General features: G+C 36.6%; 1 protein-coding gene across 1 annotated transcript; it reads left to right on the top strand.

Moving 5' to 3' along the window:
• Positions 1-49,653: 49,653 nt before the first annotated feature.
• Positions 49,654-50,061, top strand: LOC149246534 (uncharacterized). The gene has a single exon (XM_089441786.1). The coding sequence runs from the start codon at positions 49,654-49,656 to the stop codon at positions 50,059-50,061; it is 408 nt and encodes a 135-aa protein (XP_089297912.1).
• The last annotated feature ends 22,028 nt before the right edge of the window (positions 50,062-72,089 follow it).

Here is a 72,089-nt window from a genome sequence, read left to right as displayed (position 1 = left end):
CCTGAAGGCTTAGATGCTCTCAAAAAGGATAAAACAGTGGAAGAAGCCTTCAAAAAATTAAGTTGCTGGAGGTTCTATGAGAAACTACAAGGAGGACATACCCAAGTGACCAAGGAATTTGCTCTAAATTTCACAGGTTTACATACAAAGATTGGAGTGTTAGAATTGCAAATTTCTCCTCAAGTTATATCTTTAGTCACAGAAATTCCTAGAGGTCAAGAAAAATGGTTTAAGAATTTCATGTTTGAAATGGCACCCTTGAAGATATTCTTGAAACCAATGTTTGTAGACGCCAGATTTAACGAAAGCACTGCCAAGGGGTTATATCAAAGATTCATATGCCAACCTACTCTCATGCATACAAAGGTACTACACCTGTGAAGGAAGATACCACAAGGTGTATTATTACCATTTCAAACTCCTATTGCATTTCACTGGGATAATATCTCTAGATCTACCTTTCTTTTTGTTTCGGAGTTTAGGTAAGATTTCAGATAAAATACAGTTGAAAAAAGAGGCATGTGAAACATTATTGTTCCATAATGTCTTATTTAAATTGATTGTCTTGCATGAACTTCAGAAGGTAGATAGATAATGGTATTCATTTCTCTTTATGTCTGGTTTTAGAGCTGAAACAGGACTTAGCCCTAGGGCTAAGGAAATATCGTCACCAGTGACAAGTCACCATGTAGAAACAAGGTCAAGCAGATTTGTTAAACTGAAGGCTAGAAAGCAAGTTAAGGAGCCAAGGACTAGAACACCATTGGTTGTTGAAGATACTCCTCAACATTCATAGAAAAAAGAAAGTACAAATTAAGGAAGCAACACAAGAGTAGCCCATTGGTGAAACAGTCTAGAGAAGGGTAACTAGAAGTCAAGTAGCCAAAGAAAACGGTAAAACAATGGTCGCTGATGAAAGCTCAGTCTCAAAGGGAAATTTGAATGAACTTCTTCAGGCTATTGACAATGAAAAGTCCCCTCTGGTCCAAGCAAACTTCATTGAATTAGGTGAGGGAGAGTAAAAAAAGATGAAATCCTCTAAAAAGCTACAATTTGATGATCAGGTTTCAGAATTTTTTTTGAAGCCCAGAAGGCCTGTGACTAGGTAGTCCAAAAGGTTGTAGAAGGTAGAGCCAGAAGTAAGTGAGACAGGGGAGATATCAGGATTCCGTGAAGAGCTCATAGTTCCAGTTGTGCAACCAACACTCATGCATGAAGATGACAGAAATAGAGCAGCCAGTACTCAAGAAGAAGAAAATAACTATGAGCAAGTCAAGAAGATATTGAAGCTTGCCAATCTTGAGATTGTGAAAATTAAGAAAAGGGAAAGGAAACATGCAATTGAAAAATCCAATTTCAACAGAATGAAGGCTCTATGGGAAGATGAAAGAGTTTCAAAACTTGAAGCAGTTAGCAGAAAGGCCCATTACTTCACCTGGACTGTCCCTGCAATCAAGGAAGAAAGGTATGTTAGATGGATCAATGGCAGACTTAGAACTAATATCAGAAGGATGAAAAGACAAATTGAGGACCTGGAAATTCAGCTGAGCAAATCTGGAGGTCAGCCTCAACACAAATGAAGAAGACAGTAAGTGATGAAACCCTAATACAATTTTGGTTGAAACAAAAACAATACTTTTTGAAGTTTTTTCATGGATGGGTGATCTCAAGTATATGTGGCATATTTACATAATGAAACAGTTGTGAAGAATCCTTAGAAGGAAATTTTTTGGAAAAAAATTGTGTAAATTGATTCACACAGCAGTTTTGTAGCCCGCAACAAACTGTTGTAGGTGCAGTTTTGTTTCTTTTATCAATCTTCAAAGGAAAGAAGGGATTATTTATGGATAAGGATGCTTCTAGAAAATGTGAGGAGGTCATTTGAGAAGGTTTAAAGCCCAAGTAAAGGAAAAACTCAAAGAATGAAAATATATGCAAGAACAATGTTTTGCGCTACAAAAACAACAGTTTATTTTGCAGCACATCCAGATTGACTTTCTTCATGCAACTTCAAGGAGTTCAATTTTTGCACAAGTGTAAAAGTAGGGTTCTATGGATAATTCAACATATGTTATATGATTAAAGAGGATAGTTTGGCCAACAGGAGATTCGAGGAACACCATTGAAGACCAAAGGCTACACTGCAGGGGACATTTTCCTAGTTTTGAGGATAGATAAAGGAGAACTTATTGAAGGCCATTAGGAGTGTTATGGACATCACCAAGGTCAAAGTTAAGGTGGATCAGCTGTCAAGTATAAAATTTAATTCATAGTTTAGGTTGTTACTATAATAATAAGGAGTTGTAATCCTAATTTTATTAGGACTCTAAGACTGTTAGTTAACTGCCACTTGCAATTAAAAGTTTGTTTTACGTATGAATAGGTGTGAAGATAGGAAATTCGAATTCCCCTTAGGTTGGATCAGGGAATCCAAGATTGTAATGATAACAATATAAAGGAAAAGAGGTGGAATCCCTCATGGATGGCAAATTTTCAAAAGAAGTAAGAATAGTGTTATTGTAAGAGACTGTGTGTTTTATGTTAATACAAAGATTTTGGCTTCACTACTCAGGATTCAGAGGGAGTTTTAATGTTTTATTTTCTTATGGCTTTCTTCATCAACTTCCTTGCAGTGGTATCAACACATGTTACTTAGAATTCATTGATAATGCTCTAACTTTATTCATGTGTTTATAAACTGTGTTCCTTGAATTATGTCTCTATTTCGTTGATATATTAAGACTCTTTATGCCCTGACTTCCATGTTAAGCTGATATTTTTGTTGTACTGAAACATGCTTAGACTCCATAGCCCAATACATGTTTGCAAGAGACATTTTCCTAGTTTTCAGGACAGATAAAGGAGAAATTATTGAAGGCCAGTAGGGGGGTTATGGATATCACCAAGGTCGAAGTTAAGGAGGATCAACTGTCAACTATCAAATTTAATTCGTAGTTTAGGTTGTTACTATCATAATAAGGAGTTGTAATCCTAATTGTATTAGGACTCTAAGACTGTTAATTAACTGCCACTTGTAATTAAAATTTTGTTTTACATATGAATAGGTGTGAAGCTAGGAAATTCAAATTCCCCTTAAGTTGGATCAGGGAATCCAAGATTGTAATGATAACTCTATAAAGTACAAGAGGTGGAATGCCTCAGGGTTGGAAAATTTTCAAAAGAAGCAAGCATACTGTGTTATTGTAACAGACTATGTGTTTTATGATAATACAGAGATTTTGGCTTCACTACACAGGATTCAAAGAGAGTTTTAATGTTTGATTTTCTTATGGCTTTCTTCATCAACTTACTTGAAGTGGTATGAACACATGTTACTTAGAATTCATTGATAATGCTCTAACTTTATTCATGTGTTTATAAACTGTGTTCCTTGAATTATGTCTCTATTTTGCTAATATATTAAGACTCTTTATGCCCTGACTTCCATGTTAAGCTGATATTGTTGTTGTACTGAAACATGCTTAGACTCCATAGCCCAATAAATGTTTGTTTATTGGCATTTCAACCATTTATATATTTTCATTTTATTTTTCCATAAAGTTAGCCATCTAATCCTTAAATTGAAATCTTTAGCCTAGTGATAGAGCCCTCTCAGGTTGAGGAGGCTAAGACTCAACCAAAAGTTTGGTTTGAAATAGTTACTCAAAGTCTTCCTGATTAGCAGCCTATCAAGGTTTGATTTTGTGATAAAAGATTCCTAAAAAAAAATAAGTTTCTCACCTAGAGGGTCTTCTAATTCCCGTGTAGTCATAGAGGAAAGTTGAAATTCACCAAACAAGAGTGAAGGTTGACTATTTGAGGGTGTGGAGAATTTTGGTAAGTATTTTCCTTGATTATGCCTAATCCTACAAGGCATGATTTGTTTTTATGTTACTTTTTAAAAATTTGTATGAAAAGCAAAAAACAATGGTTAAGAAGAAACAACATCTACTCAGACAACTCCTCGACAACAACACCAAAAAGTGGCCAGCCCTAGTATTGCACCAATAATGTTGCAACTCCCAAGGGATCCTCAACTAAAATTATTAATTGGGGGTTGTACAAATTTTGAGGTGACATTATTATATGCATAGCCGATAGGATTCTCCTAAGGCCACCCTAAGTTATGACATTAGATCAAGAAGCACTCAAAGACTTTCCCTTCTACTAAATTAGAATGAAAGCTTAATGAAAGGACAAATTGGAAATTTGTTCTAGTTATGAAACTAGAAATTCCATTGACTCAACTTCAAAAAACCTAAATAGTCAATTCATGAGAAGACAAAAGCTAACCTACTTGCAGAAATGAAACTATGTTATCTTGTAGAATTCATAAAATTACCTCATCTACTTGTAGAAAATAAACTAATTTATCTTGCATAATTCATCAAACTACCAACTAGAATTGTAGGTAACATCCACATAGTTCATACTTGCTCATAGATCAATAACATACTTATGTGATAAAGAAACTAACTCTACTATGCCTTTGCAATGAAGAAAAGAAAGGTTTCGAGTGGCCAAGGAGCTTTCCCTTATCATATTCTCATAGTTGGGGGTCATTACTAAGTCAAAGTTACAGTGTGGGACAAAAAGGATGAAGAAAAAGGATGCTATAGGTTTCTTGCAGGAAATTTATATATGAGGCATGTAATGCTACATGATGGAATCCAAGTAATTTTTGAGGGTGAAATTTTGGCTTGAGGGTATGGAGAGGGTGATAGTAGTTGAAGGAAATTAAAATAGGTTGTTTTGAGGATCTGGTAAAGCTCAGGACCTCTCGAAGGTATGCCTTGCACTGGGATGAGTGCTCTGGGTGACCTTGATAGAATATCTTATAAGAAAATGTTTTTGAGATATAATTTGGAGGTGGAAGGAGAATGTGAAAGATCTTAGGATGGAAGTGGTGAAGGTGCCCTTCCCTACTGATCAATCGACCCTGCAATAAATCACATACATGCATCAATTTATCATTTAAAAAATGAAATAAATTATGATAGAAAAGCTGAGTTGAATTTAAATGACATATAATTCATGAAAAACACTAATATAATCACTGAACTAACTTCTAAACTACAAAAATAAAATGTAAAATAGGACAACCAACACTAATCTGTTTCAAGGAAATCATAAACACAATATTTTTGGGCTCTCGTTGTGATACCTTCGACTCATTCTCCAATGAGAGAGGTGATGTTGCAACCACAAGATTTTATAGGTTAACTTATACTAAAATGAAAGAAAAGATGAACTTCTTGGAATCAAGAAGAAACATAAGTACAAGAAGAGGGACAGAAGACTCTAGGTTGGGCCCAAACCCTACAGTCTTAGCCCTCTGAAACTAACTCAGATGCAGCTCAAAATACCACTTCTCATTATCAAAAGGTGTAGGTGTAATACATCACATAAATTTTGAGAATAACAATGTCAATGCTTTGAGATCAATAGCTACATCTAATTGAAAAAAAGAACTTTGAGTCATAATGATCTCTTCGTCTAATTTAGTTATACAAAAGGGTAGTTGAAGTAGTTTCCTTCAAAGTAGGAATGGTTCTATCCTCGATCTTGAAAATGGTGGATCTTGTGCTTCTTGATCTTCTATTGGACTAGGAGTCACTCGGTTTCCAATGAAATCAAACTAGTGAGAGAGGATATGGTGATCCCATACCGAGTTTAGGTAGTTAAGGAGGTGGACAAACACCCTAGATTCTCTCCTAGTTTTCTCCACTCAGCCTCTGCATAGTAAGAGTCTAAAAAATGCTTCACTTTCCTACAATTAAACCACATTAGGCCACATACTATGAAAAACACCTTTTACTCCCGTTAATAAGAATACTATAATGAAAAATGCGAATTAATGCAAGAGAGGGATAGTTTTCAGGCTGGAGGATGGCATATTAATATTTAAAATGTACCTATTGATATGACTCATCAAATAACACTATTGATGTTTAAAAATAAGATTAATAAATTTATCATGTAGTTAAACATATTAATAGAGTATAAATACTATCAATAATATTAATGTAATAACAAGGAATACATACTTTACCTATGCTCCTCTTTATTTGAATGTGTGATCTCTTGAAACTAAACATGTCTCGTGAAGGTATGCTCTTAAGTCTTTTGTTAGCTTAGAGTAAAGATTTTATTGCGAGTATTATATTTTTAAATGTTTATTTATTAATTTCGAAAAGTTGTGAAATATCATAGTTGTAAATATAAATCATCAATATATATATATATATATATATATATATATATATATATATATATATATATATATATATATATATATATATATATATATATATATATATATATATATATATATATATATATATATATATATATATATATATATATATATATATATATATATATATATATATATATATATATATATATATATATATTAATGTTTCTGATTATATGTTTATTAGTTAAATTAAAAAATAAGATTTTGAAAACATATCAATTGCTTCAATGTGAGCTTTGCTAGGCTTTCACCACACCATCCTTGAAAATTTCTAAAATCTTTTGAAAATCTCAGACACATTTGACCTACTTGATCTGTGATATTTCTCCAATCAGTGGGTACTGGTAGATGGATGAGTAGGCTAGCTTGAGTGGGGGAAGACCCCCTCATACAGTAAAGTAGTGGGAGGAGAAACTGGCACAAAGGGAAGATCATGTGCACATAAAAATAAGAAGGCAAAAGAAATGGAAACCTGTGGTGGGGGCACAATTGCAGGCACATATTAGGGGCCAATTCCTACCAAGAGCAACCAAGACACTGATATTTGTGATTCGAAACAACAAATTGGAAGAATATCCCAAATAAATGAAAGATCACACATTAATTTGCACGTTTATAGGGAATTGGCCATTAAAGAAGGATATTATTGAATGGATTCAATTAAAATGAAAATTGAAAGGTCACATAGATCTAAATCTTGGAGCCAAAGTATTTTTTATTACGATCCTCACCAGCCTTAAGGATAAGGAGTGAGTTTTTGAAAATGGGCCATATTTCTTCTATAATATAGGCTTATTCATGTGATTCTGAGATGAGTTCTACAACCCAAATTAGGTAATTTTATGGAAACACCAGTATGGGTCTGGTTGTTCACCCTTCATAGCGATTTTTGCGATTCGGAGATCCTTGATGGAATCAAAAGCTCCATACAACAATTTTTCAAAGTGGTTGACTCTATGAGAAGGGTGCGCTATACCTTGTATGCAAGGATATGCATCTATATAAATATCACTAAGACACTACATGAGATTATTGATTAGAAAAATATGATGAAGTCTCGAAGCGACTTGTGGATTATGAGCATATACCTTTATAATGTCAAAAATTCCATGAATATGGAAATTTTTTCTGAGAATTCCCTCAAAATTAAACGGGCATAATAACACATGAAGGCCATAAGTAAAACACTAAAACTCAGGATGCGAACAAGGGTTTCCTAGTTGTTAGAACTTAAAACAAGATCAAAAAAGAGGAGGATACCACTACCGAAAAAATGCAAAAGAAAAATTAGGGTAGAAATAATAGGTAAAAGGTGTTGGGAGAGGTAAACGAATAGTTGAGGAATCAATCCAATTGGTATGGAATGAAGGGGAGAGGGATATTATGAAATGAAACAATAAACTAAAGAAAAATCTTTGTAAAAGCCAACAGATTGAGCAAAAGTTGAAAGGGAAAAAAATCAAGAGACCTTGGAAATCAATGGGGCTAGATATGATCTCAACATCGATGAATTAGTTCTCAAACGACTCTTAAACGAATGAAAAAATATGGATGAAATTTTGATACCAAAGGACCCAAAGAGAGTGTATCGAGACACATTTTAGAAGTATCAAGCTATGGAAATCCAAGAAACTATGGATAAACAAGGAAGTATGGGTTCCCGGGCTCCAACGGGCCCTGATGAGAACACACATGGTAAAGGGGGCAAGAAGGGAGGAAGAAATAATTTGTGGGAATCAATTAAAATGGTGGGAGATTTATTAGTGAAATTAGGAAGGGTCGTACCTCTTTCAGGAGTCTTCCACCAAATTAATAATTCTTCCCAATGATAATCATTTCCTAGAAGGTGAGAGGCCTTAATAGCCAAGGAAAGCAAAGGTGTCACAAGGAAATGGTCAGACAAGAAAGGTCGAACATCATGATACTTCAAGAAACTAAGGTCGAAAAATATGGGTTGAAAGACATTTTCAAAGGTCTCGAGCCCCATTATGAGGACATGGCATTGGATGCTCATGGAAGTGAAGGAGGGTTGGCAATTCTCTGTAACCAAATGGAGATAAGATTTGATGATTGGATAAGTACCCTATAATTATCTCAAGGATATTTTGACATATCGGAACCTAACGCTCGCCCATCATATTGATTATTTATGGTCCCCACATTTCAGAAGAAACATTTTCTTTCCTCTAAAATACAAGAAATTTGGGAAGGATGTATTCAGAGGAGCTACGGATTTTAGGATCTATGGATTCTAGGTGGAATTTGTATATTGTACCCAGATATGGAAACATTTAGACACATGATCCCCGACCTAAACCTAGAGGATATCCCAATAATTAATGGAATCTACACTTGAAACAAATACTAGGGAGGATTCCATCAGGTGGCTTCTCACCTAGATAGTTTTCTTGTATCAGATGAATTGATAAGAAAATATATTTTCATTGAGGTCTGCATCCTTCCATGCTTAGGCTCTGATCATTGGTCGATAATATTAGAAATATATCTCAAGATAGCCCCTTGAAGCCGACCATTTAGATTTGAAACATTCTTGCTTAGGGACCAAGCATTCATGGGAAAAATGAAAGCCTACTGGAAGGCTAGTACAATCCAAGGTAGAAATTACATGCATAGTTTTCAACCAAAACTACAATGTCTGAAACAACAAATCAAACTATGGAATAAATCTAAGTTTGGGAATATACTAGCTGAGAAAGATGAGTGGAAAGATAAAATGAAAGGAATACTGCAAAGGATGCTCCCGGAAGGCCGCTCAGAGATTCTAGCAATTGAATATGGGTGGGTCCTCAACCAAATATAGGGAAAAGGAAACAAGAAGAAATACCATGGAAGCATAAATCGAGAGTAAAATGGCTTTGAAAAGGCGAGAAGAATACCAATTATTTTCATAAGTCTATGATTCAACATCGATAGTAGAAGAAGGCTTTTTTCCTTAAAGGATAACATAGGGAACTCCCTTACTTAGCATGAGGGAATGGAGGATATTTTTGTAGATCATCCCAAAACCCTTACGTGATCTAGTTCCAGACATATTGGGATCCATCCATCGAATAAATAAGCACATATCACAATTAGTCAATTGAGATGAGAACCTCGCCCTAATGAGGGTATTCACCATCGAGGAGGTTGAATATGTAGTTAAAGGAACGACCAAACATAAATCACTCGCACGAGATGGATTCACTGTCAAATTATTGCAAGCTACTTGTCACTTCATTGGACGAAATATTTTAAGCGTGGTTGAAGAATATAGGCAGTCCCAAAAGGTAAAGCATAAAATAAACTCTCCTTTCATTTCTTTAATTCCAAAAGTTTCTCATTGAGAGGATCGCTCTAGGTTTAGGCATGTTTCTCTATGTAATTTTATATACAAAATCATATGCACTATCATGGTCAAAAGGCTTAAACCCCTCTTTCCCAAGCTCATCTCTCTGAAAACTAATTTTGTAGAAGGTCGCCAAACCCTCAACAAAATTATTACCTCTTAGGAATTAGTCCACTCTCTAAAACAAATCAAATCTCCTAAAATGATGGTCAAACTTGACCCCATTAAGGTATATGTCCAGTTTAGTTAACCTTACCGTTTGAGTATCCTTAGGGCCTATGGTTTTGACTTGAGATGGGTTCAATGTGTTTCTTCCCTTATTTCTACTCTTATCTTCTCAATTCGGATCAATGGAACCCCTTTGAGATCATTCAATCCCTTAATAGGTTTATGCAAAGGTGATCGCATGTCACCCTTATTATTTATCTTGGTGGCCAAAGGATTAGGAATATACACTTGATGGGCCACCCAAGCTTCTCAAATCAGAGGTCTTCGTCTCTCAGGTAACGATATGTCGATGACTCATCAGCATTTCATGGATGGCATAATAATTTTCTACAGAATATCCTTGAGAGAATTCATAAAGTTAAATAAAATTTTATCTGAGTTTATGTAGGCTTCTAGAACTTTGATAAACAATGACAAATCCAAAATATTTTTCTTCAATATCCTAAAGGCCATCTACGCTTTTGTAGCCAGAACACTGGGCTTTGGAGTTAGACTACTACATATCAAATACCATGGCATCCCTTTGGTTTTCAATTCCCTAAGAATGGTCTACTTTAAGAAGCTTCTTAAAAAGCTTCAAACTAAGCTTAATGGTTGTGTGTTTAGATCCTTGAAACTTGCAGGTAGAGTATTCCTTTTGAAATTCATTTTATAATCAATATTGATCTATCAACTTTTGGGTTTATATGCTATTAAGATTTCTGGTATGTCTATGACAGAGATATTTATAAAAATTATTTGTAGAGGACCCCAAAAAGCTAAAAAATGGGCCCTAGTATCTTGGAATAATGTTATTAAAGCCAAACTAGCAGGGGGTCTTGGCCTGAGTGACCCGAAGATTTTAAACAAAGTGCTTGAGGAAAATTTGTTGTGGAAATACGTAAATGCACATCATGATATCTAGAAGAATATATGGAAAATAAACTATAGTATGATTGGTAGGTCTCGCCCCAAGAGGCCCAAATTATCAATCAATGAATTGATCTCCCTGAAGGATTTCTCCTTTTTCATGGAAGCTCATGGTATCTCTGAGTTCATATTCATCCCATTACTCAACCCCTCCAGAGGGTTTTGTGAAACTCAACTCGACGAATTCTCCAAATGAAATCCTGGGGGCATCGAGTGTGGAAGCATCTTTTTGAGATTATTAGAACAATATCAAGATCTTCAATGCTAGAGATTGTGGGCATGCGAGAAACAATGAATTAAAATTCACCACTATCATGAAAGGCTTAATCATTGTTGAAAGAGAAGGATACATTAAATTGATGATAGAAGGGGATTCCCTCCTTCTGATTGAGGCCCTTAAGAAACTCAATCAAGGTTATAGCACTGAAAATATCAGTCACAGTTCGAGAACTAGTTGATTGATCTAGAATATCGACAACCTCATCACTGGGTTTGATTACATAATTTTGTCCCATGTTAGATGAGAAGTTAACACAACAATGATTTTATGGAAAATTGGGGATGCCAAAATGTTTGAAGGATGTTGGACTTGTAGGTTTTAACCTTATACAGGAGCTACCTACAAACAAATTCTTAAAAAAATAAAATTTACAATGGCTAGAAACAAAAAACAAATACACAAAGATTTTCCCCTAGATTGAAAAATCCAGACTTTGAGATTTATTCTTCATTATATTCCTCTGAATGTTACAATACATATATATACATGAAACAACATCCATAAACCGGAATACATTGACCATGGATTAGAAAATAACCATAGTTCCCTTGAACAAATCTAAAAAATACCGTGGGTGGAAAGCCATCATGCCCAAAACTATGTGTAAAACCCATGCAAAAAACCATAGATATGTCTGCCCACCTAATATAGGGTACAAAAAAAATTTCCCTGGGGTGCTTCACAAGACCTCTTAGAGGGGGTATATCATCCCCCTTTCATCCCACGTTGTGCCTAGTGCAATGAAAGGGGGGCTTTCCACCCCCCCTCTAGCCCCTCAACTTCATGCTTAGGTCTATTCGTGGAAAGAATATAACACACACCCAACATTATCCTAATTTTTGTTTTCATTCGATAGGGGGCCACAATAGATCTTTGTCATTAGTACAACCCTAGAATTCCCATTGTTTCTCTACACCAAGAGAACTTCTCATTTCTCAAAGAATTTGTCAACGCATCTTCAGTATTATTCAAAGTGTCTAACTTTACGAGGAACATCTTTTTATCCTCAACCATATCCCTTACAAAGTGATATTGAGCATCAATGTTTTTGTCTTTGAATGATAACAAAGGTTCTTTACTCAGAAAATTGCACATTGGTTGTCACAATCTATCCTCATAGCTCATTGTACTAACCCGATAATTGAAGACAATCTTTGCAACCAAACAACTTCCTTGCCTATATGAGTGGCTTCCATGTAGTCTTCCTATATAGTCAAAAGTGCCACTACAGACTGTCTCTTACTCATCCAAATTACTACACCTCCAAATAGGTTAAACACATACCCACTTATAGACCTTCTCTGATCTAGATCTCCAATCGAGTCTACATCAACAAAGCCACATATGTCCCAAACTCTATCCAATCCTAGTATTCCTTCGTTGCAAAGACCATAATCACTAGTCCCACACAAATAACTGAAAATTCGCTTCACTATTGTCCAATGCTCCTTCCCTAGTCTTCACACAAACCTTCTTAATATTCCCACTGCATGTGCAATGTTTGGTCTACTACATATCATTGCGTATATCAGGCTACCGAATGCACTTGCATATGGAACACGAGACATGTCCTCTTCCTCTTATTATGTCTTAGGACACTGTTCAGCAAATAAATTTACACCTACAGGAATAGGTTCTTTCACTACTTTACTATCATGCATATTAAACCTCTCCAGAATTGTCTTCAAATACTTCCTCTGGTTTAACTACAGCTTCATCTTTGCCCAATCTCATTTAATTTCCATGACCAAAATATAGTTTGTAGCAACAAGATCTTTCATCTTGAATTTGGAGGACAATTAGGTCTTCAAATTATGGATAATTTATTTATTATTTCCAACAAAGAACATATCATCCACATATAAGACCAAATAAATAACACAGTCACCAATTAATTTAAAATACACACAATGATTTTCCTTGCTTCTATTTGTTTTGGAGAATTTAGTATTTACGAATAAATACTAATTCCCTAGATAAGTAGTTGTATCTAGAACAACAATTTAAAGTGTTTTAGACTTTTACTATAAGCAATAGATAAGATGAGAAGATAGAAGGCATACCTGTAGTTTTGCTTTCCTCTCAACTCCCTTGTATCGATTCCATCGCTCCTTCCTGTACTTAATCTGCTTGAGAAGTACCCTATAAACAAAACAGAAGACAAAAACAGATCAAGGCATACGATCAATTGAATATAAGTGAAAGGAATCAGATACAATTCACACACATAAGAATTATAAAACAATAAAAACATATGGGAAAAAGGTTCAAACACTTTATTAGAGAGAAAAAGGAATTACAACCATTGGTGTCTCATTCAAAGCCATTCCTCTAGCTTGGATCCCATCCACATCACATCAAAAGCATGACAAACTTGTAGCATCACAATACTTTCTTCAAAGCCAAATCTAAAAGCAGAATTATCTCCTTAGAATTCAACATAATTCAGCCCCTGATCACTTAGATGAGTGGTCAATTTATAGGAAGATGAAGGATGTTTTGTCATTAATGGTGGCATTGGATGTCCTTCAATTCTCATAATTAGTTCTATGGAGGAAGGGATGAGAGGATAGGATGCACCTTAACTCATTCCTCATCCATTTTCGAGCTCATAGGAGTTGACAAGTGAGGGAAGCTTCTAGATGACTCCAAAAGATAAGAATATTTCCCAAACCCTATGTGAATTCCGCTCATCCTCGCCGAGCATAGGTGAAAGGAAGCATAAGTGCTCTACAGAGCACCCTCGCAATGGACTTAATTTCTCTACAACGCACCTTCATAAGGGCTTACATGCACTGGTCCCTCTAGAGGCTATTTTTGGATGTCTTCAAGTCATGAAACTCTCTCGGAAGGAGGCATTCAAAGGGGTGACTTGTTTAGGGCATGAAGCAACTGAAATTATGGTTTGATGAGCCCTAAAACACTAATGTAGATGTTGGGATTTGATGTGCCCAAATGGATCTGTAACAGATGCCCACTAAAGCATGAAGTCAGAAAAATGCCAAATGTCAAATGAAATGCTTTACAATGTGATGAAGAGATATCAAAGTGGAAGGTGACCTACATCAATTACAATATATATATCATGATATTTGATTTTTCATGAATTATTGAGGGAAGGAATACCCATGCTTAGCTTATAAACTTTCATTTCATGTACATAAATAGTCATCTACAGATATAGACCCATGATCAGAATGACCATCAATGTAAAGCCATTGTACATATGATTTCGTACTCTTGAAATCGCAGCCCAGATGGATGAAACTAGATCTCGGGTCTTCAATCATGTTCATCCGTTCACCCAAGTATGAGTCTATCAATGTGAATATGTGACCTCAAGTCAAACATGGGAAGACACCATCTGATTACTAGCTAATGATGTAAGATATTAATAGATGTGAAAGAAATCACTGATAATGATAATGATCCTCAAGGTACTACAGTACATTCTGCATGGTGTGAATGGATGATTTTTTTTCGAACACCATATAAATTCATTTGGTCGAAGGCCATTGATTTATGCCAATTGCCAAAAGCGAGAAACCTATTGTTCATGTAGGCAAGCCTCGAGGTATTGAATGGGTGTTTATAATTCAAATTTTTGGATAATGTGCTCATGTCAAAAAGAAGCAATTTGTCGTAGGAGGGCCTTGATGTATCTGACATCAATGACATGAAACAAGTGTAGTGATTTTAGAGATGTAATTTGACTGACGACACAAGGTTCAAGAATGGAAGTCACAAAATGAAGGTTTATGTTATTGCAAAAGATGAATTTTGACTGAATGAACTCTCTTGAACATGTTAGCGACACTAAAGTGAATTGGTAGCATTGACCCAAAAAAAAATGATGGATGGTATGATAAAACAATGTTATAATAACCATCAACCTAACAACCGAACCCAAACAGTCACATTGATGGCGTGAAAGTGTCATGTTCAAGAGTGACCTCCTACCATAAAGTGGTTTTCCACTTTTCCCTTTTTCCCCAGTCATTGGTGACCAGTACCTCTTTATTTTTATGAAGCTTGAGGAGGATAACATATGTGTGTTGAATAATTTCACCCTTCGGGTGAATCCATCGCTATTTGATGTGTTAATGAGTCTAGCGAAGACGAAACTCGGTCTTGTCTAGATGGACAAGTTTGTCGCTATTTGATGTTTTTAACGAGTTTAATGAAAAAAATAACTCGGTCCTTTTCTTGTTTAGAGATTTTGAAAAGGGACCAAAATAAAACTCCACAAGTTATTTTTCATAAATTAATCTCTCAAGCCTGAAAAAACAATAAAATGATAGAAGAGAGATATCATTTCCAATTCGTTAATGAGTTGGAAAGGACAAGCGCTTGAAAATATTTTCATATTTGGAGAGTTTGAAAAGAGCTTAAAGAGTACTCCACTTTGAGAAACGAGTGGTGTCTAGGGTAGCAACTAGTTCCAGTGATGTGGAAACTTCTCAAAACATGTTGATTTATGTGAAGAGGCTCACTAATAAGACCACTCATTGCAATTGTTCCTCTAGAAAGGGTAAAACAACCAAGTGAAAGCGTATGATCAACCAAATGGATGGTGGTGATAGGATGAAAACAACCAAGGTTCATCTGACAAAAGAGGCTAATAGAATGGAAATCACGAGGGTTAAAAATGGGAAAGGGTTCATTTTTACACAAGCTTGAACCATAGGGAACTATGCTTGGGTTCAATTTCATGTTTACACAAGCTTGAAATGAAAAACTATGCTTGGATTCAATTTCATTTTTACACAAGCTTAACATGAAGAACTATGATTGAATTTAGTTTCATTTTTACACAAGCTTGAAATGAAGAACTATGCTTGAGATTTGTTTACATGCCCCCAGCATGATGAAAGGGAGAGTCTCCTGTAACCAGATGGAAGTCACTGCAGTGAATCAGGATGGTTATCGAACACCTTTTTGGCTTCATCCAGATAGGGACAACGGTGAATAGCATGATTCCCTTCACATAACCTATGAGGAAAATTACCTTTACCATTAGGTGCATCATCCCCAAGCTTCATTACATTCACCTAAGTAGACTACTCGTGGCTATGAGGTGGATGGAATGAAGGTTCATATACGAGATCAAGTGAAAGACTCGACTGGGATCTTAGGAGATCTAATCAAAGACTCGACTTAGAACTTGGGACCTTGTTTCATTTTTTAATGAGCTAGACACAAGACAAGGAACTCTGCTCAGATTCCTTGTTTCATTATTTAAATAGGTTGACACAAGACTAGGAACTATCCTCAAGGGAGCTATTTCATTTTTTAATGAGGTTGACACATTAAAAGAACCATCCTCATATTCCTTGTTTCATTTTTTAACGAGGTCGACATAAGACAAGGAACTATCTTTGGGAGTTGTTTCATTTTTAATGAGGTTGACACAGTAAAGGAACTATCCTCATATTACTTGTTTCATTTTTTAATGAGGTTGACACAAGACAAGGAACTATCCTCATAGACCTATTTCATTTTTTAAAGAGGTTGACATAGTAAAATAACTATCCTCATGAACTTTTGATCACAACTTGTAAGTGGTCATGAAGGAGAGATCTGGTTCCAATGCACCCAATACATGATGTACAACATCACTGAATTAATCGTTAGTTGATGTAGGTATGGAACGAGTTGTCAAATAATTAACCCTTGGTAGGGACGATACCATTGGTACAAAAGGACCATTTAGGAAAGATGGTTGACTGGGAGCCATATTTGGATTAGGAAATGAAAGCTAGTCAAAGGTGACAATTTTGGCTTCATGCGAGAAACACATCACTCTAAAGAGTGTTGAAACAATAGCTCCCATGTCATAAACATAGTTGCGCCCTAGAAGTAAATTGTAATCTAAAGGGCTTGGGACTACTATCACATTTAGATAAACAATTTTTCCTCCCAAAGTAATAGGTAACTAAGGGAGGATCCGTAATGGTTGATTGGTTCCTTTGTTAAAAGCCAACAGATTCTGGGTAACATATACAAGTGGCAGTGAACCGAGTGCTTACCAAGCAGTTGAGGAAAGGATACTCACTAATGCACCTTCATCTATAATAGTTCCAGATACAATCATATTAAAAACTTGTACTATGATATGGAAACGCACATAAGAAGGAAGATGAAATCCTACTAGTTGATTCCAATCAAAGGAAGTGACTAGACTACTTGGAGGGGGTACCGTAGAAACAAGAAAATTAACCCCTTGAGTTACGAGAGCGGGAGGATTTTCCTCATGTCCTGATGGAGTAGGAGGATTGCCCCCAAGCTCATTATAATTGGAAGAAACAAAAAGAAATTAACTGGTATCATATTCACTCTCTTCAAGAAAGGTACGATTAGCTGAAGGTGAAATCAAGTCAAATGTTACCTCGACCTGTTGATTTGGGTCGGGTATAGACTCATAAGATTCACTTTTAGGGAGAGTGTGTTTAACTGATGGTTGAATTGAATTAGTCAATTCATCAACTAGTGAAGGATTAAGGGAGAGTCTCCTATAGCTAGATGGAAATCGTTGCGGTGAAGCAGGATGGTTATCCAACATTTTTTTGGCTTCATCCAGATACAAGAAAAGGTGAATGGGGTGATTCCTTTCACATAACCTACATGGAAACTTAACTTTACCCTTCTTTCCATGAACTTTACTACCACTGGTTGATGTTGTGTCACCAACATGATCTCGAGAAGTTGATGACACAGGATGATGTGAACAAGAAGACCATTCTTTTACGATCTGAGGAAAATCAGGACAATTTTTAAGAAGATGGTCTCCTGCACAAAGTTTGCATGGATATCAAACTTTTTGATGCTTGATGGATGGTTTCTCATCAGATGTTTCATTCAAAGCAATAGTTGCTTGGTTTCCCATTTTCTGAATTTGCTTCTTCTTCTTCTTCTTCCCTTTCTTCTTCTTCTTAGCCACCTGGTTACTAGTACCAATACTTTCATGGGGCGAAGAGGAAGAAGGGGAGGAAGAAACAACCGAGGATGAAGGCAAAGGGTCAACTTTAGGATCAACTGGATGTTGATTTTGTCGAGTTGGAGGTGTACTCTGTTTCGGGGAAATCACGACATTTTGAACTAAGGAGGTTGAAAACAACCATACTAGCAAGCCAATGGTAAATCTCGGAAGGGGCAATGTAGCCATATATGGAACACCGATATTTCCAAAAGGAGGAAAAGGACTAGGATTGCCATCAAAAGGAATTCCTTGATCAGTGGACTCTGGATTTGTCGCCATATGTTTTAACCTAAGATCAACTAAGGATTGAGCATGGAGGATGTTATCCACAATCAACTAATTTTATTTTAATCAAATTAATATAACAAAACAAAGAGGGATAATATAGGCAAAGGGTTTACCAAGAAACTACGAATTGTAGAATACCTCCTGGCGAACTGAGAAGTACGAAGAGGCAATCTCCCCAAATGATGTGTTCGGTGTATCACAGTGTACAAGGTGGCCAACTCGTTATCTAAGGATGGATAGCAACCTAGTGTTTTCCTCCCATATATCCCATATATACCCTAAAGTATGTGGAGGCCCAATCTGTATAAGCAATGTCTAATGCAAAACCACACAGTGAGATCATTCCCATATACTTTACATATTGAAACACCACCCTATATACCCGAAGGTACGTGGATGAGCTATGATATACTCATGTACATGGAATGAGGTATCACACTCAGGATGTATTGCAGACAATTTAGTGACAACTGCTTTGTTTTACGATGCTGGAGCACGTCTCTAGCCTAGACCTCTAAATGTTTTTCGTTAAGTGACAATGCTCCATTAGGTAAATTCAGATAAATTTTAAGTCGATCTTCTTTAGAATTTTCCTTTCAAGGTTCACCACTTGATGTATGTTTTCAATTCCTAACATGTAAGTAATATGATAAGAATTATTTTCATTCAATTAAACAATGAAAACTTTAGCTAGTAAGGATAGAGGAATTATATCTTTGACAAAGAGCAAAGAGCACAATCTAAATGCAATTTCCCTACACTATTCCTTTCAAGCATTCACAAACTACAATATGAATGATGACAGTTTTTATTTTCGATTTCCTTAATGTGAATATATGCACAAGGAAATATGCACATAAAATCAATCAATCTTTCATAAGAACAAAGAATTTTACGACAGTTCTAATTCTAAGGAAGAGAAGACTTTATAACACTTTCCTTCGAACGAAGATTAATCAACTATATTCTAACTTTGACTATAGACTGATAATGACAAAGAAAAAAATTAAAGAAACATTAATTAATAAAATCAAAGTAGAGCTGGCAAGGAGATAAATACTTGTTCTCTCAGACATGACATTCATTGATCAATCAGCAAGCAAACAAGGAGAGAAAAGTTGGCAAAAACACATTCCAAAGGTGAAATTTTTCCCTAAGGTCGATCAACACAGGTCAAAGAGGGCTAACTACACTACAAAGCATTGCCTCTCACTCAAGGGTGCTCTGCAGAGCATTGTCTCTCGCTCAAGGGTGCTCTGTAGAGCACTGTCTCGTGACCAAGCCTGCACTGATTTCTGATAGGCCACTCAAGAGTCATCTAACCTCAACTTTTGACCAAAATTCAATTGAAAAGAGTTGAAATATAGTCAATGGACACAAGCAGGGTCTACAAAGATGTTTTAAGAGGTGAATAAGCTACTAGAAAAGGTGATAGTTTTCCCCAATGGAGTCGCTAATTTGTTTTGGAGAATTTAGTATCTACAGATAAATATTAATTCCCTAGATAAGTAGTTGTATCTGGAACAACAGTTTAAAGTGTTTTAGACTTTTCCTATAAGCAATAGATAAGATGAGAAGATAAAAGACCTACCAGTAGTTCCACTTTCCTCTAGTCTCCCTTGTATTGATTTCATCACTCCTTCCCGTACTTAATCTGCGTGAGAAGTACCCTGTAAATAGAAAAAAAGACAAAAACTGATTAAAGCATACAATCAATTAAATAAAATTGAAAGGTATCAGATACAATTCACACACATAAGCATTATAAAACAATACAAACATATGGGAAAAATGTTCAAAAACTTTATTAGATAGAAAAAGGAATTACAACCATTAGTGTCTGATTCAAACCCATTCCTCTAGCTTGGATCCCATCCACATCACATGAAAAGCATGACAAACTTGTAGCATCACAATACTTGCTTCAAAGTCAAATGTCATAGCAGCATTATCTCCTTACAATTCAACATAATCCAGCCCGTGATCACTTAGATGAGTGGTCAATCTATAGGAAGATGAAGGAGGTTTTTTCATTAATGGTGGCATTGAATGGCCTTCCATACTTAGAATTAGTTCCATGGAGGAATGGATGAGAGGATAGGATGCACCTTAACTCATTCCTCATCCATTTTAGAGCTCATACGAGTTGATAAGTGAGGTAAACTTCTAGATGACTCCAAAAGATAAGAATATTCCCCAAACCCATTGTGAATTTCACTCATTCTCGCCTAGCGCAGGTGAAAGGAAGCCTAAGTGCTCTTTAGAGCACCCTCAGAGTGGAATTAACTTCTCTACAATGCACTTTCATAAGAGCTTACCTATGTTGGTCCCTCTAAAGGCTATTTCTGGATGTCTTCAAGTCATGAAAATGTCTCGGCAGGAGACATTCAAAGGGGTGACTTGTTTAGGGCATGAAGCAACTGAAATTAGGGTTTGATGAGCCCTAAAACACTCATTTCGATGTTTGGATTTTATGTGCCCAAATGGATCTATAACACTGGTGAATCTAAGTCCCCATATAAATGTATGAAATTTTTGATACCACATTTTTGGTGACTGTTTTAACCCATACATAGACTTTTTTGACCGGTATACTAGTTCTTTCTTACCTTGAACCACAAAGCCTTGAGGTTGATTCATGTAAATCTCTTCTTTGAAATCCCTATGAAGAAATGTTATCTTCGCATCCATTTGTTCTACCTCAAAATCAAAGGCAATAGTGATAGATAAAGGTAACTTAATAGAAGCTACCTTGGCAACAAGAGAAATAATATCACCAAAATCAATTCAAGGCACTTGGGAGTAACTTTTTCCTACCAACCAAGCTTTGTATTTCTCCACCTTGCATTCTGCATTCATATTCTTCTCAAACACCTATTTGAGGCTAATGGGTTTCCTTCGAGCCAACAATTCCACCAGATATAAGGCCTCATTTTTGTGCAAATATGTCATTCCATCATCCATGGACTCTTTTCAAAGTTTGGCATCCTCTCAATCTACTTCCTCCCTCACAGTTTTGGGATCATCATTAGTAATAGATAAAGGAAAATTTGAAGAGAATGCTTATGGGATATACCTTTATGGTTTCCTTCTTTCTTGAACCAATCTTCTCACATTTTGAGTTTGTCGCTCTTCATCTTTGGATTTATCTTCTATTGTAGAGTATAATTTTTCCTCCTTTAGCTGAAAAGCTATCTTCTAAGGTTCCTTTGGTAGGAATTCATGTTTAATAATATCTTTCACCTCTCTAAACACAACATCTCGGTTGTACACAACCTTCCTTATGGGTTCCAAATCTTATAACCTTTTAAATTATCCTTATACCCAATAAAGACGCTCTTTTCATATTTACTATCCAACTTGGCTATTTTCTCCTTCGGAACATGTGCATATGCATCACATCCAAATACCCTGACATGTGAAATCAAGGGCTTCTTACGAGTCCATACCTCTTGTGGAGACTTATCCTACAACACTAATGAAGGTGATCTATTAAACAGGTAACATGCAGTCTCTGAAGCCTCTACCGAGCATTCATGTCCTAAACTCGCACCAATGAGAATTCTTCTTGCCTTTTCCATCAAAGTCTTTCTCATTATTTCCGCAACTGCATTTTATTGAGGTGTGTATTGAGTAGTCTTCTGTCATGCTATACCACACTTCTTACAAAACTCTTCATATTCCTTCTTGTAGAACTCTCCACGGCTATCTATCCTCAGAAACTTTATCTTCTTCTCTCTCTGATTTTCCACGAGAGCCTTAAATTCTTTAAACGTGTCAAAGAAAACATATTTCTTCCTTAGGAAATATATCCATGTATTCCTTAATAATTCATATATAAATGATACATAACACATAGACATACCTAGTGAGTGAATTGATACACATCCAAACACATCACTATGCATAAGCTCCAATATCCATTCTGCCCTCTTAGCACGAGAGGGGAAACTCACCCAATTCTGATTCCCATATACACAATTTTCACAAAATCAAAATCAAGAGAACAATTAGACATAACTTCTACCATACCATTACCATGAAGTATTCAAAGGCCCTTCTCTCCAATATGTCCAATCCTTTGATTCCATAGCATGGTCTTTTCTCTAGTGACCACAGCGTTCTCTGCTCCACCTTCAAGAACCACAAAATTGTTGCATCCATCCATAACGGTGCTCCCCAAAATCTTGTACAAAGTTCCATTCTAAACTCCCCACATCAATACGAGTGTTCCCCGAACTATCTTGCAAGTATATTTACTCAAAACCTTTTTTAAACCTACATCATCCATCTTACTTACAGAAATCAGGTTTTTGGGTAATGGGGGAATATGTAGAACACCGAGAAGGGTTCTAATCCTACCACCTTAAAACTTCAGCTTGAATTTTCCATGTTCGACGATTCTATCCTTCCTATCATCCCCTAATACGACATCACCACCATCATATTTCTCATACTCTCATAAGCACTCCCTATGAGGAGCGAAGTGAAAGGATGAACCTAAGTCAATCAATGATGCCTCATGATCTACATGTGTACTTGAAGAAGAAGCTAGATAAACATCCCCACCTTCATGTCAGGTGGTTTTTGCTTTAGCAAAAGGAGTATCATCGGATCCCTTTCATGTCTTAGGAGCTTTTGATATATAATCATATTTGAAGTTCTCTTCTTTTCTGCATTTGCAACACACCTTTCCAAGTTTTCCTCGAGATTATATATCCCTCTATATTTAAATTTTCAACTCGATGACTTATTTTTATTTCTGTTCTGAGACCATCGTCGTACTAATAAGTCATTTCTGTTATGGGCCTCCATATTTTTGCATCTCATCTCCTTCGACAACAAGGATGAGACTATTTCATCAAACTTCAAAGTAGTTAATCACAATTTGGTGGATTGGAGTGGTTAATCATCTCCTCCACTTTCCAAGGATGGTTGTGGAATGGTGGTTTCTAAAGATCCTTATTTCCTAGTTTACAAGTGTTCAGTGTGGGTATGTCCATTTTAGTCCTAAATTCATCCTCAGTGTTGTGGTTGTCATTGGTGGAATGTTAATATGGTTGTTTCTGAGCTAAGGAGAGTGGAATGTTTAGAGGGTCCCTCTCTTGTTTGTGATATAAGTAATGTCAATTTGATTCCCAAGTTTGGTAACTTGATAATGTTTTTGTGCATTATCGTATTTTTATTTCTCTAATGGCCTTGTGTTCTACAAATATTATTGCGGCTTTAACAAGTGTTCTTGGTTTATGGGATTTTTATAGAATTTCTTCCTTAATGAAACATGAGTTCCTTCAACCCACATGGGTGATTTGTAAGAAGAACCACCATGACTAGCATGTAACCCCAATTTCAAAGGATTAATGGGCATCAAAGGAAAAAAAATATATGTGGAGTATACTAGGTTTTGTGAGACTTTGTGAGTCTCTTTCTTACTATTGTCTTGTATTATGTTTTCTCGTATTTTAAGGGATACACCACTTCTCACCTAGTAAAAAATAAGTGCATGTATATCCCTTTGTGAGCTCCTTGACAAATCAGATAGACTCGTAGATGGCAGGTGTTGCGATTATGAGGTTTTGGCTTAGTGTGCCCTCATCTTGTGTGCAAGTGAGCCCTATGGCTTGACCCTCCTCTCGCAAAGGGAACCCGCGATGGGGGGTCATGCTAAGAGCCTAAGCAAAGGTTGAGGGTGTGGCGTTGGGCAAGCAGAACCTAGAGAACCTAGGGGTAGATGCGGCCTTAGTATTCTTGTGAAGATGTGCGAAGTCGCTTATCATATTAAAATCCCTCCCCCTATCAATGAGCTCATTTCAGGTTGTTAAAGTAACACAACACACGGAGAAGAATGATATGGACTTGGAGAAATGATAGTCTTTGGTGGAGGATCCAAGTAAGTGTAGTGCACATGGTTTATTTATACTAGATTATGAATAATATAGTGGAAAAAGAAATGACTTCCATTTATGCTAGTCCATGGAAACTCGATACAAACCTTCAAAAAATTAATCCCAAAAATTAACACATAATACATCCCTCCCCTTCCTCAGAGCTACTTGTGTCTCTCGTTCCATCCCCAAAGACTCAACTCCTTTAATGAGTAATTGGATGATTAGCATGGTCATGTTTTGTTAAAATTTTGTGATGTTTTCATGATGGATTTAGAGTCTTTAAGTGTTTGTGTTAGGTATATAGCTATTAGGACAATTAAGGATATTCAAACTTGTATTGGACTCCTTGACAATGTGAGAATATTTAAATTTTGGATGACTTACAATGCACTTAGATGGCCAACATACCTCCTTTCCCAATGGATTAGTTGAGACCATCTAACACTATTACATGTGTATGTTTACCTTGGGTTCTTTTCCAAATAGAATATAAAAAATCTCCCAAACTTACAAAAAAAAAATGAAATATAAAAAACATCAATAATTTTTATTGAAAACACTTAATGTAACATACATCATATGTTTTATTTATTTATTAATGAAAACTTAAATTATAATATAAAAAATTAAATTATAAAAAATTATTACATTTTATTTTATTTTATTATATATATATAAAATAATAATTATTATTATTAAAATAATTATTAATAATAATATTATAATACATTATTAATAATCATATAATAAAATTATTAATAATAACTTAATTTTTCATAATAAAAAAAACATTATAGTGCAATCAACTAAAGATAATAACCTAATATGAAACAACAACGTGTTGAAATTGTAATTTCAACTGCAGTGATAGTTGAACAGCAACAACATACTTAACTTCAGCAAAAATAGTCTTTTTTTTCCTGCGATGCGATGAGGTCGCATATCGCAGATCGCAAGTTACGCCCTGCGCACGTTAAGCCTTTGCCATTGTATCTGCGATACGATATTGCGATACGATATTGCGATGCGATATTGCGATGCGATATTATCGCACATTGCAGATCGCCCATCTCTCACCTCGCCTCAGCCTCCTGGTAGCCTTTTGCGATGCGACCCCGCCGTTCATATGTAGATCTAATGGTTGTGATTTGTTCTCGCTTTGTGTACCCATCTACCATACCTTATTTATGTTTTACACTAATTTTGTGTTCCCAAGGAAGAAAGAAGGATGTGGGACATTACTGCTCACCAACAACATTAAAGAAGAAGAATGGCCGAGAACAAGAAGGACGCGCCTCGTGCAGGTAAGAGCATTGAAAGAATATGGGTTTCTTGTGTATTCCAGTGCGTCGAGCTCCAGCAGGTCAACAGAGTACAGAAATGGTCGGTTTTGTTAGCAGATAGTATCAGAGGTCGATAACGTTTTGTAAATGCGGTTGGTGGCCACTTTGACCCCTTCACGCATAACGTGATAGATATAAAAGTTTTTGTTTTTCAGCACAAAAAAAACACACAGAGTGAGAGAGGAATAGAAAAATCACAGCAACGCATAAATTAAAAAAAATGCAGCAGCGAAATAGAAAGAAGGTAGACACAACAGTCTGAACGTTTTTTTTTTGTAAATCCCTCTCTGAAAGAGGAAGAATCTTTATTTTGAAATAGCAGTTTGTTTTATTAATGAATATAATCTCTTTTGGTGTGCAAAAACTCTGTCCTCTGCAAATAAATTTTAATTCTTCCGCTGTGTTAAAGATCCTGTGTTTGAAACAGAGCATCTTTCTCTGTTCTGTTTTGTTCTGTGTTTTTTTTTTTGTAATTTTAGCAAAAAAATTCCCAACAAGTGGTATCAGAGCTTTTCCAAGCTCTTTGAAGGTGTCAAAGAAGGTGAATGAAGGATTTTTGCTGCAGCAACTTCTCGAGCAGCATGAATACTCAGCAAAAGAATTCAAGGTATTTTCTCAAGTTCGTTTTTTTTGTGTTGCTATTGAAGACAGTCTGTGATTTCTAAACACGGCCAAGTATTGCAAGAATGGTTGGCACTAGCACCAGCACTAGCATGGGTATGTTTAATACCTAGATCCCACAATTTAATGGGAAAAACTATGACTATTGGGCAATAACTATGAGAGCTCTGTTTGCTTCAAAAGATTTATGGGAACTTGTTGAATATGGGTTTGAAGAACGAGGAGATGAAGATGAGTTTAATAGATTAACTCAGGCATAGAAAGATCTGTTGAAGAGCAACAAGAATAAGGATTCAAAAGCCCTCATATTTTTGTATCAAGTAGTGCATGAGAGTGTGTTTCCAAGGATAGCAGCAACAAAGAAATCCAAAGAAGCATGGAAAACTCTCAAGACAGCCTATCAAGGCATGGAGAATGTTATGAAACCAGCTCACAAAATGGTAGAAAAGAGAGATCCACGCCTTAGAATTCAGCCTCTTCGAGGGGGAAACATACTTTACATTACATAAATGAACAATTCTTGGATGATACAAATGACAAAACATCCTTTCTATATATAGGAGTCTAGGGAGTCACAATATAATCCAGCCGACCTAACAATAATAATATAAAGCCACAAAAATAACAATAGAGGGATTCTATGGGGCACAAAAATAACAATATGGGGGTAATAGGGGCACAAAAATATAAATAAGGGGTATAACTACAATAGTAATGGGGTAATCACTAGTATTATAGGGACCCAACATGCCCCCCCCTTCAAAAAAGTGTTGTCCTCAACGCTTGAGTATTTTTGCATACTTCTGCATAAAATTCTCATACTCCCATGTGGAATCTTCAGCGGATAAGTTCTTCCACTTGATAAGATACTCTGAAATTGATCGATTTCGTAGCTGTCGAGTTCTTGTTTCTGTGACTGCTTCTGGTTCCAATATAATTTTTCCTTCCTCGTCAAGTTCTAGAAATATTGTTTCAATTGGGAGCTTGTCACCTATAACATTCTTTAAACATGAAACATGGAAAACTGGGTGCAATCGAGAAGCTGCAGGAAGCTCCAATTTGTATGCCATAGTACCAATCTTTTGCAACACCTTGTACAAACCATAATACCTTGGTGATAATTTATTATCCTTTTTAGCTTGCTTTAGGGACATTTGCTTATATGGTTGTGGCCGTAGGAATACCCAATCACCTACATCAAAACTTCTTTCACTGCGATGTTGATATGCCTATTGTTTCATTCAATTTTGTGCCAAAACGAGGTTATCCTTTAAGAGTTGGAGGACTTGTTGTCGATGTTCGATGTGATGTTCCACTGCCTGAACCTTAGAATTTTCTCTTAAATATGATGTGATGGATGGTGGTTGATACCCATAAAGTGCCATAAATGGGGTCATTTTTGTTGCTGTATGGAAGGAAGTGTTATACCACCATTCAGCGAGAGGCAACCATTTGACCCATTGTGTCTGTTTATCAGATACAAAGCAACGAAGATATCCTTCCAAACATTTGTTTACTATCTGAGTTTGCCCATCAGATTGAGGATGATAAGATGAGCTATGAGCTAACTGAGTACCAAGACAAGAAAATAATTATGTCCAAAAAATTCCAGTGAAAATGTGATCTGTGTCACTTACAATAATCTTTGGGTTTCCATGTAGCTTTTGAACTGTTTCCATAAATGCAGTAGAAACTGTACTGGCTTTAAGTGGATGTGATAATGCACAAAAGTGTGCATACTTGGTAAGTCTGTCAACTACCACCATGATGACACTCTTTCCCTTAGACTTGGGTAAACCTGTGATAAAATCCATTGAAACCTCCTCCCAACATTGGCTTGGAATGGATAAAGGTTGTAATAGACCCGGTGTCTTAATTGTTTCAACTTTATTTTGCTGGAAAACCAAACATTCCGCCACACACTTTTGAATATCTGATTTAAGGCCATCCCAAAAAAATTCCTTCTTAACCCTGTGGTAAGTTTTTAAAAATCCTGAGTGCCCTCCTAAGGGAGAAGTGTGCAATTCCATAAGAATCTTTTGTTTTAGCTGGGAATTCTTACAGAGGTATAAGTGATCTTTGTACCATAACGAATCATTTTTCCAGATAAATGTATCAGAAGTACTGGAATCTTGTTGTAGCTTTCGAATAAGTGCCCACACTTCTTCGTCATTCTTCCATTCCTCCCTTGCTTCATTTATCCAATCTGGTTGGATAATAGAAATGGCACACAACAATGCTTCCACATCCTCATCCTTTCTTGAGAGTGCATCTGCCACCACATTTTGCTTCCCTTTTTTGTAGATGATTTCAAAGTCATAACCCAACATCTTTGTGACCCACTTTTGTTACTCTTCAGAGGATAATCTTTGTTCTAAAAAGTATTTAAGGCTATCATGATCCGTTTTTACCTTGAAGTGTCTTCCCATTAGGTAGGGTCGCCATTTCTTAAGTGCATGGATTATTGCCAACATTTCCTTCTCATAAATAGCTTTGCTTAAAAACTTTCCCTTGATTGGACGACTTTCAAAAGCAATGGGTCTTTCATCTTGCATTAGAATAGCACCAATTCCATTTCCCCAAGCATCACATTCTACAGTAAAGGTTTTTGTGAAGTCCGGTGTAGCTGAGACCGGTGCTTGGCACATTGCCTCTTTAAGATGTTTAAAGGCCTTTGTTGCTTCCAGAGTCCATGAAAATGAATCTTTCTTCAATAATGTTGTTAGAGGTGCTGCTATTCTCCCATAATTCTTAACAAACTTGCGATAATACCCTGTCAACCCAAGAAATCCTCGCAGATGCTTTATGGATGTGGGGATTTTCCATTCCTTAATGGCTTTAATTTTGCTAGGGTCTACCTTAACTCCTTCATGAGATACAATATGACCCAAATATTCCACCTACTGGACTCCAAAGAAACATTTGGATCTTTTTGCATATAATTGTTTCTCCTCTAATAGTTGTAGCACCCTGTCAACATGTTCAACATGATCCTTCCAAGACTTGTTGTAGATTAGTATATCATCAAAAAATACTAACACAAATTTTCTAAGGAATGGTTTGAAAATTGAATTCATCAAACCTTGAAATGTTGAAGGTGCATTGGTAAGGCCAAAATGCATGACCAAAAATTCATAATGACCCTCATGAGTTCTAAATGCCGTTTTCGGAATGTCTTCAACCTTCATTCTGATTTGATGATATCCCGAACGAAGATCCAACTTGGTGAAGTAAATTGATCCATGTAATTCATCCAGTAATTCATCAATAACAGGAATGGGGAACTTATCTTTAATAGTGAGCTTGTTGAGCTCCCTATAATCTGGACACATGCGCCATGATCCATCCTTCTTGTGCACCAATACTACTGGAGCTAAGAAAGAACTTTGACTCGGTTGAATTATACTAGCCTCTAGCATTTCTGCAACCATACGTTCAATTTCACTTTTTTGGACATAGGGATATCTTTACGGCCTGATGTTTGGAGGAACACTTCCTGGAATCAGATGAATAGCATGATCATGATCACGCATAGGTGGGAGACCATTGGGAGTCTCAAATACCTTGGAATAATTGTCCAGGACTTTTTGGAGATCTGGAGAAATAGATGATTCCAATGTGGAAACATCTAGCGAGAATAATTGTGCAATTACACCTCTTTGCTCCTTTTTTAGAAGCTTTGTCATACCATGAGAGCTGATTATCTTTGATGGTTTCCCTGCAATACCCCTTAATTCAACTTCCTTTCCTTCCGTAGAAAATTTGATGAAAAGTTCTTGAAAATTAAAAGTTATTGTACCCAAGGATTGTAGCCATTGGACTCCTAGTACAACATCCGCACCTCCCTTTGGAATGGAAAGCATTGGGCTAGTCAATACATATTCTACCATGGATAGCTTGATATTATGGCACTTTCCAGAGCAATTCATTGTTCCTCCATTTGCAATCATCACTTGACACTCTGGTGCTGGATATACGAAGCAATTCAATTCTTTTGCTACCCTACAATGAATAAAATTGTGGGTGCTTCATGAATCAATCAAAACTATTACCTTTTTCTTCTTGATTTGTCCTTCTATCTTGATGGTTTGAGGAGTGGTAATTCCCGCCAATGCATTACAAGATATGGTCGGAATTATTTGTTCTTCATCTAGGCTTTTTTCCTGAAGTATATCTTCTTCATTTGACCTTTCTTGCTCCTTTTCTTCTTCCTCTTCACAATCTATGTAGAATAATTTCTTCTCAGCACACTTATGACCTTTAGTGTATTTGCTATCACAACTGTAACAAAGCCCTTTTGCTCTTTTTTCTTCCAATTGTTGTGGTGTCAACCTTATAGGTTGTGGAATACTAGGGGCAACAACACTTCCGTCTTTATAGTTGTGAGTGGTATGCTTCCTGGTTGCCATAATTTTTCTTTCCATTTTTCTTGCTAACCTGAATGCCTTCTCTAATGAATCAGGTTCCCAAAGGCGAACATCATGTTGGATATTATCCTTTAAAGACCCTATGAACACATCAATCCTATGCTCCTCTGGAATATCTTTTACCATTATGTTCAATTTTTGGAACTCCTCAATGTGCTCCATTACTGAACCCTTTTGTTTGAGACTTATCAATTGGCTAAAAAAAGTGTTGCTTTTTGTATCTTCATAATGTGCTATCAATTCTTCTGTAAAAATTGCCCAAGTGATAAATTGTTTACAAGAGCAAAGCCGTTGATACCATACAAACTGATTTGGTTCCAAATATACAGTTTCCATACGTACCTTTTGTGGATTTTGCACATTATTGAGATCGAAGAATTGCTCCATCTGTAATATCCATGTGGCGGGATCCTTGCCATCAAACTTCCTCATATCGATTTTTGGAATATGGTGATTCTTCGATCCAACATTAACGTCTATGGAATCATGATTAACATTTCTTTTGTTCTCATCATGAGTTTCCATTACTACCTTTTCACCATTAGTGACACTTTCTTGTAGCAACTTCTTCAATTCTTCCATGTCTATCTTCATATCTATCTTCAAATCTGCCATGTCTCTCTTCAAATCTGTCTTCAAATCATCCATCTTAGCTTCCATGCCCTTTATCTTAGATTCCACGCCATTTATCTTAGATTCCACGCCACTTATCTTAGCTTCTGTTAGCTTTTGTGAGCGTGACATTTGTTGCACTTATTCTTGTAATTTTGATATATCATGTAGCATTTCTTCCTCTTCTTCATGGGTCATGCTAGAGATTTCAGGTTCCTTACTAGGTGTTTGCATTTTCTTTCCTCGGGGCATCAGTTACCGATAATAATGCTTTACTATGCCCTTTGAATTCCGTTAAACCAAGCTTACACAAAAAAAAAAAAAAAAATTACACACCTTTTTTTACTTTATAGAAGCCTGATATTGAATCTGATGTATCTCTGTAATTTCGGATCATCCAATTCTAAAATTGCTACCTGTAGTAGCCTTCTGCATCCTCTTTCCAATGCCACAAGTCTGAGCAAAATTGGATTCTCCAAGGAAGCGTTATGTGAAATCTCCCACAGTGACTTGTTTTTAGACTGGTTCAGTAGAGCAAACTTGTACGACGTTCCACGAGTCACTGTTTCAACCTTTGAATCTGAAGCACACACACAAGAAACTACAGTTCGTCCTCTTTCTGTACGGTCCTTCTTATGAAATTTCAATCCGATCCCCAGAGAGAAAGTTATGATGATTTTTCCCAGGTCACTTGTTTTGAATGTAATTCAGGAGTCTGCAAAAAGACCAACTTCCTCAGATCATATCTGCGCAAAAATCGCGCGAAAAGCTCTGAAATTCGGGCCCAAGTTTCAACGCGATTTCTTCTCAAATGGGCTTTTTTGTGACTTCTGAAACATCTTAGAAAAAAATTTATAGCGAAAATGCCATGATGACCTGTTTGGAGCAGTGAAACCCTAGAATCCAAAGCTCTGATACCAAATTTTATGAAACCAGCTCACAAAAAGGTAGAAAAGAGAGATCCACGCCTTAGAATTCAGCCTCTTCGAGGGGGAAACCTCCTTTACATTACATAAGAGAACAATTCTTGGATGATACAAATGACAAAACATCCTTTCTATATATAGGAGTCTAGGGAGTCACAATATAATCCAGCTGACCTAACAATAATAATATAAAAACACAAAAATAACAATAGAGGGATTCTATGGGGCACAGAAATAACAATATGGGGGTAATAGGGGCACAATAATATAAATAAGGGGTATAACTACAATAGTAATGGGGTAATCACTAGTATTATAGGGACCCAACAGAGAAAGTGAAGACAACAAAACTATAGTTGTTGAGGAGAGATTTTGAGAACCTGTGCATGAAGGAGTGAGACAATATTGACTCATTCTTCACACATGTGATTGGTATGGTCACACAAATAAGGACTCATGTAGAAGTTATCTAAGAAAGGAGGATTGTGGAGAAACTATTGAGGGTCCTACCCTCAAAGTTCGATTTGATTGTCACCACCATAGAAGAGACAAAGGATCTCACAAACTTTTCAGTTGATGAACTTCATGGATCACTGATAACACATGAACAGAGATTGAGTAGGAATGAAAAATCATCTCTAGAACATGCCTTCAAGACCCAGATTTACTCTGGAAGAGGAAGAGGTCAAGGTAGAGGAAACAAGAGAGGAAGAGGCAGAAGCCAAAATAGAGGTGGAAGGAATAGTCCAGCAAATGCTCAAGTAAGAGGCAACAATCCAAATCAGACACAAGGCCAATGCAGCAGCCAACAAAGCGGACAACATCATGCTCAAGGACAATGGTATGAAAAATCTAATGTCCAATGGTATTATTGTAAAAAATATGGGCACTATGCCAGTGAATGTAAGAAGAAACAACATGATATGAACAATAAATCTAGTGCAAATATAACGAGAGAAAATATCAACCAGGATAATGTATTGCTAACTTGTAATATGGCTGAAACAAAGAGTGAAGACATATGGTTTCTAGACTCTGGTTGCAGCAACCATATGACAGGAAACCTAGCTTTGTTTTCTGCTTTAGATCAAAGTGTGAAGTCACAAGTCACACTTGGGACTCATAGTAAAATTTCTATTATGGGTAAAGGAGAAGTTAAAATATTTATAAAGAAAGGTGAAAAGAAAACCATAACAGATGTCTATTATGTTCCTAGAATGAAGTGTAACCTTTTAATTATTGGACAACTTGTTCAAAAGGGTTACAATGTCTTCTTTAAGAATGATGTATGCACCATCATGGATAACAATGTATTGCTGAAGTGAAGATGACGAGGAAGAGGATGTTCCCTCTCAGAATAAGGGCAGATTTCAAAAATAAAGAATAATAGTAGCTATGACACAAGAGGCTTTCCATAGCCAACCAAAGGATGAAAATTGGTTGTGGCACTTGAGATTTGGACATCTCAACTTTGGAGGTCTTAACCTGTTGAGTAGAAAAGGAATGGTAAGAGGATTACCATTGATAGAGAAACCGAACAACCTTTGTGAAGGTTGTATATTGGGGAAACAACACAGAGAAAGTTTTCCATCACGGAAAAGCATAAGGGCAAAAGCACCCTTAGAAATTGTCCACTCAGATTTATGTGGACCAATGCAAGCTCCATCACTTGCAGGCAACCAATATTTTCTAACATTCATTGATTATTTTACCAGAAAGACTTGGGTTTATTTCCTCAAGTACAAAAGTGAAGTGTTTGAAAAATTTCGAAATTTCAAAGCACTTGTAGAAAATCAAAGTGGGCTGCATATCAAAGTTTTAAGAACTGATAGAGGAGGTGAGTATATCTCCAAGGAATTCCTACGGTTTTGAAGAGAAAATGGAATTCACAAATAGTTTACCACAAGGTACACTCCGCAGCAAAATGGAGTAGCTGAAAGGAAGAACAGGACAATCATGGACATGGCGAGGAGTATGCTAAAGGCAAAGCATTTGCCAAATGATTATTGGGTTGAAGTTATACACTGTGCAATATATATTTTGAATAGATGCCCAACAAAAGCAGTGATGAATAGAGTGCCGGAAGAAGCATGGAGTGGGAGAAGGCAAGGAGTCACCCACATGAAAGTTTTTGGATGTGTGGCCTATGCACACATTCCAGATCAGCTAAGGAGGAAGTTGGACAGCAGAGGGGAGAAATGTATTTTCATTGGATACAGTGAGGAATCCAAAGCTTACAGGTTGTATATCCCATCTACCAAGAAGTTTTTTGTGAGGAGAGATGTTCAATTCATTGAGGAGGAAGCTTGGGATGGAAGCATAGAGAAAATAGTGAATGTTAAAAACTGTTTGTCTCATGATGAAGATGATGAGGAGATGGTTGAAATACATCCCCAAACAGCAGCGCGAACACAAGGGCAGCAAGAGACACCCTTGAGGAGAAATGAAAGTGCTTCTCCAAGCACACCACAAGGAGGAAATTCAAGTGCTTCTTCAAGCACTTGTACACCAAATGAAAGAGGTAAGAAATTCATAAATTTAAGTGACATTTATGATGAAGGTATGAATTCTTTGTTTGCTTTATATTGTCATGTTGATGACCCTATTCATTTCGAAGAGGCAATTAATGATAAGAAATGGATAGAAGCTATGGATGAGGAGATTAATGCCATAGAGAGAAACAAGACATGGGATTTAGTTGAACTACCAAAAGGTAAGGAAGTCATTGGAGTTAAATGGATCTACAAGACCAAGAACAATGCTGGAGGAAAAATAGAAAGACGCAAGGCAAGATTGGTTGTCAAGGAATACAAGCAGTAGTATGGGAGAGATTATGAGGAAACTTTCGCACCGGTTGCAAGAATGGAAACCGTGAGAGCAGTGTTGTCCATAGCAGCACAAAACAAGTGGAAAGTTTACCAAATGGACGTGAAGTCAGCATTCCTAAATGGAGTGTTAAAAGAAGAGGTTTACATTGAACAACCTCTAGGCTATGAAAATAAAGGCCAAGAACACAAAGTGTGCAGATTGAAGAAAGCTCTTTATGGGCTGAAGCAAGCACCAAGAGCATGGTACAGTAGGATAGATTCCTATCTACTCGAAAAAAGTTTTGAAAAGCGTGAGGGAGAACCCACCCTCTACATCAATGAAAAAAATGGTAAAATACTGATTGTTGTATTATATGTTCATGATGTTATTTTCACAGGTAATGATGATCATCTTATTGAGAATTTCAAAATAGTCATGAAATAAGAATTTGAAATGACTAACATGGGTTTTCTGAAATACTTCTTAGGAATAGAAGTAGATCAAAATGAAAATGGAATTTTTATTTCAGAGGCAAAATATGTAAATGAAGTGTTGGGCAGATTTAATATGCAGGAGAGCAAGGCAGCAGTCACTCCCACACTGATGGGATTGAAACTCAGCAAAGAGGACAGCAGCAAGGATTTCGATCCTAGCGTGTACAAGAGCATAGTTGGCACCCTTATGTATTTAACTGCAACTAGGCCGGACATAATGTTTGGTGTTAGTTTAATTTCAAGATTCATGGAGAGGCCAAAAGAAGAAAATTGGCACGAAGCAAAAAGAATTCTGAGGTATGTCAAAGGTACTAAACGATTTGGCATTTTGTATACTACTTCAGAATGTTCAGATTTAGTTGGCTACACCGACAGCAATTGGGCTCGAAGTGTGGATGATCGGAAAAGCACATCTGGTTATCTCTTTCACATGGGTTCAGGAGCGAGGCAGAATACGTGGGAGCAAGTGGTTTGGATGAGAAGAATGCTAAGGAGCTTAGGCCAAGAGCACGCAAAAGCAACGATTATTTTTTGTGACAATAGCTCTGCTATTGCGTTGTCCAAGAATTATGTGTTTCACAAGCGAACGAAACACATTGATACAAAGTTCCATTACATCAGAGAATTGGTGAACAACAGAGAAATTATTTTACAACATTGCAACACTCACGAAGAGGTTGCGGACATTCTCACCAAGCCTTTGGGACATAAAAGTTTTGAGTATTTGAGGAAATGTCTCGGTATGACTCATAACTCACCACTTGAAATTAAAGGGGAGTGTTGAAATTGTAATTTCAACTAGAGTGACAGTTGAAAAGCGGCAACATACTTAACTTCAGCAAAAACAATCTTTTTTTTCCTTCGATGCGATGAGGTCGCACATATCGCAGATCACAAGTTTCGCTGTGGGCACGTTAAGCCTTTGCCATTGTATCTGTGATACGATATTGGGATGCGATATTATCGCACATCCGAGATCGTCCATCTCTCACCCCGCTCCAGGTAGCCTTTTGCGATACAACCCAGTCGTTCATATGTAGATCTGACTACTGTGATTTGTTCTACCTTTGTGTACCCCTCTGCCATACCTTATTTATGTTTTAAACTAATTTTTTGTTCCCAAGGAAGAAAGAAGGTTGTGCACCATTACTGCTCACCAACAATATTAAAGAAGAAGAATGGCCGAGAACAAGAAGGACGTGCCTCCTGCAGGTAAGAGTGTTGAAAGAATATGGGTTTCTTGTGTATTTGAGTGCGTCGAGCTCGAGCAGGTCAAGAGACTACAGAAAAGGTTGGTTTTGTCAGCAAATAGTATCAGAGGTCCATAAAGTTTTGTAAATGCAGTTGGTGGCCACTTTGACCCATTCACCCATAACCTCATAGATATAAAAGTTTTTGTTTTTCAGCACAAAAAAAACACACAGAGTGAGAGAGGAATAGAAAAAAACCAGCAGCCCTTAATTAAAAAAAAAACGCAGCAGCCAAATAGAAAGAAGGAACAACAGTCTGAACTTCTTTTTTTTGTAAATCCCTCTGTGAAAGAGGAAGAATTTTATTTTGAAACAACAATTTGTTTTATTAATGAATACAATCTCTTTTGGTGTGTAAAAACTATGTCCTCTACAAATAAATTTTAATTCTTCGGTTGTCTTAAGGATACTGAGCTTCGTTTCTGTTATGTGTTTTTGTTTTTGGAATTTTAGCAAAAAAAAAAATTCCCAACACAACCTAAACAACATTGGCTCCTAAAGAACACTCGCTGACAAAAAAATTGATGCTTATTCATTTTCACGTGCAAGGCGAATGCGTGAATAGGTTATTAACCATAACTAGGGCAATGGGCTCACAATACATTACCTACAATGTGGGGGATCCTGAAAGAAACGTGCTCACAACACATTTCCTAAACGGATGATTATAACATTAGTATAACTGTTTAATTATTTTATGTTTTTAATGACTAGCAAGTATGCAAAGCCCAAATGTGGTGCATTCGGTTGGAAATTAGTAAATTATGCTTTATATACAAGTAATGCATGGAGGCATCGTTTCTGTTTCAAAATGTAAGTGTAATTCCAACACTACACTGATATTAACAGTTCAATCTCCTCAACAGTTGTTTAGGGGTAATGGAAATGATATACGATAGTTTTAAGTAGCTTGGATAAGATTTGAGTCCATCTTAATAATAACACAACTCAACATATTTTGTAGTCAAGGAAAAGTGAATAAAAACCTAACACACTAACCTTTAAAATGAAACTTATTTACAAAAGCAACAAATTAATTAGTTAAAAATTAGTTTAATGTTAGATAACACAATTCATCATATTTTGTACTCAAGGAAAAGTGAATAAAAACCTAACACACTAACCTTTAAAATGAAACTTATTTACAAAAGCAACAAATTAATTAGTTAAACATTAGTTTAATATTTAAACATTAGATGACCATGAAACTAATTAGTTTAATATTTAAACATTAGATGACCATGACTATAAGGTTTAATTATAAAATAAATTTATTTATTTATTTTTTATGCATGAAAAATTAAATTAACTATAGCTTTGGTATTAATATAAAACATTGAACTGAACAATTTAATAAACATCTAACAACTCACTAACCTTAAATATGAAACTTATGTAGATAAGAAATAAATCAATTAGTTCTCTAAGAACATTATGTGTGTGCCACTTACCTAGCCCAATAACCATGATTTTAATTAACTAACTGCAAATTGAATGAATAGTGTTACATGTTTACCTTTGGTCGAAGTAGGCTTACCGCAACAAGGTTTTGGGGACGACTCTCCACCCAACCGTAGGCTCAATTGTGCAACGTCTTGCTACAACTGGCCACCCCTGAGCCCTCAATCAACGTTCTACTGCGAGTGACTCCTAGGTCTTAGTATACCATTCTCCCAAGAGAATGAAAGACAGAATCTCAGAAAGATGGAATGCCGAAATCCTCTCATCTTCCTCACCATCTATTAAATAGAACAAAACATTGGGAGGGGAACCACATGCACACACTCCATGTGTCTACATGCAACTTTTTTTCTTGTTTTATTTCTTTACTTTTCTTTTGATTTTTAGCTTTCTTGTTTTATTTCCTTCTTTTTGATAGTTTTCTTGTTTTAATTTTATTTATTCTTATTTATAGCTTTAATATGGTTATTACTATTTATTTCTTTTTATATAATTTTTAATATATATTATTTATTATTTAATATTTATCATTTATTATTTTTACTATTTATTATTAAGTGATTTGTTTTATTATTATTCATTATTTTTATTGTTAATTATTATTTTTGTATTATTTATTATTTTTATTAAGGGGAGGGATATTACATACTCTCCCACTTTAAGGAACTTCGTCCCGAAGTTAAGTTGAATTATTTATTACTTATTATTTTTATTATTTATTATTTATTAACATCATGTTGCCAACACCCTCTGCTGAACTAATATAACGAGCAGGCATCGAAAGTCCCCAACACCCTGGGAAATCTCAAGGAATCTCTGTCCTTTTTCCCACTTTCGGCACTAGGCTAAGCCTGACCCGGTCTGTATCCTAGTCCAAGGCTGGCCCCAAGGGTCGCGCCTGACTAAGACCTCATCTGCCCCAAGGCACGCATCCGGTCCGGTACTCAATGACCCTGGGCATCTCGCAAGGCTGGCCCACTCCCTCCACAACTACTAAGGCGCAGAGCTCCAGGCATCGAAGTCCTTTACATCCCTTCCAGACTTCGGCATCCCAATCCAATAACAAGCACCAAGCCTAGAACATGAGGCACTTGGCCTCCTCAAGATGGTCCCATAGCTCTTCTAGAGCTATCCATCAAGAGCTATACACAAGACAAAGGAACCACTCGCATATGTAGTGTTGATTGAGTTTGTCCCCAGCCCATATGGTGTTACTTATTCTCCCTCGTGCGTATGGGCTCGCACAAGATCATCAAATAAACCGGCCCTCTCGGCCCATTTGTGGAGTCCTGTGAATCATTACACCTCAACATGAAACCAATGCATTAGCTGTACCATCATAGTATCATAGAAAATAATCCACATGCCAAGTCTTGCATGTCATCATGTAACATTCATCATTGTTAATCGTAACATTATGAATAATAACGAACTACATGCTCATGCATGTCATAAATTTTTACAGAAGTATCACATGCTTCACCTCATGAAATACCATCATAAGTTATAACATCAACATATTTACAATAAAAAATATATCATGACTTCACATAATAAATGAACCACATGTCAATAAACCTCATATTATAGCATCATAATTCCTATGCCACGTTATGCATATCATATCCATCATGAGTTTTCATCATTAAATACCTATCATCACGTAGTAAATGAATATGTCAATTTACCTTGACATAACATCATAATGCCTCATCATAAGTATACATCATCACTATTGTAACCACCATATAAATATGAACCACGTGGGCATGATCACCCTCATACCATCATATTATGAAACATCATCAATATGAGAAACATATTAATACTTATCAAATATAGAATAATACTCTATAAGCATTCTTATCATGATTCATTAGAAAAATGAATTTCATTTACTTTACAAACATTCCACTATGAACTAAGATTATTCAACCTCCATCTAGGATTTATGTTATCTCATCAATGTTATTAGTGTGATGTTTTCATCAAGACACCAATTAGATTTTCAATAATCATTTCCACTTCTTTCAACTAAGAAGTTGACCATTTACACCATAGGTATAATTATCTAAATACATTGTTAAATTTCACATGAGCCTCATCATCTTGAGTCTTAATCTCTTGTCATATTTTCTTCCTTCCTCAAGGAAATTCTGGTGAAATTCATTGTTAAGATATTACTATTTATACAATCATTATTTAAATCATCTATCTCAAAAATAAAATCCCTTGGTTTTACATTCATTTACCCTTTGTTTTACCGATTCCAATATTGCTATATGCAATTGCATATAAACACTAGGTCATCATGATTTAATTTATATCATGCTTAATTTACTTGCATGAGGGTTTGTTGATCCATGTTGACTTCTACATACATCACTTAACAATTATCATTTGCAAAAAAAAAATTCTCTTATCTTGTCAAGTTACTATCTCAATACCATTTGATTGCTTTATCGAAAATTCACCCTTCTTAAAGTTCAACAAGAGATCCTTGCTCATTAAATAGTATCTTTATTTTAGATTTTGAAACAATTGGAAACACTACTACCATCATTGTCCATGAAACATTTAAATGTGTGGTGTTCTATGGAAACAACCTCTTTTAACGCTATGGGAACAAAACTTGATAAGTTTCTCTATGTGAAGTGTTATTCACGAAACAATGAGTGTAGATTAGTAAAGTAAAACCTCTATTAGTTGACTCTCAGTTGTCAGTATGCACACAATACTTCTCACAGTCTACTTATAAAATTTCCAACAACATTCCTTCTTGTACTTAAACTGTTATTTTTCCTAGTTTATCATTAGTCATTCCTCATTTACCAGAATTCTCAACTTCCTATCTTGACACTTTTAAACTAGATAGATCATCACTATGTCCTTTACTAATCATGTTGCTCGGTTTAATCATCAATATCATTAAGAGAATTTTCTTCTTGACATAAACATCCCTTACTTCCTCCTACCATATATTCATAGATACAATTTATTTTTCCCTTAGTTTGAAATGTTGCTACTATTCTTCGAATATAATAACTTATCTTCCTTGAATTGTTCATTTTTATTATGGATTCTCTTCTTTAATCTAACGTTATCATACCCTTTAGGGCCATTGAAATGATCTTCTTTATTATTCAACTTTATTAGTTGTTACACAAAGCAGTTGTATAGGAGTGTAGAGAGGTCATATCCTCCTACGATTATATCACGAAACCTCATGTAACATTATACTCAACATCATAACAATTAACTAAACTAAAATCATAGTGTACGATTTAAATGTATCATAAAGTTTAAACAATAAAACATGATTTAGATGCTCCATAAAATTAACTGTCTTAGCTAAGTAAGCACTCCTAATTAGTTCATCACACAATTTGTATGCTACAATTCTGATGTAGTCTATTTATTTGCAAGTTTCGACATCTAGAGCCTTAACCTTTAATTAAGCTATTAATAGCCTTACCAACGTTCTATAAAGCATTGTTTCACTCCCAATACTTTGACTTATCCAATTACATAACTCATCAATGATACATCTACTAAGGAAATTTCAATATTTTCCTACGTTATTTATGAAAATTGACTTTTTTATAGAGAGCTTAACAAAAGTTGATTGATTATTTCATACTTTTAATTGCATCTCATGATTTTTCCTTATCATTGTTAATAATGTGGAGTATAAAATGAAACAAATGCAATAGCACAATATTTACATTATTTAGTGCATTAATTATCCATATAAACACAACTTTCTTATGCTAGTTACCACTGAGGAGATGTAGAAACTAAACATCAATGGATATAGAGTAATCAAAGATCAATGAAATCATTTGCTTCAAGTCAACCAATATATTATTTTACCTTTTTCTCTTCTTGAGAATTTTGTATAGTCGACAAAGAAAAGCATTGACTCCTAAATAAAGCGCCAGTCATTTGAATTCTTCACTAGTTACCCATAAATCACTAACCACCCACTAGAATATATTTTAGACTATGAAAATATTAGCATAAAATAAATCAATTCAGGCAACCATCCCAAGAAGAAGATCTCCTTCAAATTTTAAAACCAAATGTCACATATGTATGATTGTAATTTCGGATGCAAAACAATAGTATTAAGAGAATTATTCCCTAAAACCAAATTTGAGACGATCTTCTAAATGAAGAAAGGAAAAGAAAATTCCCAAACGGAATTCAATATGATGTGTGGGAGTTCAGAGCTATTGAGGATAGCACTCTGTCACACAAACTTCAGAAATAAAGACACAACCAAACATACAACGATAGGTTATCAGCTAGGCACTCTTTTTCCACTACAGAAAGTTATGGTATAGGTTATCTTTGTAAAATTAATGCACCTTATATTCAAATTCCTATGATTTTGATTTGGATTCACCACCTGCGCACTCTGTTTTCAGATTAAGTTTGATTTCATCTACATATTAGGAGTTGGAAGTAAACCATGATGATCCTCCAAATATCATTAAAGCACTTTGTAAACAGGGGTTTCTTATCCATTTCAACAATTATATATATAGGAAATTACACACTCACTTTGACACCTCTAGATAATGGCTCCAACTCATTACATTGGAATTAACAGCTTCTACACTGACACCTAGGGACTCACAATGATAACTACACATGACATGGAAGCATTACTTCCAACAAAAATAGCATGGAAGGCCTCCAAGGTAGACATCCCATCCATGATGCATGAACATGTGTTTAATGACCAAGTAAAACATCTCCAAGGTGGAAAATATAGCTCCATAGGTAAGGTGCAACATTAATAGGCATGGAAAAATGTGCAATAAAGGTTCAAGTGATGGATGTCCCGCAAAGAAAAGAAGTGGAGACTGATAATAATTTGACCAAGTGTGAAAGACAGCAACCAAGAGTGGGACGCCTTCTCAGCTAATTCCATAGCACAATCTCCAATATGTAACAACCTCAATCAATGTGCAAGTGGATAGGTACAAGGAAAATGAAGTCAAAAGTTAAAACACAAGATAATGCCATGAAACCACATGCCAAGCCACCCTCATGTTCAACTAACTCCTCCAAGGAAGGGCTCGGCCCCATCTCTAGCAATAAATTAAGTTTCTAGACTCTAAACATACGTGCCACCAAGGTGAAGCACTCCATTGGTAATAGGAATTCAGATCATCATAAATTAAATCAAATACTAGAAACCTCGAATCTAACATGCACATTCACAAAATTTTAAAATGAAAATTCCATGTCAAACAAATACATAAGTATTTGGGACTTCTTCTGTTACCCTTGAAAAGCCAGAAAAACTCAACTTGTCAGACCTGGGGCTACGGGACAGATTCATTTTTTGTTGTATTCACCCATTCTTCAAAGTCTGCCAATAATATGTTGCTGACAACTGATCTGAAAACAAAATAGACTGACATTTTTTAAGGATGCTGCTACAGATTTACAGGGCACTCTACTGCTGAAAGAAGAAGATTGTGTCTTGGCCAGAAAAGAATGAAAACAGAATGCTCCAACAGCCACATTTACAGGCCTGAAAACAGTCCTGTAGATGACGATTTTCTGTGGGTTAGTAATGTTGGATCAGGTGCACAGCTAAATTAATTAAACACACAACAGAATAAATCAACAAGCACATGAGACACAGCTTTTAACGTGGTTCACCCAACCAATCTCGGCTACGTCCACCAAACATAGGCATCACGAATATATTAATCAAATTAGGAGATTACATCATGAAATCCTCACACTCTCTTAGCAAATCATCCGAATGACTGCCTGTTATATATCATAGAGAATCTAACAGCCTCATAACTCCCTCACATCAAATATAGGAGGCATTAACTCCCTCCCAACAACCTGGAGCTAATCTAGGAACTGAATCCCTATTGTTGTCATCCTTCAGAGATTTTTGCCTATTTGACTAAAACAGAAAATCTCAACAATCTCCACCTTCACAACAATTCGCCTGATGCCCTGTTATTATTATTTTATCTTTTCTGCAAGCCAAGAGAAGCCAAACACCAGCGTAGCTTCTCCAACAAAACTGGTTTCGTGAACATGTCTGCACAGTTCTCCTTTGTATGCACCTTTTCAAGAGAGACTCCCCTTTCAGTGATAACCTCTCTTACAAAATGATATTTGATTGGAATATGCTTTGACTTACTATGATAGGCCGGATTCTTAGCCAAATGTATTGCACTTTGACTATCACAAAGTAACCTAATGTTGTCCTGTAACCTACCAAACTCACCAAGCAAACCTTTCAACCAAACCGCCTCTTTGCAAGCATGAGAAGCAGCAATGTATTCTGCTTCAGTAGTGGATAAAGCAACAATATTCTGTAGCTTTGACATCCAACTTATAGCTCCACCTGCAAGAGTAAAGACGTACCCTGAAGTTGATCTTCTCTTATCCAAATCACCTACAAAATCAGAGTCAACATATCCGCAAACAAATTCACTACTCTTATTGTAAGAAATACAATAACTACTTGTGTCTCTCAAGTACCGAAGCACCCATTTCACTGCTCACCAGTGTTCTTTACCCGGATTTGCCATGTACCTGCTCACAACCCCAACTGCATGAGAAATATTTGGTCGCGTACACACCATCGCATACATCAAACATCCTACTACATTGGCATAAGGAATTCGAGACATATAATCCTTTTCTTCATCTGTATTAGGACATAAACTCAAAGAAAGCTTAAAATGGGAAGCTAAAGGGATCGACACAGGCTTCACATTGTTCATACCAAACCTCAAAAGTATTTTCTCAACATACTTCTGTTGTGATAGCCACAGCTTACCATTACTCTTGTCTCTGAAAATCTCCATGCCCAAAATCTGTCTTGCAGCTCCTAGATCTTTCATATCAAACGTCCTTGCCATCTGAGTCTTCAACCTGTTGATTTCTTCAATTCTTTTGCTTGCTAAAAGCATGTCATCAACATACAACACTAAGATAATGTACATGCCATTATTTAACTGTTTGAAATAAACACAATGATCATATTCACTTCTTACATATTTCTGACTCAACATGAAAGAATCAAATTTCTTATACCACTGCCGAGGTGTCTGCTTCAGGCCATATAATGACTTCTTGAGCCTGCAGACAAATTTCTCATTGTGATGCTGAACAAACCCTTCCGGTTGTTCCATATATATTTCCTCATCTAAATAACCATGTAGAAATGCAGTCTTAACATCTAACTGCTGCAACTCCAAATCAAACAAAGCCACTAATGCTAACACAACTCTAATTGAAACAATTTTAACCACTGGTGAAAATATCTCATGAAAGTCTATGCGAGCTTTCTGAGAAAAACCCTTTTGCAACCAGCCTTGCTTTGTACCTGTCTTTCGTATCATTCACACCCCGTTTCAGCTTGAACACCCACTTGCATCCCACAGCTTTCCTGCCTTTGGGAAGTTCAACCAGATCCCACATGCCATTCTTACCTAAGGCCATCATTTCTTCCTTCATGGCTGCTTTCCATTTGTCACTATTTGAACCTTCTACAGCTTCCTGATAACACAAAGGTTCATCATCATTAGCGATCAAAGCAACTGAAGTAACATGATCATCATACCTTCTCGGACGGCGTTTGATCCTTGTAGACCTCCTTAAGAATGTTTCTGGTGCTTCCACAATTGGCTGTCTATCATCTGTAGAAACTTCTTCATGATCACCATCTAAGACCTGTTCATGTCCTCCATCTACACCTGTTCATAATCTGATTCTGAAACCTGTTCATGACTAGAATCTGAACTATGGTCATTATGACTATCATTAGAAATACTGTCAAACTGAATATGCTGGAAATCAGATACATCATCCTGTTTCAATCTTCTATCTACATCTAACTGTACAAGAGAGGATTCATCAAACTTTACATCTCTGTTGATGATGATTTTGCGGGTAGTAGGATCCCACAATCTATATCCCTTTGTTCCATCACCATACCCAACAAAGATATACCTTTTAGACTTTGGATCTAACTTAGTTCGCTGATGTTTAGGCACTAGAGCATATGCATCACAACCAAACACTCTGAGTTTAGAATAGTCACAAGGGTGTCCTGTCCATACCTCTTGCGGAACCTTGCAGTCTATTACCGTTGATGGAGATCGGTTTATCACATAACAAGGAGTTGCCACTGCTTCCGTCCACAACTCCTTCGGCAACCCGGCGTTACTCAGCATACACCTTGCTCTCTCTAGAAGAGTCCTGTTCATGCGTTCAGCAACTCCATTCTGCTGAGGAGTATAAACCGTGGTCTTATGTCTCTCGATCCCTGCATCCTTGCAATAGCTGTCAAACTCCTTGGAAGTAAACTCACCACCATTGTCAGTTCTTAAACACTTTATTGTTCTACCAGTGTTGTTTTCTACCAATGCTCTAAACTACTTGAAAACTGTAAAAACATCAGACTTCTTTTTCAACATGTAGACCCACACTTTTCTAGAAAAGTCATCAATGAATGATACAAAATAAGACGAGCCACCATATGACGTTGTAGGAGGTGGACCCCAAACATCTGAATGGATATAATCAAGTATGCCTTTACTAGTATGTTTGCCTGTTTTAAACTTTTGTTTACTTTTTTTACCAAACAGACAATGTTTACAGAAATCCAATTTTTTTGATCTTAGATTAGGAAGTAACTTTCGGTCAGCCAAAATTTTAAATCCTCTTTCACTCATATGCCCCAATCTTTGATGCCATAAGTGAATGGAACTACTGTCATGTTCAGTCACATACACATGATCTGACCTAGTTCTACCTTCTAACTGAAATAGATTTCCTACTTTCTTAGCTTTCATCAATAGTAAGATACCTTTATAGATTTTCATAACTCCACCTTGAATTACAGTTTTATATCCATTTGAATCAAGTGCTCCTAATGAAATCAAATTTTTTATTAAATATGGTACATGCCTCACATCAATTAATATTTTGGTTGTGCCATCAAACATTTGTAGTTGTATGCTTCCAATCCCAACAATATTACATGTTACATCATTACCCATGTACACAACACCATCATCAATTGATCTATATGTTTTAAACCAATCTCTATGTATACACATGTGGTTAGATGCCCCGGAATCTAACAACCAATGTTGATCATGTTTTGAAACATTAACTGACAATACTTCATCACTCATACCTGAACCTGATACTGAACCTGTATCCGTGGTGTTGGCTTCCTTCTTTTCTGACAAAGAGCCTTCTTTAGCAGCCTGCTTTTGCTTCCAACAATCCCTTTTCAGATGTCCAGCCTTGCCACAATGCCAGCAATTCACCTTGGGTTTCTTTCCTTTGGATTTTGAACGAGAGTCGCTATGCTTTCCCCCAGGGTGTCTCTCTCGTGAGCGACCTCTGGCCATCATTACCTCTGATGTAGAGGTGTCTGCATTCGACCTCTTCCTCGTCTCCTCAGCCAACAAGGCTCCAACAACATCTTCAAACTCAAGGATATCTGATGTACTAAAACTTATGGAAGTAACAAAGTGATCCCAGGATTCGGGCAATGAACATAATAAAGTTATCGCCTTATCCTCTGAATCAAATTTCACATCTAGACTGTCTAATTGCACCAATAAGGTATTAAAAACATTCAGGTGATCAGCAATTGAGGTACCTTCTTTCATTCGCAAACCATAAAGCTGCCGTTTGAGGAGAATGCGATTTGTCAAAGATTTCGTCATGTAGAGCTTCTCAAGCTTCGACCACAAGCTTGTGGTGGTTTTCTCTGACACAATGTTAAACAGAACATCATCCACCAGACATAACCGAATTGCGCTCAGAGCTCTATCGTCCATCTCATCCCATTCATCCTCTATCATGGAAGCAGGTCTTTTGTTTTTCCCCAACAGTGCTTTTGCCACACCTCGTTGAACCAGCAGATCGTACATCTTCATCTTCCAGATCTCAAAATTATTCTTGCCATTAAACTTTTCAATTTCCAAAATGGGCACTTTGTGTTTTGGCCATCTTGTATCAGGTGCACAGCTAAATTAATTAAACACACAGCAGAATAAATCAACAATCACATGAGACACAACTTTTAATGTGGTTCACCCAACCAATCTCGGCTACGTCCACCAAACATAGGCATGAGGAATATATTAATCAAATTAGGAGATTACATCATGAAATCCTCACACTCTCTTAGCAAATCATCCGAATGACTGCGTGTTATATAGCATAGAGAATCTAAGAGCCTCATAACTCCCTCACATCAAATATAGGAGGCATTAACTCCCTCCCAACAACCTGGAGCTAATCTAGGAACTGAATCCCTATTGTTGTCATCCTTTAGAGATTTTTGCCTCTTTGACTGAAACAGAAAATCTCAACAAGTAAGTTGTATTTACATGTTGTAAATTGTGTTGATGCTACGGCAAATGAATCATAAAGACTGTGCTTGACAGATCGAGATCAAAAATAACTACAGCATCATAAAACTGGGCCAAACAGGTAGCACTCTTTTGGAATGTAGTGTGAATGTGCTAGGTATGCCACTAATAAGCCAAGGATACTCACATGATAGAGGATGCTCTCATACAAAAACTTAAACAATGCTTAACTCATGCCACAAGAGGGCTAAATCAACATACACCAGAGCATATAGGAGGAGCGCTTTACTCAATATACCACCATCCACTAGGAATATGTCATGCCACTACCAATCCATCAAAAGCACCTGAGCCATATCACAGTCATATACCACCATACAAGAGGTAGATCTTCATATAAATGTGCAATGAACAATACCATGATGCCAAGATAAATCATGAAGCAAACATCTCATCAAACATATACCTAGAGGATGTTTCATCAATCAAATGCATTCAATATGATGATATCAATAGTTGAGTCATAACCATGACAATCCATCCAGGGGAAAAGTTAGGTTCCTCCCCCAAAACACCAACCCAATCAAATAATAGTAGTATCTCCAAGCATATGAATGTAAGCCAAACAAATCATGGATGGAAGAAGTTCCATGAAGGTGTGTACTCCAAGTCCATCCAATTCTCCATATATATCATCCTAAAAATCCTGTCATGTGATGAAAATCACAAGTTTACCCTCATACAATAGGACGGATAACAATCAGCATGAGAGTTGGACTACTTTATGATCAACCTTTCTCTAAATTTTACTTTTTTCCTGGATGGATAATGTAACAAAGAAAAACTTCGGACTGCTTTCTTTTGTTTGGCCACTCTATTTTTCATATTGATTGAATCAGAACTTACAACAATATAATAATATTAGTTAAACACTAGCATGGTCTAAATCTTTTCACTCAAATCATGTATGTAGGAAAGCAATATAGTCACAGGGTGTTGGCAATCTATCCGAGTTTACATATTCCTCATCGGTTGAGATATTTCAAAAATCAAACACAAGAAAAATGAATTTTAACTGCGGTGGGGGTTTAACATATAATTAATCAACTTAATTCAGGAGCATAAATTTCTCTGTTTCACCAAACGAGGATGAGCACAGTAGTGTTGGACGGCAGTACAGTTCGAAAATTTCTTGAAAACAATGAGGCTTTCAACAAAACAATGGATGAGAAGTTCGTGGAGTTGGACGCGAACCAGGATGGGGTCCTGTCACGCTCTGAGCTCCGGAAGGCCTTGCAGAGCTTCCGCCTACTGGAGTCCGAAATGGGCATGGAAGTCCCCACCACCCCGCAAGAGCTCAACGCCCTTTACGATTTGAAGGAAGCGACAGGGTCTGTGCAGGGGAACAATCAGCCCGGGATCTCAATAGATTATAGTGCGCACGCTTCTCTTTTGCAGGAATGCGTAAAATCAAAAGCTCTGGCAGAGGGGAAGTCTTTTCACTGTATTATGATCAAAACTGGATTCAGGTCTGATGTTATTTGCAAGCCAAGTTAGTAATTATGTACGCCAAATGTGAAACCATGATAGATGCATGCAGAGTGTTTGACAATATGTCTGAGCAGAATGCGGTATCATGGAATGCCATGATTAGTGGATATGCGCAGAAAGGAAGATTAGAAGAAGCTCGCCGTTGTTTCGATAAAATGCCTCAACAAAATATTGTTTCATGGAATACCATGATCACAACCTATGCCCTAAATGGGAGGTTGGAGGAAGCACGCCAATTGTTTGATGCTATGATTGCATGATATGCACAAGCCAGAGCAGGGAAAGATATCATAAAATCAGTTGACACGTATCTTTAGTACAATCCGATCAATTAGCAGGGAGATACACACCCACATCGACTAGAAATGTCCCTGCAATTTGTTCCAAATGACCATTCAACATGCCCAATAACCAAAATCCATCTGTACACTAGTCACATAATTATCCATAGAGATAGAATCCATGCCTAAGATAATTTAAAACCAATGCGGATGACCGCCCCCAAATATTAAACCAAGGAAATAATTAAAAATGACAATGAAAAGATCAAGGCATAACTAACTTCTTAACCCAAAAAAAAAAAATCTCTGAAATTGAAATATTTTATAATATCAACACAAACCTATCGAAATCCATATCTCATATGCTCTTGGAGACGTTGTAGATCTCAATTTCCAATATTCAATATAGAGTAAATCGTGTAAACTTGATATATACATCCTCAAGCTTTGCAACCTTGCCGTGTATATCAAACAGGGGTTTAGACAGCTTCATGCAAAAATATCATGAAAGTCCAGGCAATCAAAATGAAATTCTCATATAAGCAAGTACTAACTAAAGAAAAATTTTCCTGAAAAAACGCATAAATTAGGCCATGCCCTGGATAGTAAAGCAGAGACGGATACCCAACAAATATTTACGTGAGGGACCAGAATATGAGCCATAACCAAGCTATAGGTCATGCCCCAGAAATTATAGCACATATAAAGTAATCCACAATTAGTGTAAAGCCATGCCTAGAGGACTGCAATATAAATTTCAAAAGAGAGGACGAGAAATTGAAACATGACATACTTGGCTCTTAAATTAGATAATGATCTTCTCCATCGAGAGATTGGAATCTCCAAAAGCCACCAAAGTTTAACTGAATCTATTTGTTACATACCTCCAAGAGGAAGAGAATACTTCTTCATTCACTTCGCTCTCTTGTTTTTGCATATAATTAACCATTAAAAAAAAAAAAAACTACTTGCCAAAATCTTAACTTTAATTATAAACATACTCTAGTGTCTCAATATTCACTTTCTATTTTAAAATCGTCAGTGATCATAGTAAAAATTAAAAAAAAAAAAAAAAAAATCTTTTTATTTTCTTTTTAACATAATTATTACTTTTAAAACAAATTACTAACACAAAAGAAAAAGTCTACCATATTAAAAATGGCCCCCAACCATTATCCTCTTTAGAAACAAATTAATAACATATTTAACATAATTAATTATTTTATATTCGATAATTATAACTATAACTACACAGTAAGTATGCAATGAATAAATTTTTTTTAAGTGTATAGCGAGTGTTTGTAGAAAGATATGCGGCCTCGTGGAAGTTACCATCATATAACTTCAAAACAAATCAAGTTAAAGATTCTAACAATTTTTTTTTTTTTTTTAAGATGCCCATAGTCCCTAAGGGTTGAGCCAAAGCTATGATACCATATGTAAGAGTCCAAAAAATAAATATCTAATTTAAATGAGAGTGCCACATACCTAGCCCAATAACCATGATTTTAATTAACTAAGTGCAAATTGAATTGCTTACGTAGGCTTACCGCAACAAGGCTTTGGGGACAACTCTCCACCCAACTGTAGCCTCAATTGTGCAAAGTCTTGCTACAACTTGCCACCCCCGAGCCCTCAATGAACTTTCTATGCCATTGACTCCTAGGTCTTAGTAATGAAAGAATCTCGAAAAGATGAAAATAGAACAAAACATTTGAAGGGGAACCACATGGAGACACTCGTATTCATGCAACTTTTTTTTCTTGTTTTATTTCTTTACTTTTGATTTTTAGCTTTATAGTTTTATTGTTTTATTATTATTTATTCTTATTTAGATCTTTAATATGGTTATTACTATTTATTTCTTTTTATATAATTTTTAATATATATTATTTATTATTATTCATCATTTTTATTGTTAATTATTATAATGCATGAACAATTAAATTGACAATAGCTTTGGTATTAATGTAAATTAATGTAAAGCATTGAAATGTAAAACATTGAAATGACAATAAGGTTTAATTATAAAATGAATGTAATTTATATTATAATATGAATATCTTAATTATTAGTGCCACATGCATATATTATATCTTATGCAAATATCTAAATATCATGGAGTATTAATTAACCATCTTACAATATACAAATAATGGGGCTTGAACTCATAACCTCCAATTTGTACAAATAATAACTTTACCATCAAGCCATAAGCATAACTTGTTTAAATAACACCTTAGTCATATAATTAAATGATTGTTCATGTATTTTTCTTTTTAATGAAATAAAACCTTAATTCATTATCTAAAGTATGATTAGACTTATTAGTGAACAATATTATTTTTCTCAACAACTAAATCTAAAAAAACTTATAACTAATGAAAAGAGTTAGTAAAATTAAACAAAATTGAAATATATATAAACAGAACAAAAAAAACTCATAACTAAAATACATTAAATATACTAATATCAAAATATTAGCTAAAAATTATGTATATAAATTAAGGTTATTGTGATATACAATAAGATATGATAAAAGATGAAAATTTATAAGACGGGAAAGAAATAACATAGATTTGAGAACTTCACTAGTGTAAAAAAAGAAAATTGAATTATTTATACATATAACAAATAAAGTTAAAGTTTGAAAATAAATGAGGAAACAAAAATTTAGATGCCAAATTCTATAAGAGAGAGTCTGTGAGAAAGATTGATCAACAAAAGTAATTCTCCATTTTATTACATTTTCAACTAAATACATTTCCATGAAATGGAATATATAGAACATAGAAAACATTACCTAATCAATTTAAACTATTTGACAGTGAGTAAAAAGATTTATCCTTGAAAAAAACACAAAATCAATAGCCATTTAAATTAGAGGGGCCAGATTGCTGTGCACATTAGATTCAAAATCCTCTAACCAAAGACAAGCATTAACAAGGCTAATTTGACACAGCATAGAGATAACCATTCTAAAAATTAAAATTAAAAATATATATCCCAAAATTTCGTTACCATTATATAACTTATATTTCTTATTATTCTTGATCACTATGTTTATTCTAAAAACTTCTTTCATTTGTTTATTATAGATAGATAATAGTACCTACTTTAAAAAGGACATTGGCAAATATGGACCGTAAAATTCCAATATTCACAGACATTTTGACCTATGACAATTGGCACATGCAATACTTTCAGTTTTTATTAAATATTTTCAGTGTTTCGCTAAGAATTTTCAAGGGTTTTCAATGGCTTATCATGGGTTTTCATAACTTTTTTTTTACAAAATTGGGATATATACTCCAAACAGATCTCCTAGTTCTGTTATGAGATGTATGTATGATGATCAGGACGGACATTAAGCTATTTTTTCCGTGCATAAGAACTTCGATTTGGCTTGGTGAAGTTATAAAATGAATATATTCGTACCAATTATTTATTTTAATAAACACTTGAGGTTCAATTATATTCTGCAAATCCCTTGATTTTGATAGAGATGCAAACCCTAATGTCATCATAAGCTCTCTAGACTTATCCTGTTGCAGTTTTTTTGGAAGTTTTTCAGTTGAATTTTTCAGGTCAAATTTCTGTAAATCTTGTAGAAATTTATTGAAATCTTAAGGTTGATAGTTAATTTCTGCACAATCAAAGCATGCTAGGGGTTTTTCAGAGTGATGAATCCAAATATGCACTTAAAAAACCATTTTAAATCATACAAATCAAGATTTAACCTCAATTGGGTCACATGAATCTCCAAAAAGTCCCACTCAAAAAAACTCCTATCCTGTTCCCATGAGCATTAGTGCTTCAGATTTAAAGTGGAGCGTCACTGCCTTCAATCATTGTCTTTTGTCCATTAATGGATACTATATTGACCATGCAATTTTCACACCATCCACTTTTTCCTTCTTTGTAAATAGGGCTATTTCTAATTTTTTTTCCACTATCAACTTTGTAAAACCTTATTTCCAGCCTTACAAGAAATTAAAAAATTTAATGCCCGCCCTTACAATATATGGGGACAATTGAGACAGTTCAAACATAGACATCCATACATGATACCATGGCCTATCATGATATATGTACTGTTGAAATATTAGTTTCCGGTACTGTTCCAGAAAACCAGTACGCTTCCGAGCACAAATTAAAATAGCATACAGCTCGACAGCAGTTTTGCCAAAGCAATTTTCCCTGGAGCAGATAGAGCCGTGCGATATGGATGGGCAGTTGTCCGATTGAATGTACAGGGCCTGCATCAATGAATTTGAGGTGAAGTTGAATCTTCATTGAGAGCCAGATTTAAGAGTCATGCAATAAATGAAATTTAATGCGGTTGAGAGAGTTGGTAAAAATGGTAAACAACAGGTTTTATTGCAAACATGGGGAATGTACCGCAACATCCAGAAATCTCGGGAATTAGAGTTATTTTTCTGGTGCTCCATAACTTGTCTTAATTTCCAGTCTTCTCATAATAATTTTAAGTAGTTTTTTTTTGGTGTTTTGTTTTAATGTAATGAGCAGCAACATAGAATCAGAGCGATAGTAGTGTTAATCTCTGAGCAATACAGTGCAGCAGCGCTCGAATGTAATTTCTGTGTTTTGAAAAAGAATGTGCAGCAGCACGAGCTCAAATGAATGAAGCTTTCATGCACAGCAGTGCAGGGACTGTAAATGAAATGTAAGAGAGAAGCGCAACAGCGCTTGAATGTGATTGTGTGCTGCAGAGAAGAGTAGAAGCAGCAACGAAGGCACATCAGTGCAGAAAAGTAGACACAGCAGTGTTTAAGTTTTTTGAGGAACAGAGACAGAGCTCTCTTTGTAATGCACAACAGTGCAGAAGTTTTTTTTTGTACGCAGCACCGTGTTACAGCGTGTTGATTTTTGTGTTGCTGAAACACCGTTTCCAGCAAGCGATTTTCTGGGTTTTCTGTGTTAAAACAGAGCATGTTTTTGTCTGTTTGTTATGGAATTTATCAGAAAATTCCAACATGGTATCAGAGCTAGTCCAGGCTCTTTGAAGACTCAAAGAAGCTGAAGGAAGGTGTTGTTGCAGCACTCAAACCTCTCGAGCACTGTGAAGACTCAGCCAAAAGAGTTAAGGTATTTTTCAAAGCTTTCCTTTCTGTTACTGTTAAAGGAACAGTCAGTGATTAAAAAGAAAACATAGTCAAGTATTTAAAGCCTAGATAAGAATGGCAAGGTCAAAGAAGAAAGCCTCCAGGCCTGTTAAAAATGTGTCCCCCCCTTCTACTAAACTAGAAGGCAATCCATTAGAATACATTCTATTTGAAACCCCAAAGTTTGATGGAAACTTTGATGTATGGGAAATAAAGATGAGGGCTTTCCTAATGTTTGAAGGGATTGAAGTCTGGGAGTCAGTGATTGATGACAGCAAGAAGGATAAAGAATCCATGGAGTATGATGCACAAGCAGCAAAGACTATCTTGAATGGTCTCCCTGATTCAGTGAAGAAGAATCTTGGAAAATATACATCAGCAAAGGATATATGGGAGAGACTGCATGACCTTCATGCAAAGAGAGCACTGACCATGACAATGAGTCAAGAAGAACCCATCATAGAAGCTGAGAATGAAAAGCTTGACCTCATCAAGCTTCAAGTAAAAGAAAGGATGAAGAGCTTGCCAAGCTTAAGAAGGAACTTGATCAATGCAAGAGGAAGCATCATGAAGAAGTCATATCCATGAAAAATCAGCTGAATGAAGCAAAGAAGCAGGGAGATGTCTTGACAAGTTAACTTGAACAAAGACACATAAGAGTGAACAAGCTTGTAGAAGAGATTGGACAGTACAAGGTAGAGGTCTCCTCCCTTAAGTCTGAACTACAAGAAGCCAAGAAGAACGCACAAGGATCTGAAAATAAAATGAAGATCAGTCAAGAAAAAGATGAAGAAATCTCCAAAATGAAGACAGATATTATCTCCCTTAAAATAGTAGCAGCTGAAGCTACTCGTAGCAAGGAAGAAACTGAGGGACAACTAGCAAAGAAAAATAATGAATGTGAAAAGTTAGAAGAAGAGGTTGTCCTCCTCAGGAAGAAGGTTGAAGGGATGAACAAGATCATGAAGAGCTCTCAAGCTTTGGATGACATGCTCAGCTATCACAGATCTCCATCTGATAAATCAGGACTTGGGTATGTTGGTGAACCCTCAAACAAGTCTGAGGATGCCTTAAGCAAAGGAGATGTGAAGAAGCTAGAAAGAGATGGTGATGCTCCTAGTTCGAGCAAAGGCAAGGAGAAAAATGAAGGCTACAATAGAAGAAATCCTGCTCCAAGAAGAGAACCAGCTGCAAGAAGAAATGTAGCTGATGGAAAAAAGGCAAGAGGCAATGGTGATAATCAAAGGATCTCAAGGCAGCAAGGCTTCACAAGTACATCAAGGAAACCTCCATCTCCCAGGTACCAAAGTTCATTTTTTGGTTATTGTTATGCTTGTTCAAACTTTGGTCATATGGCAAAAGACTGTAGAGCATTTCATGGAGATAGATGTTGTGGTCCCCGACAATCTCCAAGAAATAATTTCACAAGAAGAAATCATGAATTCTTATTCATGAATAAATTTGAATGCTTCAAGTGTCATAACATTGGGCATATGGCACGTGATTGTAACTTAACATGGGCTCCTATGCAAGCTAGATCCATGCAAAAGAAGAAAGTTACACAACTATGGAGAAGGAAGGAAATACAGTCAGAAAGTCTCTTGAGCTCTCGAGCCGATCTAAGTTTCTTCTGAGAAGATTCTGCTGAAAGAAGACAAGCATACACTAAAGGGGAGCTTGTAATTTTTGCTGTTGAACTGTCCTAACAGTCACTCTTTGATGAAGACCTTTTCATAAGGGAAATATATGAAGTTAAATCTGCCATAGAAGCAGAGAAGAAAAGTATGCAAAGCAAGAAGAACCTCACAGCAGTGGGAAGACAGAACATAAAACCGCAATTTGGAAATTTTTGTTATGGAGCACATGCATTGAAATGCATAGAAATGGAAGGTAGTTTCCTTCTATGTAATGTGAGAGAACATACAGCAGAGTGAGTACAATACACAGCAGTAAAAAAAATGTAATGTTTTTCTTCATATGCAATGCAACATGCAAAGAAATGCATAAAGAAAAACAGGGACATAAGATTTTTAATGCACATGGGTGAATGATAATGTGTGGCAGCAGAGAAATGAAAGGAACTGCACAACACTGCATTGTGTAAAAAAAATGAATGAAGACTAAGATTGTGTGAAGCAAGGGTGTAAAAAGAAAAGGCAGCACCCCGTGTTAATTTTTTTTGTGTGGAGAATACAGCGCAAAACAACGTGAGGATGATTTCTCTCTATGTGCAAGTAATGGAGAGTAAAGAGTTAGTGTATGGGCGCACAACAGTATGATGAAACAAAAGGCAGCCACAGTGCAAATTGCAGAGACAACGCAACAACAAATAAAAAGCTAGGGATGACAGAGTCTATGGTTATGGGTATGGAAAACAGTGCATAAGAAAAGGCAGCAGCGTGATGGCAAGAAGGAGAAGCACAGTAGTGCGAAGAAAATGAAACCAGAACTAAGAGAGAATGAAGAAATGTGTTTTTACACAGCAATGCAAATAAGAAAATGCAGCAGCATGAAATTTTTTGTTGAAGAAATGAAAGGTAATGGCACAGCAGCAGTGCGAGTGTAATCAATGAAGGGGAGCACGCAGTGCATATTTTTGTTGTTAAATGTGAAAGGAATGCGCAGCAGCGCAAGAGCAATTTGAGAAGTTATTTTATGCACAACAGTGCAGTGATAGAGAGAGTGTTGAAACAACAGTGCTGAAACAGAGTGCTGAGACAGAGTGCTGAAACAGCAGTGCTGAGATAGAGTTGCTGAGATAAAGTTTTGTAATGGAATATGCAGCAGCATAAATGTATTGAAAATTTTACACATAGCAGTGTAATGTTTTTCAGGAGAAGACAGAGTCTGTAATGAATAGCAGTGTAGAGCATATTGCAGCCTAAGCACTATTGTGAAGAGCAATGCGAATGAAGATATTTTCACACACAACAGTGTAAAATATCAGGCAGACACAGTAGTGTCAATTTGGACAGATTGAAGTGCCTCTGAAGCAGGCATGTTGGAATCCCTCTGTTAAGAGGTAGATGTTATTTGTGTGGAACAAAAGCGTTCCTTGGTGAATCCCTCTATCAAGAGGAAGATGCTTTTTAGCATACACATGGTAAATCCCTCTATCAAGAGGATGATGCTTTTCAGCATAGTCACAGGTGAATCCCTCTCTCAAGAGGAAGGTGCTCTTCAGCACATTGTTATGGTGAATCCCTCTGTCATGAGGAAGGTGCTCTTAAGCACAGTCTCAGGTAAATCCCTCTATTAAGAGGAAGACAATTTTAATTGGTTGTGGAACTGCATCAGAAGCAGTTGGTGAATTCCTCTATGTGAGGAAAGTGTTTGGGTACAGCAGAATGCCCAGCAGTTGAAATTAAAGGGGAGTGTTGAAATATTAATTTCCCCTGTTGCGTACTGTTTCCCGAAAACTAGTATGCTTCCCAGCACAAATTAAAATAGCAGACACCTGGACAGTAGTTTTTCCAAAGCAATTTTCCCTAGAGCAGATAGAGCCGTGCGATATGGATGGGTAGCTGTCCGATTGAATGTACAGGGCCTGCAGCAATGAATTTGACGTGAAGTTGAATCTTCATTGACAGCCAGATTTAACAGTCATGCAATAAATGAAATTTAATGCGGTTGACAGAGTTGGTAAAAATGGTAAACAACAGGTTTTATTGCAAACATGGGGAATGTACCGCAACATCCAGAAATCTCAGGAATTAGATTTATTTGTCTGCTGCTCCATACCTTGTCTTAATTTCCAGTCTTCTCATAATAATTTTAAGTAGTTTTTTTTTTGTGTTTTGTTTTAATGTAATGAGCAGCAGCATAGAAGCAGAGCGATAGTAGTGTTAATCTCTCAGCAATACAGTGCAGCAGCGCTCGAATGTAATTTCTGTGTTTTGAAAAAGAATGTGCAGCAGCACGAGCTCAGATGAATGAAGCTTTCATGCACAGCAGTGCAGGGACTGTAAATGAAATGTAAGAGAGAAGCGCAGCAGCGCTTGAATGTGATTGTGTGCTGCAGAGAAGAGTAGAAGCAGCAACGAAGGCACATCAGTGCAGAAAAGTAGACACAACAGTGTGTAAGTTTTTTGAGGAACAGAGACAGAGCTCTCTTTGTAATGCACAACAGTGCAGAAGTTTTTTTTGTACGCAACAGCGTGTTACAGCAGGGTGTTACAGCAACGTGTTACAGCAGCGTTCTGAGCTGAACCAGAGTGTTTTGTAAATGCACAGGAGTGCAGTCACAGCAATGCAGAGTGCAGACACAGCAGTGAAAAACAACCTGTTGATTTTTCAGAGGAGACAGAGTATTTTGGTTTTCTGTAATGTACAGCAGTGCAGACACAGTAATGTATTTTCTGTTTACAGCATGAAGTTTTTTTAAGTTTTTGAACTGTCTTTAAAGTAGCCTTGTAGAAATCCCTCTATGTGAGGAAGGCGAATTTGTATCAGTTGGTTTACTGTTTATGAATACAAGTTAATTTTTCCTGTTGCTGTTACACCGTAACTCAAAAATACTTGACGTCAAAAATTTACGTTGCTGCAACACCACGAACAGCGTTGCTGCAACACCAGTTACAGCAACTGAAAAAAAAACTGTGTTGCTGAAACACCGTTTCCAGCAAGCGATTTTCTGGGTTTTCTGTGTTAAAACAGAGTATAAGAACAGAGCATGTTTTTGTCTTTTTGTTATGGAATTTATCAGAAAATTCCAACATGTACATGCATTTTCCCGCAGCTCGGTCACTCCAACTCCGGGAGGCTCCACCGTGTTCCATAGCTCCTGACTGCCGCAAGCTGCTCCGCTCAGATTTAATATCCTGGATATACTTGATGCAAGTGGATGTAACTAATGCGAATGGACATTCCACCGACACACATTCAACAAATCCTCAGCTTTCAGGATTTGAAACCCTGCAGTCCCGCGCATAATTTGAAATTAACTTTAAAATGAAATTGAGGAGGCGTTCAAGATTTGAAACCTTGTAGTCCCGCCCAAAATTTTTATATTCCATACTCCCATTTGCAGAGATCAATATCATAAACGAAAACCAAGCATTAGGGAGGCCAAAGACGTTGCGATTCGTTGTCGGTCAGCTCCACCATGAGAGCCTCCAAGGGCTTCCCATTTTGTGTAAGACATCGAATATCAGGGGTATCATGCTGCACGAGATGTTACCGGTGTGAATCCCTATTCCATAGCTGCAAGGATTTCTAAGTCTAAGGTAATTGATGGTGTGAATTTGAGGCTACTGGTTAATAAGGTTACTGAGAAAATCTTATATGCCTACGCAGGAAATGACGGATTTATGTTAAATGGTAAGGTTACTGAGAAAATCTTATATGACAAGACAGGAAATTGACGGATTTATGCTAAATGCTTGTATGTTGTATTATAGCTTCATGGCTTTCATAGTATAGGTGGTTGGAATTTTCACATGATACTCAATTCTTAGGTATGTTTGTTTATATTTTAGATTCAAGCCATATATACAACTTTTATTTCTGTCGCGAGTTTTGACATTGGCCTTCAGTTAATTATATCACTGAATAAAGATGATGTGTATGAATTCAGAATTTGATGTCTTGGTTTAAGAAAATTATTAGCCCCGAATATTTTTCTGAAAGTTACAGCAAAGACTTCTATACCCTTGAAATACACTGCGACTGGTTCTGCCATTTTATAAGTTTTTGTTCTTTTATTGATATTTAAACAGTTCGAAGTGGATTTAGTTTTTGAAGAATTTGGCGACTTCATGTAGTAAAAGTGGCTCATGCATTGAACAGTTTATTTTCAGTTAGTGGATTCCATTTATTAAACCCAACACAATACGCTACAGCACACGGTAGATACAGGTAAGACAACTGACAGAAGGAAGGAATACACCCATTCAGTGAATCAAAGGTCGAAGACACCGGCAGGGTTAATTAGATCGCTTGCTGGATGGTGAACTGAAGCTGGATGGCGGGATGGAGATTCAATTGGGGTTTTAGAGCCTTGATGCGTGGCTGGCTTTACAAATAACCAAATGAGAGAGATTATTTCCCCATGTGACCAACAGAAAAGTGAGGTTACCCGTGAGCCATGACCGAGGGATATGGTGCCCTAGCTGTATCCTATTAGGACCTTACCTGGGGAGAGCTGCACATCATTAAAGAAAAATAATATTTGACCTAGCATTTTTAAAATAATAATTACCACATTGCTTGAGTTTCTGAAATTTTGATATATAGTTCACTTAGCATTTCCAAAATCGGGGAGAAAGAACATGAGCACAATATCACCGCGAACAACTCTATTCCGATGAAATTTTGAAGTTTGAGGTTTATCTGATGTTGTCTAGTTTAATGTATGATTTAGGTGGTTTATGATTTTGGTGGTTTTTTTGAATAATTTTCATTGAATTTTAAAAAAAGAAAGAGAAAGGTTTTAAGTAAATGTTTTTTAATTTTTCAGTTTGATAATTTTTAATCAAACTAAATAATATAACTATTGATTTTTTTCTTAACATTTTTTTATTGGAATAATTTTATGGTTTTTTTCAATAATTTCTATTGAATTTTAAAAATGAAAAAGCAAAATTTTAAGTAAATGTTTTTTAAAATTTTCTTTAAACAAAATAATTTTTAATCAAATTACATATTATAATAATTGATTTTTTTTTCAAACTTTTTTATTATGCTTTGCAAAACCATATCTACCTGAGGTCTAGTAGTGTTTTAGAGTGTGTTAAGAAAGCACACATATATATAATTTTAAAAAGAAGCACACAAAAACATATGCATTAAATACATTTAAACAATAACCTTTAGAAAATAAAAATCTAATATATTTCTATTTTAAATGATAACCATGTCAATATAAAAAAACAACAACAAAGTTAACTTTATCATTATTTAGATTTACATCCCATTAATGATTCATCTCTAGTGATTAAGCATATATGAAACATGATCTCCCCAACTTAAAAATCAGAAGGAAAATATATTTAAAAAATATTATACAAAAATTTATATTTCAATGTTTATATTGGTCTTTACAAATTTAATAAATATCATTGGTAACATTAAATCTATATATTTTTTTCCTTGATTTGAAGTTATTTTTTTAAATAGTGATAATGTTATATTATTTATTATTTTAGTTAATGATTAAAATTATTTAAAAAATATATTGTATTATTCATTATTTTAATATATATACATATATATATATATATAATTGGTAATTTTTTATAAATATAAATTTATGGGTGCAAAAATCTTTGGCACAAAAATTAGTAAATTGTAATTTTATTACTATTAATAATTAAATTAATATATTTAAGCATGTAATAAGATTATAATATGGGCTAATATTATGGTTATGAATACCATATCTCTAAACAATTATAATTAATTTCATAACTTGTTTATATGGAATTTTTTTAACTAATGATTAAATTTACAAGGTAACAAAGATATAAATTTTTCAGATAAATCTCAAATGTTAATTAGACTATTACTAACAAAAAACATTATAGAATATTCCACCTAAAATAGATTCCTATCATCTATTAATAATTATTGATAAGTACCCCCAATTGGGTGGGTGCTCGAACGCCTGTCATATATGGTAGTTATGTTATGTTAGGGAAGGGTACCACCCACTTCCACCCACACACTCATGGTGATGGGTGTGGTGGCCTCTCATATGCTCACTCATAGAAGACATGGGAGAAGTGGCAGTGAGGGCGAGGGTGGAGAAGGAAGTGAGGAGGTTAAGGCATGATGGGTGATGGGACAGAGCAAGGTGGAATGGGATTATGAAGGAAGTGGGGACACAGAGAGGAGTATTGTCACGCCCCCAAGCTGGCGGTAGTCTTTCAACCGCTCTTGGCGAGGTGCGGCACCATCGAACACTTTCTTTTCACCAATACTTATGTTCATGGACTACGCTTAACCATTAGTCTACATAGTTTGTGTTTCGCAACCAAGTAATTATTATGTTTCCTTTATACCAATGAACACCCATACACATTCATTATCATCAGCAATTATACAAGAGAACACAATTGCACACTATAAAGGGAGGGGCAACTCCCTCAACAATGAGTGTGCCCTAATAATATATTATACAATCTTCAATGTTACAAAGCTTTACAAGTATACTTGGAAACACCAAGTTTCATACTTAGCCAAATTTACAACTTCATCACACCTCCGTGTGATAACCAAGATCCTATGCCCAAGTCGGGCTGGCGCGCCCTCACACGAGATGCCAACCAAACTTCACAACCAAACCTTCGCACGATGGGCGGGTGACCTCACCCAAGTCACCCTTCATTTACCTTCGCACGGTGGGCGGGCAACCTCACCCGAGTCCCCTTTCTTCCATCTTCGTGTTTGTCTTCGCACGACGGGCAGGTGATCACCCGAGCTACCCAAGAACCTATGCCAACCAATCACTCGGCGCCTCTACCTGTGCACCATGCCTTTGCCTTCATTCCAAGATCTCGTGCTACCTTAAAGAGCTGCCCAAGGTTGGGTGCATATGACATGCGCCTTCACCTTTTCCGACAACCCTTTATCTCTTTGCAGTTCTTCGTAGAAGACTTGTGAATTCTTGCCTTGAGCGATTGCCAAATGAAACTCCATCGCATGTTATTTATACGGTGCGTTGGGCAAATCTTGGCTGCCCAAGCCGACTTGCCAACGGCCTCACATATCTTTTGATTGCTTTTCTTTATGTTGGTCGGTCAACACTTCAACACACATCCTCCACAATATATGAGGTTGGCCCGTAGGTTGAGCCTTCGCTCCCCACACCTATAAGCACTTCGCTCGTCCTTTAATGCGCATTATAACCTTTGCACATTTTAGCCTTGAGCTCGCACTTCACATATTTTCACCAACCGTTCGTTTGCCAATCAACTGAACTCAATCGCACATCGGGTGGACATGCTTAGGAACCGCAGGTCCTTACATCCTCCTCCACGTGAAATCATTGTCGTCCTCAACAACATACCATCCTCGTAGCCATCCACCAAGATAAACATCAACAATTGTCTCATCCTCGGTCCATGATATCAACTCCTCCACATACTACAAACATCCCTGCAACATATGTAGAACTACAATCTCCATCATGTGTCATCCCATCCTGTGAACTATCCTCCTTGTCTGCCCGATGCCAACATCTCTTCGTGCACTTCTGAACCCTATGTTTGAACTAGTTGGATAGCTAATCTAACTGTCATGCTCAAGCCATGAGAGTGAACATCCTTATGCCTTCACGAGTTTATCTCAGATTCTGCCACATCCTAGACTCACCAAGAATCTCACCCATGCTCAGGTCCATGGAAACTCCATCTCATCTGCAACATGTCATGATGCTTGATGCCAAGCCATCCCTACACCATCTGCCATACCTACTCAACGTGTTTTAAGGACTCACTCCCATGAGAAACTAACAATGAGCCCCATTTTCTATGTCATCTAAGAAGATGTGGAGGGAGTAGAGCGTGAAGGCTCTCCCTCGCTAATAATCTCAATCCACCTGTTAGGATTCTCCATCTCCATCCTTTGTATATAAGTGACCCGATCCTCCTCTCGGACATTCGGCCTCACATATGCCTCATCATCATCATCATTCTCCTTAACCACTTCTAGCCTTCTTGACAAATCCATCATATTATTAGAAAGTTTCGTGATGACCAATGATTGTTCGGTAAGCTTTGTCTCAACCATAGACAACCGCTTACTCATATCTTCCATTCGCTTCTCATCCTCCATTTGCATCACTGCCAACTTACAGTCAGGCTTTGTCACACTAGTGGTTGGAACACCAATGGCTACATCTTCCCTTCCATCGTCAATGTACAACCTCTTCAAATGTGTAACAATCATAGCATCAAATTATTTCAAGAATTCTATCCCGAGCACAACTTCATAGTCATCTATCCGCACTACAGTGAAGTCAACTTTCCCTGTCCACTCACCTAGTGTTGTGTCCACCTTTGCAGCTACACCAAGAACATAATCAGGAGGAGAATTCAGTGTCTTCATTTGTTCCCTCACGGTACAAATTTCAGCCCAATCCTTCTCGCAGTATATTTTCTCATGAAGTTGTGAGTAGCCCCACTATCCACCATAGTGAGTATATCAACACTCCCAATCTTCATCGGAACATACTCCAAACTGTTCCTCTAAGGATCCCTCCGAGAGATCACCTCTCTAGCAGCAAGAGCACCAAGTATCTACATCATCCAAATAGAAGCTTCTTCATTCTTTGCATTATATTGTGCAATAGCAGCCACTTTCGGTTTCGAAGGGAAATTCTTCACCGTATGTGGTTCAGCACATATCCAACACTTCAAGGCTTTCTTCGTCTTCAACTTATCATTCAATTTCAAAGCATCATCCTTCTTCTTCTCTTTCGGTTTATCGGACTTCTTCTTCCTATCATCAGAAGTCTCATCATAATGCTCCACCAACCTGTCCACAGCAACAAAAGCTTCCGTAACTGTTTTAATCTTCTGCCTCTTCACTTCATTGCGTGCCCAAGGCTTCAATCCAATGTAGATATTGAACACCTTGTCCCTCTCCGCCATGTCACGAAGTTCCAGAACCACACTTGCAAACCCCCGCTAATATGTCTGTAGGTTCCCTATCTGCTTTCTAAACTTAATCTTCATCCTTGCTTCCCACATTTCATCCTGAGGACTGAAATGGGTCTGCAAAGCTTTCTTCATGTTATCCCAGGAAGTAATGTCACCAACACTACCATTGGCAATCTGATCCATTCTCCTTCGCCACCACATATTAGCATCCTTTGTCAAGAACTCAGCAGCTACCTTCATCTTGGTCTCATCATCAGATAAACCCAATCATTCCAAGTATTGCTCCATGTCCCATAGAAAATTCCCAAGAGCTTTTGCACTACTTGTACCATCATAAGATTCCAGTTCCTTGACTTTCACATGAGGCACTCCTCCACCTGAGTTATGCCTCACAACCCTCTTCAACACCGCGATCTCATCTCTGACTTCATCAAGAGATTTCTGCAAGTTCACAATCTCTGCCACGCCATGATCTCCTGCCTCTTCAATCTCCTTGAGCTTCACTTCAAGTTGTCTACACATAAGATCAATGTACCTGTGTTGAGTCCACAGTTCATCGAGCTCTTCCTTCATCTTCGAATTGCCCTCTTGATCCTTCACGACCAAGTCTATCTTTTTAGTCTAGTAAGCCTCTAAGTCCTTCATGCTTTCCAACACATTTTAAATGAATGCCATAGTAGCATCCTTCACACCATGACTAGACCCAACCTGAGATTCACCTGCCATTGCTAACTGTTTCCTTCTTTGCAATCTAGTTTCCACCATCCAACAGCTTCACCAAGATGCGTGCAATCTTGAACCAGCCCTTGTTCCACTTGTATGTGAAACAACTTCCTTCACCTGCAAGTACCTGCTTCACTATCACCAACTTCCAAGCTTCGAACAACGTCCTCCAAGACTCCTCCAAGTCTTCAGACTAGATTTGGTAAGCTCTTCACCCAGCTCTGATACCAACTATCACGCCCCGAGGCCGGCAATAGTCTTTCAACCGCTCTTGGCGAGGTGCGGCACAACCGAACACTTTCTTTTCACCAATACTTATGCTCATGGACCATGCCTAACCATTAGTCTACTTAGTTTGTGTTTCACAACCAAGTAATTATTATGTTTCCTTTATACCAATGAACACCCATACACATTCATTATCATCAACAATTATATAAGAGAACACAATTGTACAGTATAAAGGAAGGGGCAACTCCCTGAACAATGAGTCTGCCCGAATAATATATTATACAATCTTCAATGTTACAAAGCTTTACAAGTATACATGGAAACACCAAGTTTCATAATTAGCCAAATTTACAACTTCATCACACCTCCGTGTGATAACCAAGATCCTCTGCCCAAGTCATGCGGGTGCACCCTTACACGAGCTGCCAACCAAACTTCACAACTGAACCTTTGCACGATGGGTGGGTGACCTCACCCAAGTCACCCTTCGTTTACCTCTGCACAGTGGCCACGTGACCTCACTTGAATCCCCTTTCTTCCACCTTCGTGTTTGTCTTCGCATGACAAGCGGGCACTCGCCTGAGCTACCCAAGAACCTATGCCAACGAAGTGCGTGACGCCTCTACCCATGCACCGTGCCTACGCCTTCGTTCCAAGATCTCGTGCTACCGTAAATAGCTGCCCAAGGTTGGGTGCATATGACTTGCGCCTTCACCTTTTGTTGCGGCCCTTTACCTCTTCGCACTTCTTCATAGAAAACTTGTGAATGCTTCCCTTGAGTGATTGCCAAATGAAACTCCATCGTGTGTTATTTATATGGTGCATTAGGAAAGTCTTGGTTACCCAAGTCGACTTACCAACGCCCTCACATATCATTTGATCACTTGTCTTTACGTTGGTCAGCCAACACTTCAATGCACATCCTCCACAATATATGAGGTTAGCCCGTGGGTTGAGCCTTCTCTCCCCATGGCTATAAACACTTCGCTCATCCTCTAATGCACATTAAAACCTTCACACATTTCAGCCTTGAGCTCGCTCTTTGCATATTTTCACCAACTATTTGTTTGCTAATCAACTGAACTCGTTTGCGCATCGGGTGGGCCTGCCTAGGAACCGCATGTCCTTACAAGTATAGTCAAGGTTACGGGAGGAAGAAGGAGCGAGGGCACAAGACAATCGAGCTTCCAACAACGACCTCTACAAACTGTTTCTAGGTATGTTCCATGGCCTTACAAGCCCATTACTATGTTTACTATGTTAATTCATGGCAGGGAGGTGTGGGAGAAGACCGGGGAGGGAAATTGGGGAGAAGGTTTGGGAGACCAAAGCAGGGGGGATGGTGATCGGGTTTGAGCCAAAGTCTAGAGCCACGAGAAAAAACTGGAGCTGGGACCTTGAGAAACCCCCTATGAGTGAACGAGATAGTTGGTGTACCACGTAGGGTGGGGAGACTATGACTACGCATGCGTAAGGGCCACGAGAAGAGAAGAGAGGAAGCTCTTCTTGGCATAGATGTGAGGCAACAGCACTGGGAAGAGGGGTGACGGTAACCTAGCTCGATGGGCTCATGGTGAGAGCCATAAGCATAAATTGGGTCTAACATCGAGACATCACCCCTATGAGTAGGCGAGAGCATTGGCATAACCATGGGGGTGGTGAGGCTACCGCAAGGTAGGTGAGCAAGAAAAATGAGAGGGAGAAGAGTGCCACAGACGCATCAGGGAGAGTAGAGGCGCTGCACCTTTGCGAAGAGGGGCATCTGGGCAGAGGAAATTGTGATGGGAAATGTGAGGGGAGGAGAACCTGCATTCATCTGGAGAGGCATGAGACCACGTCCCGAGAGCTAATTCATATTGTGTTTGAACAGGTTCAGAAAAAAGAAGAGATAGCTTGACGTGCACGTGGAAGAGGACACGATAGAAGGGGGAGGGAGTCAACTCAAGCAGTAGACCCGAGCGCCTCAGAACCTAGGAGTGGGAGGAAGCCTGTAGAATTCCTCAACTATGAAGTGACAACAGTTTATACAGAAGGAACTAATGTAGGCATTTATAAGACTTTGATATATAAAAAAAAAATTATAAAATAAAGAATGATTTTTAGTATAATGATTTTATTAGTAATATTTATTGAGTATAAACTCAACCATTAAATTTCATGGTAAAAATACATAGAGAACATTCATCTAAGTGCACTTCTCAGACCCATAGGAAAATCAATCTAGTTTCCCAACCACAACATAATCAAGCATTTATTTCCATGCAACAAAACTCACATACACAGACTGATTAATGAAATCAATATAATTACATCCTAACCAACAAATTCATCAATTCATGGAAATAAACATAGAGATTTACCATCTCATGAATTTATACAAGGAATCAACATCCCACTTCCACACATGAATCCACATTCCCTGTCAACAACATAGCATGTAGCCAATACAATAACATGAACATTTTATTCAAATATAAGAAGCATAAGTAATTACTTATTTTATACATCCAAACAAACTAGCGACTAAGATCGAGACTTTGACGCTCCACCTAATGGGCCTCTATATTAGACATAAATTAAGGTCCATGCCTCTAAATTAAACATAAATTAAGGCCTATGACCATCCTTTAGCGCATTAAAACCTCTATTTTTGCATTAGATAATGTATTTTTAATTTTAATATATTCATTAGGAAGGTTGATGAATAATTGCATATTTGTGCCTAATATTCTTTATTTTTGTGGAATATTATGAGAATATTGGAGAGATTATTAAGATTTGGAGGAGAATATAAGTTAGGGACTTACTCCCTACTACAACAGGATCACTATTAATAATAAATCAATAAGATATTATGGATTTATAACACTGATTGTGGAACTCCAATGATTCAGAAACTCTAGGAATGTGCTCAACATGATCCTGTTACAGTATTGGCAAGTTCTACTTTTTATACCTTTTTATACAACAAGAGACTTACTTGGCATCAAGAGAGTTACCAAGTATTTCTATTATTCACCTAGTATCTTTTGAGATCAAACAAATATTGTGATTGAAAATGCAGTTTTCCCTTAATGGGGGCATTTAGAAGTGAAATGATATCATCGAGCTCCCTACTTGAAGACAAATATTGTAAGTTTCATTATACAATAATAATAATCATTAGCAATTCCCCCCTAGCCAACTTTAACCAATAGACCAAAACTCATAGTAGCCTCTCGTTTCATGTTTACCTTGAATGGCACGGTAACTTGGGTGGATGTGGGAGGAGGGTTTTAGAGTGAAGCATTTTGCTGATGGGAGCGTCAAAATGTACAAGGCTAGATTTGTGGCCAAATGATTCTCTCGAGTAAAGGGAATGGACTATGAAGAAAAATTTTCCCCAATGGCAAGCTATTCCTCCATCAGAACCATTCTAACATTAGATGTGCAAATGGGCTAGCAGATCCATTAGATGGATGTGAAGATCACCTTTATCAATGGCGTTGTTGAGGAAGAAATCTACATAGAGTAGCCAAAGGGATTTGAAACATATGACCGGGAGACATGTGTGTAGACTCACGAGAGCCTTGTATGGTCTCAAACAGACACCTTGAGCATCGTACACTCAGATCGACAAACATCTCACTAGATTGGGCTTCACCAAAAGTATTTCAAACGTCAACTACAAAGACCCCTTATTGGAATCTCTCACCCATAGATAACAAAGTATTTCATTCAGATGAGAGATTTGAATCCAAAAACTGTATAAAACTCAACCTTCAGAAATCCAGTTCGAGTTGGAAGATGCTCATTCAAACTTAAAAATGCTTAATATCAAAAGATAAACCTACATATTCAAGTAATTCCTATGAAAATGATTTCACAGACTCAAGCAATTCAAAATGGAAATCTACTCTTTTAACAACCAATCACCAACTGAACAAAGCACTCAGATCTACAGAATATTTTAAATGTTATTCAATCACTCTCCTAAGTACCGAATATCTAAAAATTACAAAAATAAATATTCTAAGTACAGTTTCTCTAATGCTAATCCACATACACACTTCCTATCTAACTGAAATCAATTACAAAACTTGGCTGAGGTCGATGGTGGGCCCTTGCCACGACTTGAGACAAGCTAATTTACCTCAATAACTTCACAGATTATAAACACATGAATTCATAAGTATAAAAGCCGACATCACTTATATATTAAAGTCTTCAATAAAACATGAATACAATAGTTCCAAACACATCTTCCATATATGCGCATATATTTTGTATATGTGCATATATGGAAGTTACACATATACGATAGATGCACACATACATAAAATGTGCACATATAATGAAGTTACTCATATACGAAATATATGTGCATATACAAAAGATGGATATATACAAAAGTTACACATATATGGAATATGTGAGCATATACAGAAGTTGTGCATATACAGAAGATGTGTGCATATAGTGAAGTTATGTATATATGGAGGTTATCATATCTGCGTATTTTTGAAGTTGCAAACTGTTTTTATGTATGCACAACTTCTATATATGGTTTTAGACTATTTTTATGCATGTAAAACTTTTGTATGCATATACTGAAGTTGCACATATAAGGAAGCTATGCACATATACGGAAGTTTCACATATATGGAAGATATATAGAAAAGTTGTCCATACACAAAAGATATGTGCATATATAGAAATTGTGCAGAACTTCAACCTCTATAAAGGCGTAACTTCTGTATATGCACATCTTTTTTATATGTGCATATCCTTTTCATATGCATAAATAGATATGCATATATACGGAAGTTGCACATATATAGTGACTAAAGTTACGCATAAATGATCAAAATACACATTTTCCATATATGCACAACTTATGTATATGCGCATCTACCATACATGTTCAACTTCCATAGGTATGCATATACAAAAGTTACACATATACATAGTTGTGCACAACTTCAACCTACATACATACATAGCCTTCATATATGCACAACTTCCATATATATATATATATGTTGTGCATATACAAAAGATATGTGATGCAAAAGATGTGCATATCTTTCGTA

The sequence above is a fragment of the Pinus tabuliformis genome, chromosome 7, assembly GCF_031772625.1.
Source record: "Pinus tabuliformis cultivar Carrire ecotype Pingquan chromosome 7, CPIR1, whole genome shotgun sequence".
Classification (NCBI taxonomy): Eukaryota; Viridiplantae; Streptophyta; class Pinopsida; order Pinales; family Pinaceae; genus Pinus; species Pinus tabuliformis.
Note: the sequence above shows the minus strand (reverse complement) of the source record. Positions and strands in the feature narration are given on the sequence as shown.

What these genes read in the sequence shown, in the direction of transcription:
- LOC149246534 (XM_089441786.1), top strand. Translation starts at nt 49,654, where the DNA reads ATGAGCACAGTAGTGTTGGACGGCAGTACAGTTCGAAAATTTCTTGAA.